The following is a 72,089-nucleotide window of genomic DNA, read 5'->3' as shown; positions in this document are numbered from 1 at the left end:
ATTTACACCTGCACAATTCAGCTGTGCTGAAGCATTTTAATCAATCTCAGAAAATCAAGAAAAGGGTTTAAAATTCCCTTCTCAGGGAAGATCAGAGATGTAGGAATGTCATATCATATACATTGCAGCTGGTGTGTGTGCACTGGAAATAATTAAAAATAGTTTCTAAAATCTTACTAATTTTTTTCATATATTTGTGAATTGGATTTAGGCATTAAATTAACTGAACACTGTTCTTTGTACAGCAAATACATGTGCTTTGTTATTTACAGTGGGAGTTTTTTTTTATCCTTACAGAATGTGGAGGCTAAGAGGAAATATGTAAAGCATTACTGTTATCCATGATTCATTGACAACAGGGCAGTTTTTGTCCATACTTCTTCAGAAACGGTGTTTCTTACAATAGTGCCAACTAAGAAAAAGAGTCCATTTTTCTAACCACTATGGAAACAGAATAATCTTAAAACAAGCCCTACCTCAAACAGTTTACAACCTAAGGAATGAGAGAAAGCAGATTGGGGTTGTTACTCTTTATGTCTTGCTTTGTATAATGAAACTGTAAAGAATTATATAAATTGTTGCTAGTTCTGATGTAGTCTATGATTTGCAGATTAAACTGAAACTAAGTATGGCTTCTGCCTTACTGTTCCAAGACACATTTGAATTTCTGGATCTGAATGAACCTGACAACCTTCTTTCTCACAAAGGCTTTTAGTTTTACTTCCACAGTTTTTTAATCAACCTTGGATGAAAGGGGAGACATGCTGAAGGTTTTCTGGTGCCTTCTAATCAGAATTCTAAATCAGATGAGGCATCAGAATCAGATCACCCTTCTTTATACTTAATCTGAATATTTGCCCTTAATTGTTCTAAAGTTGTTAAAATGCTCTCATATAAACTAGTGAACTGCCTGCAAATGTTAGCAGACTGAGCTAGCAGGGGGAAATTTGATGGACAAAAATAGATTTAAGGCCTTGAATGATAATTCTAATATCTTTGGGTGGAAAAAAAAACCCAACCAGTTATCCTGTCTCTACTTCTGTTTACAAAATGCCTCTTCAAATCTCATTTAAAACATACACAGGAGCAGTGGTCTCCATGCCACCTTACAAACTGCAGATGTGTTTCTCATCCATTATTGAAAGGAAATCATCAAGCCGCAAAAAGGCAGCAAGTAGAGTTCCTAAATCACTGTTGTTGGATTAGTTCTATTTGCATCTGGATGGACATAGATGTCACTGAAAACAGCTGTGCTTACGAGATGGACTAAAAAAGCAAAATAATGGCAAGAAAGGGAGATATCACACCAGAAAAACTGGGTAACTTTGAGGACTGGAGTAGCAGAAATGAAATTCAAACACTAAACCCAATTTTAAACTAAGAACAAAAGTTTTACTGTAAAATCCAAGCTTTTTAGCTAGACGACACCCAGGAGGAGAAGGACAGGTAAACATCAACTGGATACAAATCTCTTTGAGCTACCAATCTGCTATAACCAAAGAAAAAGAGAGATACATTAATAGGCCATATCAGGGATAGGGAAGGATTAATACCACTAGCATAGAACCCTAGCAATCACCCACATGAACTGTTCTGCACAATTCTATGTTCAAGAAGAATTAATTCAAGCTAAAGTAGTTGCAGAGATGGGGTATTCAATTGGTCTGGGAAATGGAGAGCCAGGCATATGAGAAGAAAACAGAAGACTGTGGTCTGGTTCATCTAGAGTATGGGGACAATGGACTAAATATATTAAGGGGGGAAATAACTATTTAAGATAGCAGACACTGTTGTCATAAGAACACACGAGTATAATCGGAATAGATTGAATGAGCAGATTTAGGTTGGATACTAAAATATTTTCTCTTAATTAAGGAATGAAGAGAGAGACCAGCTTCCCACAAAGTATGGACGAGAAACACATAGGGTGTTCTAACACAACAGTTTGTTCTAACAAAAACAGCTCAGTACAACAGAGAAATTATCTAACATAGGTACTCATGTGAGCAGAGCCACATAAGTTAACTTACTGTTTTTTTTGTCCTTATTACTTTATAGAATTCTTTTAGCTATCTATGCAAAGCTTCATTTTTGAATTGATGTTTCAGCAGAGTAATTGAACCCATTAATCCTTTATCTGTATACCCAACCTCACTGAACTAACCAAATAAAATACATGGCTTAAAATACTGGAAGTCAACTATTTTTGCCCAAATGATTTATGTGTGCCATGCTGCAGTGTGTAAGATAGGGAGACTGATTGAGATTGATTGATATCCAAAAAGGTTGTGATATTATTTTAAATACAGTGTATTCCAAGGCTTCCCAAAAGCCAGCAGTTTAATTCCTTCCTGCTTGGTATGTTTACCACCCATTGTATAAAATGTTACTATAAAAAGAAATTTGTTAGTTTTATTATTTAAACCCTAGAGAAGTCAAATATTTCTAGAGAGCTGGTGAGCAGGCATTTTACTGACATGCCCATGAAACACTGAAATACACTGAAAAGAACTAATAAATTTTTTGGCGCATTTGTCCCTAAACTTGTGTGTCTGGGATCTGTTCACTAACATCTGACAGACTACAGACAGCTTCAACATCTTTTCCATTTTTAGCTGTGATGTCTCAAAAGAATTAATTTCACCATTGATAACTAAATTATTCTTGAGAAAGTAGAGAGAACAATTCAAAAGTATTTATGGGGTCCAGTCTTTTTTCAGAAGGATTGTGTCCTTTTTTTCTATAACTCTCTGAGAGTTTTTCTGTATCTCTCTGAGATCCAAGACTACCTTTTTATGGTTCACAAGTTGTTGTTGTAATCAACTTGGCTGCAGGCCCAAAGCAAGCTGTGTGACTCAGTGACAGTTGCAATCAGTGCAACCAGGAAAAAGACAAAGAGCCAATACATTTGGAATCCATAGCCATGGATGAAAATGTTTGGAGAGCTTTTCAAGAAGTCTATTGGTTGAAGAGTTTCAGATTAAACTGATGTTTAAAATATTAGAAGTCATTCTAAGGAACATGGATACAGCATCTAATGCAGCCATTTTTTTTAAGAGCACTATGTTTCAATTAGATACAGTTGTTTTTTTTTTTTTAATGCCCCACAATAAAACGTTTCAGTGTTGCTGTGCACTACAAGACTATTGTTTAGGAAAGGCTTAGACAAGTTTTAATACAGGCAGCAAGTTACACTATCTTAAAGAGGTCAAGAATGTCATTAACTGTATGCATGAGCTTAACTCCTAGAAATATCAGTGAGATTTAAATATGGCCTAGACAGAAAACTAGTTGATTTTATTATGATCATGTACCATTCCAGAGCCCAATATATCTTTTTGAAAATTTGCAATTTGCAGATTGCTTTGAAAATAAAAATGTTACTTCAGTAGAAGGTATCTAAAATTTTTCTTCTTGTAAATAATAAAGTCCCTTGGTATAAATTTATTGTGCAAATTCTTTCACAAGCATTTTGGTAACATTTGTGTGATCTGCTTGTGAGAGCAATCAGGAATCCATGCGAATACTGTAGGGAGGAGTTGAATTTAGAGTGAGATACAGACGATGTTAAATAGTTACACCTGTTCTGCACTTTCTGCAAGGAGAGGAAAAATGCACAAGCATATGAGAACGAGTTAAAGATATCCTGAATAGCTCCAACTTATGTAATAGTACTCCCACTTTCTCTGCTAGCAATTCATTGCTCCTTCATGAACAGAAATGTACTTTAAAGTCACCCACAATCACACATATGAATACAGTCCCACTCGCACATTTGTACAGCAATTCCTATAATATTACCTTGTATCAAGTAGCCTAAAAATGAACTCTTAAGGAAGAACATACAATATACATTTTAAATAGCCCTGAGAACTCAGCACATACATCAGTGAGAACTATGACATGTCCCCTTGTCACAAAGAGCCTTTGCTTACATAAAAATTGCCAGATTGGCTCAGATTAGTTGTCCATCGAGACTTGAATCCTGTTTTTGAAGGTGACAAGTACCAGATGCTTCAGAGGCAGGTGCAAGAAACCCCCATACTGAACACTTATGTAATAGAGAGGGTTCTTCCTAAAATCAGGCAGTTGGTGGGTGGCTTGTGCTTCACAGCAGGAGAGTTTATAATGCCGTGAAATGTTTATCTTCATTATGTAACGTCGATGTGATTACCCATCTATAGTCAGCTTGGGCAAAAAGTGCCACAGGGCTTTTAATAAACACTGCTAATCAAGACCTTGTTTTATTTCTCAACTGAGAGACATCAGAGCAATTGAGGATCTGAGAGACCCTGGAGTATTATATCAATTTGCCAGACTGATCATCTTTTACAATATAGAAAGTACTCTTTAAGTAGAGTTTGTTTGGCCATCTAAAAGGCAAGTGTCTGGTCTAAGCTAGTCACGGAACCACAAATATATTCCAGTGCTGATAACTAGAAGCAGTGAATTTTTGGGGTTACACACGATGAGCTTGAACTGGGGAAGTAAGCAATAGGACTTTTTCCTCCAAGTCCTTCTGGGAAAAAAAAATGTGCAAATTAAATTGAAAATAGCCCAGATCTGAAGCAGAGAGAGTACAATTCTAAAATAATATTCATAATCTCCACTACTCTAGATGAAATACAGGTTTTTTTCTAAAATAAAAGGATGAATTTGCTCCAGAGTATAGAAGTAAGAATGGAAACTTGCAGTAACAAAGTCGGAATGGAAATGTGCAGTATACGTACCAAAAAACTCATCTATACTGGATGTTTTGTTTTTAAGTAAGTTTGTATTGGTGTTTTAGATTTTTGTTATACTTCTCCAAGTTAAAGCTTTTCTCCAAGAGACAGCATGCATATGTAATGATTAAATTGAATTTGTTTGATAGTACAATCATGTCCTTAGTTAATTTAGCACAACTCTATATGGCTTCCAGAAATAAGGGCTCATAGAGTACTAATCACATTGGTTTGCAGCACAAGACCATTTGTAGGAAAATAAACAAGTACAGCGCAGAAAACCTCTGGGTTTAACATTCTTTTAAACTAAATTATTTTGATGAAATGGCAACAATAAGCATGATGGAAGAAGATATTGGAGTAACTGGGCACCTATAGTGGTACAAGGCAAGTTCCCCCTTTGCTATCCTGTCACTGTGCAGTCTATTTTCTAAAGCAAAGACTGTGCAACATTCACTTGCACTTGAGTCAACACTCCATTCAGATCTTGCTTATCCATTCCTGATTTCTTTCTGCTTCTATCAGACCAGAAGAGCTTGAGAGAGTTATATGTTTGCATATCTGAGGGACCTTAAAAATAGAGTGGATATTTCCATTCTCATTTTTAGAAGTGAGAGAAATCAGGGTGGAATAAGAATTATCCTCCCATGGAAGTCAAGTGATGTAGGAACTTACTTCCTCATGACTGAACATATTAAATGGTAGTGCAAATGCTCCTTGTTAATTTTACTGAAAAAAAACAGGTCTGCTTGAACTCCCTGCAGTAGTAAGTTGAAACTTACCCATCTGTGCCCTGAAATTAATTAAAAGTCTGCATAAAACTGACCACAGCATCTCAGCTGAAATCTCTTCAACTACATTGCAAGTTCTTGCTCCATCACATCATACTCTGGAAATATTTTAAACGAACTTTTAAATGCCAAGACTGCACAAAACAGGGCTGCAAGGCTGGGAGGAGAACCAGGACTGCTGATTCTGTGTTCAGTGCATTAGGCCACAGTTTCCCTGAGACAGGGCATTTCTGCCTATGGCATAGAAATGAGTCTCCTGTTTCTATTTCATATGGGCTGAAATTACTGCAATTAATCTGTCCGCAGCTGCTGGCCAGCAGGTACCACTGTAATTTCTGAATATATTTGGGGCTTTCCCTTTGGAGGATCCTGAGAACTGATTTTCTAGGTGACTATTGATCATAACAAGTCAAAAAGTAAAAGAAAAAGAAGAAACACATGACAGCTTATATTAAATTAAGAACAACATTCTAAGTAAGATTTTAGCATGTTCTTCACAGAATAATTACTTCTTAGCATAACTATTTGTGAACAAAAGAGATTGCAGCCTTTTTCAGTGTACTTAAATAGCCAGTTTTCTTCCTTGGATTTACCCAAATTTTGTACCAAGGCACACTTTAGGCTGTCACAAGTCACCACTGCCTCCATAAAAAGCAGTTTTGCACTGTCACCATCTTCTTCCTCCCCTGTCCATGTTATCCATTCTCGGGCGAGTGTGTGTCTAGTCACATGGTTAGCTGGAAATACTGAAAGACTAATCAGGGTGGTTTTCCCACACTAGTTTTAATCTAAGTGATCATCCCAGTGAAGTACATTGCCCAACACACAGATATTTGGGCCACCTAAGGGGCCACATAGGGAAGGGAACAGAGTAGGAGGAAGGTGAGGTTGATTGTTTCAGTAGCAATGCTGTCCTTACCTTAAAGCATGCAATACATCACCAAAATCAAACATATACTAATCCCAAAGCACCCTGCAAGGATGCTCCAAAAGGACAGAATAAAATTCCTGAACAACTGATACCACAGATCACCACTGCAACTGCTGTGCACATCAACCACATCTGCCACATCAACATCACAAGATGAGTTCCCCTTCCTCTCACCTGGGTCTCCATCTTTCTAACACGAAGCAGTAATTTCCATCCAGATTGTTCTGGGTTACTGCAAATCATCAACTGGAATAATTTATGAAACTTTGATATTCTGATGAGTTAGATCCATCTCAAATACATTAGAATTGATAAGGGTTTGATCCTAACATTGTATTGTATCTTGCTGGAAAACATTTTTGAGCCAGTAGCATCAGTAGAACAAATAAGTTTTTCATGCCATGTGCGGTAACAGGATTCCTGCTTAGAACTTAACAAAATCTGACTTTGCTGATATACTAATATAGATTTAATCAGCTAGGTTTAGCTAAATCCTTATTAAGACGTGTAATGACCACCCAGTGTTTTATCTCACACTAGGATTGTGAATGAAAGCTACTGCAAAAGAAATTCCCAAATGACCTCTAATAATTTTCTTCAAAATGGCAGAACATCCACCTGACCTTCATTTTTTGTAAATGTATCATTAGCATCTGTATACAAACATAAGAATCATGGTGTTTTGTGGAGGCAGATTTCAAAACTTTCATATTTAGGACTTAGAGCTATGAATTGGTCACTTAAGTTCTGCAATGACTGACTAATCTGGATTGCATTACTTAACTTCCACTGATCCTATTACAGATTTTAAGATGTGAATGCCATGCAGATCAGAATTATGCAACCTAACCTCCATAATACATCTATATATAATTCTTCTGCCACAGACTCCGAGTCCTGCTACACTCCATGGCCACTCCTGACCACCTCTTTCATCAGAAGTGTCACAGACACACGTGAAACTGTTTCAAGGAATGGTGAATAAGAAGACTGGGCCAACGTTTATGTTTGCTACATGTTTTGCCCATGATGGTATTTGGTGAGTGATCTCTCTGCTGGACCTTATCGCAATGCACAAACCTTCAGTTATGTTTTCTCTCCCCAGTCCAGTTAAAGAGGGGAGTGACAGGGACGCTCTGGTGGGTGCCTGGTGTCCAGCAAGGGTCAGTCCACTACACTTACACAGATTTCTTGTATGTTATATGGCTTCCTAATAACATGCATTACCTTCACTTTAGTTCAGCAGTAACAGTTGCCTCCCCAGTTTTCATTTCAAAAGGGCCACAGCCATCAAAATGTTACAGCAGAGCAATGGCATTGACATATAAATTAGTTTTTGTAAAGGGCGACTTAAGAGGTGTTTGATATAGCAAAACATCAAATGCAACGTAAAAATAATGATTTTAACCTCACTTGCCGTTTTCCATACTGAGCGTATCTTGTCTCTAGCTAAGGAGTCACCTCTGTACCCAGACCAAAAAATGAGTACATTTCAGCAGCTCTAGTGAATAGAGTAACAGAAGCTTTCCTTTTTAGAGGTAACTTTTCCAAGTCATAGAGAAAGCGGCCAAATTTCAACTCAGAACACTTAAATGGTCCAGATTCTAACAACAGAAAGCAAAGAGGCACAGAATTTACAAAGACAAGGCCTCAAAACATGTGGTGGTTGGAACAAAAAGTAGTAAATTGTCTGAGGTGTCTGAATGGTGACATATATGCCTAACTTGCCTCTGCCTTGTTTGCACAGGCAGGACTCACACATACTACAGAAATAAACCATTTGCATTGAAAACACCTGTTCACTTAATTCTGCTCAAAAGAATCAGATGTGGAAAGCCCTGAAAGCAGCTGCTGCTCAGCAAAATAATACCAGTACTCCAGGACTGTGTTCTTCAAGCTTTCTAACCTGGACAGGAACACAAACAAACAGGATTTCAGAATCAAGACACAAATGAGAGCAGATTTTCTGTCCTTTTTAGGATATTCAGGTGAAGGGAGGGAAACTGATTGCAAGACCTCTGCATGAGACTGTCTCCAGAAGTTGAAGGACCTACCAACATGTGAAGAAGCAGTGAGTCCTTCTCCCCTTACTGCCTCCACACAGAAGAATAGAAGCCCGGGATGAGTCTCACATTTTTCAGTTAACAACTGAATACACATTTTAATCTTAACAAAGAAACTCATGAAAACTTTAAGGAGACTGAAATTATTTGAAATTATTTGTGGTATATTAAAACCCAGTTCATTTTATTGAATTTCCACTATGAAAATAATTTTAGTATTAAATATATTTAAAGAATTAGCATAAAAAGCACACACCTAGATTAATGATATTGACAGCATTGTATCTCTTCTTCAGATGCAGTGCATAGAGCTAGACCACCATCTGACAAAATGAACTATTCTTAAGCTTTCCTGTAAAGAGTCATGTTAATTGACTTATCTTAATCAAAACAACAACTTACAGAATGTTAAATATTTCAACTTTAAAGCCAAGAGAAAATGGGAAACAAATTAGCAGGAAGTCACATTATCTTGCCAGTCACAAAACAGGAAGTTGTCTGAAAGGATTCTTATTGCTAAGTGGAATATTCTATTGTGCCCACAGCTAAGTTTTAAACACTTTTCATGTGAATTGTAAAATTATATGAAAGTGGGTTTGTAAAGTATTTTTAGTATCTGGATGAGGTTGTGGCATGAATAACCGTTCCATTTTTGAAGTTACTCTCCTGAAAAAAGAATAAAATTTACAAAACAATTGGAAATTCCCCCCCCCAAAGCCTCCTAGATAAAGAAGCAAATTTTAATATTGCAGATTTGAGATGTGTGCTGCTTGAAACATGTTAGTGTCTTTATCAGAGAAAGTATGATAACAGTTCACTGTAATTGCACCATTAAGTTTATGGTAGAACCCTTTTATAGAAACATGGAATTTCAATCTCTAGGAATATTGCAACATAAAGTATCTTGAAATGAAACATGTCTTTCCTTGACTTCTAGGTAAGATAAAAATAGATTTTGTTTACAATGCTCTAAGTAACCAAAATAAAAATCTGACTAAAACTATATATGTTTAGTGAAAATGAATGATTTCCTTAACAAATATGCTTCACAAATGCAATACTGCCCTGCTTCTAGGCATTCAAACAAATGATGCAAGTTTATAGTCTGGCCTTTAGTGATGTGAGGCACTCCAGATTCCCTTGAAATGGTGAGAAGTCCTCCCGATTTCCCGTGTTCCTGTCTCTCCCTCTTGGGAAAAAGTCAAACCGTAGTGTGGGAATCAGACACATTATTATTGCCAGCGGAGCTTGCCCCATCCTTTTCAAACAGAAAGAGAGAGGTCATTGCCACTCCTATAGTACCACCAGAGTAGGGGAAAAAATCTCAGCTACAGGAAAAAAATGAAATGGGATCACAATTGACAGAGAAGGTTCTTAGAGAGCAGCTGTGAAAAAGTGGGGAAGAACACAGGAAGCCTGGGATAATGGAACGTGCATTGGGAAAGTCTTACAGCAGCAGCAGCACCACTATGTTTTAGGTTCTCCATGAAGTTTGGACAATGAAATATATCAGTTGGCAAGCATGCATACAAAGACTAAGAAGGAAGAAATAAAAATACAACCGACAGACAAAACCACAGTATAATCTTTTATTATAACTTAATTTACTTGATGGTCTGACTCATGATTTTTGAGTCCTCCGGGTTTGCAGCTCTGCTCCACTTTTTCATCAGATCAAGCACCACATTTACAATGTAAGTTCCTGAAAAGGGATTTGGTTGCTGCTGCTTCTTGACTTCACTGCTTTACTTAAATCAACTACAAATGCTTCCATTCCAGCATGCATTTAGAAAAAGGGACAACTCGAACTTACACAAACCCTCCCGTGCCGTCACTGCCTCAGAACCGCAGTTACGGAAATAATTACAAAAAGGGCCCCGCTTTTCCACGTCCCCGGAGAGCACACTGGCACAGCCTCACACGGCACGGCTGGAGCGGCGCAGCCCGGGCTGCCGGTACGCTCCCCTCGGCTCGCCGGGGCAGCCGCTCCGCGCCGCGCCCCAGCAGGACCCGGGGGCTGAGGGCGGGCGCTCCGGGAGCAGCTATCGGGCAGGGGAGTCCCTCTTCACCAAGTCCCCCGCGCTCTCCAGAGACGGCCGCACTTTCGCGGCTACGTTCACTCCGGCTTTAAAAAGTAGCCAAAGAGTGGGAGCCCGGCCCGCAGGCGGAGACTCCGGCGCTCAGCCGCGCCTGCCCCGAGCCCCCAGCCGCTGCAGGCGCCTGAGCCGGGCCCTTCGCCACCGGCAGTCCGCTTCGTCCCCCCACTCCCGGGACGCCCTCCCCGGCCCGCGGCAGCGGCCCCGGGGGTCTGCGCGGCCCCGCTTCCAGCAGGGACCGCCCGGCGCGCCCCCGGGACCGGCGGGGCCCGGGACCGGCGGCCCCGCGCCCTCGGAGCAGGAAGGAGCGCGGCAGCGGGCAGCCCGCGTATCCCTCCGCGGCGCCGTGCGTGCGTGTGCGGCGGCGGCTCCCCGGGAAGCGCGTGAGGCAGCGCCAGGGGGAGGGAACTACTTTCAGGAAACTCGAGCGTCGGGCAGCGCCGGGCGCCGCGGGGAGGGCGGCGGCGCGAGCCCGTCCGGTGGCGGGCGCGGGTCAAGGGGATTACTTTCCTCCCCTCGCTCTTCCCTCCTCTCCCGCCTCCCTTTCCCCCGTGGTTATTTTGGATCAAGCTGTGGCGGCGGAAGGAGCCTGAAGTCAACGCTTCCGCCCAGTTTTCCTGTGAGGAGGAGGCGGGGGCGGCCGCGAGGAGCCGAGGCGGAGGCAGCGGCCGCTAATGGAGTTGTTGCTGGGGAGGAAGCGCCGCCGCTGAACTTCCCCGCGGGCTTTCTCCCTCCTCTCCCCCTCATCCTCCAGCCGAGAGCTCCTCTCTCGCCCTGGGAGCTCTGCTCCCCCTCCCTCCCCGCGCCTCTCCTCACACAAACAGCCGTGACGCATCCTCGCTCTCCGCCGTCCCCCCCCCCCCTTCCCACCCCCAGGCTGGTTTAAAACGCCTCCCTCCCCCCGTCGCCAGCCTTCTCCTTCGGGCCGGCGCGTCCTCTCTCCGCAGTGCTCGACGTCGCTTTGGAGGGGGTGGGAGATCTTCGTCGAGCCTCTCTGCCCCCTTTTTCCCCGTCCCTCCCCGCCTGCCCCGGCCTGCGGCGGCTCCGGTGTCTGGAGGAATTTCTGCCGCCGCCTGCCCCGGCTGTGCGCGGGAGGCGGGCGGGTAGGGAGGGAGGCGGCCGAGCAGCAGCAGCAGCAGGAGGAGGAGGAGGAGAAGAAGGAGGAGGAGGAGGAGGAGGAGGGCAGCAGCGAAGGCGGCTGCAGCGGGAGATGAGCTGCAGCGGGAGGACGGTGCGGTGCAGCTTTTTGCGGCGGGGAGCTCTCCCTTGTCTCCACAACTCTATTCCCCTCTAACTGGGAGCAGCTCGATATCAGAAGATCCTTGGGTTTTGCTTCTGTTTGCTTCACCATCACCACCATCATCATCGTCTCCAAAGACGGGGGAAATACGCTGCACCGCCGGACGTCAGGATTTCGGGTTTCCAGGATAAAGACCGCTCTCCGACTCCTTCCCCCCGCCCCTATTCCTTACTCACCGCACGGCCCGTGCCCTGGCCGGGGGCGGCAGACCGGGGGTAACAATGGTGAAGTTTCTGGTGAGTTCTGGCTGCGCCCTGGCTGCGTCGGTGCTGCTCCGTGTGCCTGTCGGATCGTGGTGAGGAGAAAATGAGCGAAGAGACGGCGACTTCTAACGAGTAAGTGGCGGCGCTCCCCCTCCCCTCCGCCCCGGGATCGGAATGGGGATGGGGCTCGACGCGTCCCTTCGGCTCCGCGCCCCGCGGGGCCTTTGCCCGCGCACGTACGTGTGCTGTCTTCCCCCTGCGCGGACTGCGCATTTCTGCTCGCGTGCAGGGAAGCCCAGAAGCTCCCTCTTTGTGAAGGAGATTGGTTTGGAAGGGCTACGATCCGCTGGCCAGAAAAGCTTGGTTTAGTTAAAGCCCGGTAGAAAACGGTGCAGGTAACGATGGTGTCTTGGAGAGGGAGGATGGGTCTGAAATGCCCAGAGAGGTGTCGGCACGTACTACCTCCGATAAAATCCTGTTACTTGTAGATATTTCACATGGAAACTAGTGTGTGGGAGCTTCATCCTGCAGGAAACTGCTCCTGAATTTTAATTGGATGAGTCAGTCAGTGTAAATACAGCTTAAACCTACCCTAAAGCCCTTTTTTCCCCTTTCTTTTTTTTCTTTTAATGAGCACTTGGGACTTTTTCCCCCTTCCCTTCCCCCCTCCCCGCCCCCCAGAGAGGAAAGAGATAGTTCAAGGATCTCTTAATATTTTTGCTGTGACTGGTTTGGAGGAAATCCAGAGGAGATTGTGTGTGTGTGCGGCTGTATTTCCTTGCATGTAATCAGTCTTTGAAATACATTTGGTTCGGAGGTGGTAAATGTTTGTCAGAAAACATCCGAGTTCTTTATGGCGTTGAAACAGGAATATAAAGTATTTTGAAACTTTTCTTGTGATCGGGAAGTTTAAAGTTGATTGCTGCGGTCTCCGAGCCGTAGCGTTACGATTTGCGATGTCGATGTTTGCTCGGTCTGATTTTATGAATGATGCGGTGACGGCCGCGGCCATGGCGGTGGGGAGGGAGCGCGGCGCCCATTGTATCTGTAGGTAGCGATGAGCGGCCGTGGAGCAGCCGACCTGACAGGCAGGGTGCGGACGGGGCTCCTCCGGCAGGAAAGATGGATTTCCCATTTCATGCTTCCTTCCGAGCAAAGCCTGGGCACCTTCCCGTGCGCTCCCCGAACGCGACGTTCGGGTCTCCGGGGAGCGGCGCGGGCCGGGCCCCGCGGGGAGCGGAGCCCGGCGGGACGTGGGGCTCGGGCGCTGCCGCCCGCGGCGCTGAGCGGCCGGGGGAGCCGGGCCGGGGGGAGCCGCCGCGGCGCCCGCGGGGCCGGGAGCCGGGGCCGCCGCCGCCATGTTTCCTTTTTTTTGTGAATCGCTCTCATTTGCATACCACAATCTCCATTCATAAAAAAAAAAAAAAAAAAATTGCGAAAAAAGAATTGCTGTCACCACCGCTGACCTGCGGCGGAAACTGCCCTGCGGAGCGCACGAAGCGTCTGCTCCCGGGCTGAGGGCCGGCCTGCGGCCCGCGGCCGGCGGCGGAAGGTCTCCAGGACCTGCTGTATTAATATGTGCTGTTCGCTGCTTGTTGACACAGTTATGTGGGAAATATCAGCTCGGGGAGGTGCTGGGAGCACGTGATCAGCTCCATTCATAAAATACCTGGCTGTCCATTCACAGTGCAGTACAGTGTCTGCATTCAGCAGCCTCGCAGATCAGACCTGCATGGGAAGGGAGAGACAGCCAGGCCGGCAGGTTTATCGGAGAGGGCAGCAGAAAGAGGGCTTATGGCTGCGAGCATGGGAAGTCACTGTAAAGGGAGATGTGGAGGGACGAGAAAGGCTTATTTTTATGGTTTATGTTTATCCTTTTCCTATAAAGGAGCATGAATTCATCAGTACGTTCTCGCTGTACCATCTTACATTTTAAACTAGGAAGAGTTTTATTCAGAAAATTTTGAAATATTTTCCCCTTCAGGAATAGAGTCAAAAATAGAATACTGAAAATCAAATTCATTATTATGAATACATTTTCAAGACAGGGTATTAATCCATTTGGAGTAATTTACATTTTATTGATACAGCCTTACATCTGCAAGAGATCAACATGGTGCAGAAGGAAGGCAGTCATACCTAATGAGGCATCTGAAAATGTTGCCTATTATAAAATACCGGTGACAGTGAAAACAACTAAATCGATAGAAATCAACATTGCAATTTATTTTTCTGTCTGTTTACTCTGAGAATTTTACAGCAGATTAGCAATCGTAGTTTCTCCTTAACCTATGCTGTGGCTAAAGAGACCTCTGAAATATCAGAATACCAGGAATGCTTTTAATATGGCATAAATTGTTTAGAGGGCAATGTATTACCTTTGATTTTAAATCTATTGAAATGTTAAAAAAACCCACAGTGAAATTTACTGATGAAGGATCCCCAGAACAGACAGTGTATTTTTCTGATGTAACTGTTTTGTGGTTGCCAGTGTTAAAATGGTGATGTTCATTGCTCATGAGTATGCTTTTTCATTATCTTAACAAATTACACTGAGATGATCCTTAATTATATATCCATGGAGTGGAGGAGGCTTGTTGTTAGTACAGCCTAAGAGAATATGTGGAATATTACTAATCTTTACTTAATACAAGGAAGGAAAGCTCATATACCGTATTTGCTTTGAGTTTTTTCAATGGTGCTATAGGACTAAATGTGTTCTTATATAAATACCCTTACAAAGCACTATAAATGATGCTTTTTCTTAAAAAATACATGGGGGGTTTTGTTTGTTTGCTTTTTTTTACTTCATGTATTTAAATATTAGAAATAAAATAAGAAAAATGCTTCTCAGTTGCTTTGCTTTTTTTGACAGCATTTTTGGTGTGGCCAGAGTCATAATTTCTCTCTGGTTGCTTTTGCACACAGCACAAGTGTGTCACTTCAAATGGCTGGGAAATATGATTGAAATTCCAGAAAAAACTGTTAGTGAAAATAAGACAGATCTACACATTGAAATTCATATATTAGAAGTTCACTGTGTTTAATTTTATCAGTGGAATTGATGGCATCAATTGCCCTGAGTTCATTAACAGACCTTTTGGCATATAAGAGCGAATACGGGTACTCTGCAATGCATTTTGTGTCATTGTAGCTACCAGGAATATTCTGGTAATTGAGCATTATTCTTTGTTTATAAAACTACATTTTACAGAGTCAGATATAAATATTTGTGGTGTCTGGAGTTTGACCTCAGTTAATAATAAATTCTCAGTGGTGGCGGGAAAGATTAATTAAGAAGCTACATTAAGGACTACTAGGTTTCTTCTCAATCATGAACATATGGAAGGCAGCCTTATAAAATTCTGATTACTACAGATGAGTCTTCATTGGTGATTTTTACATTGTTCTTGTAATGTTGTTATTGTATTTTTCAGTTAGGTATTAGTTAAATGAAAGTATTTCTATACCTCCAGATAATTTTATTCTTTTTTTTCCTCAGTGATGTTTTGCAGTCAGGGTGGTCAGCATCAACACAATAGATTCCCAAAACCAATCAGTTTTTAAATGAAGGAATTAGAATTTTTGAACTCATGGGTCAAATTGCTACTCATGCAACTGAATATAATGATGTTGAAGGAGTCATGTCAGTGAGCCCTATTCTGTTTTGGTAGCAGGTTTTAATTGCTGTCTAGAAATGTGGCTGAATTTCCATGTTAGGGAAAACAGAATAGTTGTTGTGCTGTGTAGCCCTCATTCAGTAGGGGTGAATGATGACAGGCTTAAGATGGAGTCGAAGTTGCTGCAATCGAAAAGTAGGAGCGCTGCTTTACTGGCTTGTTTACTTTCCTCTGTATTGCAGGTGGCCACTTTTTATTTCAGGGAATGCTACTGCTCTTGAATCGTATTTAGAGTTGCTTTTACATATTGTATTTTTTACAGATTCAGACTGTCACATGCTGATTGTTTTACCACATAAATATACTCATTTTCCTAGATAATTTAATTAAAGAGCTTGTAAATTAAACACAGTATATTCTAATGCTGTGTGCTTAACAACCCCAGGTTATGGTGCTGTAAACATCCTCAAGTGCAGATTTGGAAAAGTAAAGGTGAACAAAATTTTTAAATAATGTATTTATTCATGTCTTCCTTTAATACATATGAAAATACTGTTTGTACTTCATTTGTACTTCAGACTTGTATGAAATTTGTCTTACAAGCCTAGATACTGAAAGCTGAATGTGAAATTGTGTCACAGAAAGTAATGCCTATTAATTTGGGCTTATTAGTTCTGGGAGGTTTTTAACACTTTTTGGCAGGCTAAATTTCTTTCTGCAGTTCAGGGCATATATAGACTCTGAAATTCTTCATCCCTTAATGAAAGGAATTTGTAAATAGAACTATTTTTTTTTTTAAGGAAAGGATTTTCTAACCCAATTGGTTATACTAAATAATTGCAATTCTGATATGCTTTCATTTGAGGGAGGGTTGCTTATAGAGTCCTTGGGAGGCTTATGAAATGTTTCTTGCTGTCTGTTTGGCTTTATATTGTATGACACTATTTTGAAGGTGAAACTGAATTTGCATGTTACATAATCTGAGAGTCAGTAGGGGGGGATGGGTATTTTTACTTTTTTCTTTCAAAAAAAGGTTCACCCTAGCAACAGTCCTTGATTACTGTGATATTGCAGAAAAATGCTTTTGGATGTTTCAGTAACTGTAACCAGCAATAATATTTGAATTCAAGAATGCCAAGTGTTTCCCTTTGTTCATTTAAAATATAATACTCTTGATGTGTTAAAGTGGCTGTGAGGACATCAGTGTGATTTTTAAAAGTAAAGATGTTTCTTGAAAAGAATATATCCTGACAGGATCAGAAGTCACAGGATTAAAGCTGAGGGCAATACTGGTGCATTTGAGGGTAAATGCTGGCAATTTTGTTTGTTATTTACCCATTCTTGTGTAAATCTGGAGAAATTGTGTGTATAGGTGATGATTTAATGGGATTATGACAAATACTAGAAATAAGAAATACTCTTCAGAGTATCAGCACAAGTTTAAAAAGGAGACAAAGGAAATAATTTTGTCTTTTTTGATTCCAGAAGAGTGACTAGGATATGACATAGAGTGTATGTTGTCTTAAATGCTGTTGTTCAAATGTTAAATGCTTTCTCCCTTCTACTCTTCTTCCTCAGTTAGAGCATGTCCCACGTTATTCAAAAGAATTTGAAAGATGTCTGGAAGTTGCCATATTGTTCAGGATCCCGGTTTCTTTATGGCTGCTTTAGGAAGGAAATGTCTTTCTCTTTTTCCTTTCTGTTCTAGTGTGCAACAACACTTCAGCAAGTAAATTTAAACTAGCACAGTTACTGAATGGCTAGAATTGATTGCAAACAAAAATTTCATGTTCCCTAAAAATATAAAGTTTGTTCCTCCCTTCTCCCTTGAAAATATTCATGCCTCTTTCTGAAAGCGTTTTCCATTGTTTTGTAGCTGTTTAATTTTGGGCAACTAATGTGCTACAGAATTTCCAAATTAAAATTCAATAAGATGTAAACACATTTGCAACATTTTTTATGCTTTTTAATACATTGTTAGGTGTGTCCCTTATCTTCAGCAATGCTTATTTTTTGGTGAAAGGAAGAAGACTGAATGCTCTTGTGTATTGCCATATATTTCTAGATTTAAGGCAATAGCAATACATACTTCTGTTGTACTTGGTTTTTTGTACTCTTTAAGTGAAGATTTTTTTTATTTTTTTGTTAATGCTTAGACTATGCTCTAGTAAAATCTGTTGGCTGTCATTATTCCCTGTGGTTTTTCTCATTCATAAAGTGATAACATTGGGTATATAGTAAAATATTTTATGGTATGTCATACTAGCATAAGCACAGTACCTCTCCTACCTGAAAGTTGTAATAAGAATCAATCTATAAGACTGCAGTGGTATTGAACAGCACTTACACTTGCATAAAGTAAGCAGACATTTTAAGTGCCTGTATTTTCTAATATTTTCAAGCATATCTTTATAGTAATGTTCATGCTGTTATCTGTGATATCAATTTGTTTAAAAATTGATACTAATTTGTCTATATTAATTGCTTTATTTTAATTTTCTCCTACATAGGAACAAGAAAAAGAAGAAAACCCAAGCAACCTACAAGTCTTTAGATATGCTAAGGGACAAAAAATTTGCATTTAAGCGCTCTGAGTGCTAGAATTTGTTTATAAATGTGGTTCTGATTAAATAACTATTCACTTGCTACACACAGGCCCTAACTCCCAATGCTCCAGTTAAGGTGGGGAAAACAGATGATGATGATGATATTATTATTATTATCATTATTACTATTATTAATTTTGTCCCAGTATAATGACAGTAAATTAATCTATCTGTGAAAGGAAATCACTCACAAGCATTTTTCTCTGTAAGAACTCAATGTCATATGACACTAAATAGTTCAAACAGGGAAAACAGGCCGTAGAAACTTCATCAGTTACTGTGTTCCATTCTGCACTGCTGTGTGCTACCAAACTTCCATTCAGAAGGAAATATTTTTCATGTGTACACTATGCAAGAATTCACCAAATGTGTATAATTGAAGCATTTAAACCATTTTAAAAATTAGGTGATATGGCATCTGTTTCTTCTTCCCCCCTCCCAGATGTATTCATTCCTGGTCTTGTCTACTGCTGTTCATAATATTTTAATTATGTAAGGAAGTCTAATTCTGTTAAAGCAAGTTTAACACTCGCCTATTCAGAATGCCAGAAGGAATTCTGTGGCCCAAATGCTTGGCTTGAATGGTTTTGTGAGCCAGTTTTTGACTGGAGTGGTTTGCAAGAGCAGGTGTCATTAAAGTCTATGGAAGAGTTGGGGTTTTTTGAGTTGTTTTTAAAAACCTCCAGAAAAACAGCAATAAGTGAATAGGCCTTCCCCATGATGATCTGACAACTGTTAGCAATCATCCTTTTTCTTTGACTCCTGCTGGTTAGTTGAGATACTGAAGTTTGTCAAAGCAAAAATGAAACTGATTTATTTCAGTTTTAAGTAAAGTCAAATGTTGTCAACAAATGTACGTACCAACAAGAAGCATCAAAAATTTAATTAATGAAACAATTACTGAAATCTAGTGCCAAGTTTATTAAAAATTGTTACTGAGACTGACTGTCTTCCCTAAATAACTCCAGAATGGTAAGATGTAGCTGTCAGTGAGGATTCCTGCCAGGAGTTTTTATTCCTTCAGAAATTGTGCAGAACTGTTTTGGTGAAGTGGGATAAACCTTGAGGGCAGAAGAGATTTCTCTCTCCTTAGTGAAAGGTGGGATACTGTGCCTGCTTGGATTTAGGAATTTTTATGTAGCTTCTTAGAAACTGTTCAGCCTTTCAGATGTGCTAAAGTATTCTGAGCCCTGGGTATTCCTTTCTGTGCATGGTGTGCTTATTCTGGATCCTAGTACAGCATGTCTTAATATGAGGCCTGTGATTGATGCTGATACATGTTGAACATTGAACAGGAATACATATTTAAAAGGTGTAAAGAAGCGAATTCAGGATTTAGAGATGAGATTTATACATTTAAAATGGGAAATCCTGAGGGGGTTTTTAATCTGTGTCTGGGGCTGACCTTATGTAACAAAGCTGTATGTCTGTAAGCACTGGTTATTGTTGATAATCACTGGTCTTTGCTTGCTTTAGGCCAACAGTAATTTGGAAGTTTCATAGCAGGACAGACTTCAGATAGGTATGTTTGTGCTCTCTTCAGGGGCTGTTAACTATCTCATTACAAGTTCCACTTGTGATTCAAATGATACTGATCTGTGCTACTGATGCAAAATAATTTTGGCATTGCTGTCTCTAATTTCAAAAGATTTTTAAGAAGAAATTGATTGCTGGTACCAGTTGTACATAATGAGTGTGCCAACGGAATGCAAAATTGTAAAATTAAATGTTTGAGAATTTTTGGGTTTGAGAACTGAGATTTTTTTTTTTGTGCAAATAAAATCCATGTGGCCAGGATGAATGAATTTTGATGATTTTGGTAATAAGACAGATAAACGATTGTAATCAGATTGCCTGGGTTCTGCTCTCAAACCTTCAATATTAGGAAATGACCAATTTTCTTTTTTCTCAACCCCTTGTCTCATTTACTTCTCCTATTCCAGGGAGGAGGATTGTGTCTTCTGGTCATGCACAGGTGGTTCTGTGTAATTGAAGACTGCATCTTAGTAAGCGTTAAAATTCTATTAATACTAACATTGAAAAATAAAGCAATATTCTGACAGATTTGTTAGGGTTTTTTTGTTTGATTTGTTTCTGGAGTTTAGTCTGATTTTAGTCTTTAATCTTCAGATTTCAACTATGTGAGCATTTCAAATGTTGGTAATATCACTGTAATTGCATCCAGACTTGCAGCATGCTGTTTCTTACATTCTTTCTTCTAATGTGATTTTTTTTTTTAATTATTACCTGAAAGTTAGGGTTTTAGTGTTGGGGGTTTTTTCCCCACCAGTTCAGAGTCTCTCTCTAATTTTTTGAGAAGTTTATTTGAGGAATAATACATTTGCTATATTGAACATTATTTTGGTTTGGATCTTAAGGGCAGTAATGGCATCTGTTATGAGAAGTCATGCACACTAGATGCATGCATCTCGATGTGGCAAGTCACAGAGTGGCCATGAGGCTGTTAACAATGTATGGGCTTATTTCCTGTGGAGCCACCTAATGTAAGGGGTGCCATTAAGCCTGGGTTTTCTGTAGTGTTCCTCGTGTATCCTACAGGAATGGTGTGATAGTTCAGGCCTGTAAGCTCAAGGTACTTGTCACTCTCATTGACATGAAAGTGCCCGTTGCTTGTCATTTCTTAATGAGTAAAATAAAGAGTAAGTATGTTTTCTATCTGGACCTTTTTTTACCGCTTTCTAGAGGCGTAGGGTGGGTGGGGAAACTTGTAGGTAAACTGTGTTCATAAGATCTTTTACTATGTCGTGCTTTGTGGTTCCCAAAGAAATTAGTGTGTGTAAATCAGGCCATTATTAATTACACAGTTATTTTAATGCATTAAGACCCATAAGTGTCTTGACAGAAACTTTCTTCATCTTCTACTTCTTTCAGCCTCCAGAAAACTTTTTAATGGATGTGTAACCACTGCTTGAGCAGTCTTGTGAAAATCTCTAGCACAGTACTTTCATGCTTTCTGTTTCTGTACTGAACGGGGCTAGCTGAAAATATCTTATATTGTCTTAGATGTATTCAACTTGACACATCCTCTAGAAGAGCCCCCATATGCACCTTAAAATGTACGTGCTTTGTTACTATGGTGATGCAGAAGAATCGTGCATGTTAACAACCCAAGTTAGGTAATGGAGGATTTGCAGAAATCAGTTAAGAATCTGCCTGGGACATGGAAAACTGAGTCTGTGACCGTACCTGCACCCCAACCTCTTAGCTGCAGGCAGGCTGAGGGAATCTTGTTATGGGATTACCTGCTTCCCTGTTTTCAGGTTGTCTGAGGGGCAAAGATGACTTTTTGCTAATGGCTTTAGAAGGTGAAGTAGTCTTGCCTTATCATATACTTTTAAGTATCTTCTATCGTATACTTAGGGTGTTCTACATAGTGTAAAGGAGATGCTTGGGCAAATGTGTGTTTGTCACTGACACAAACCTCATTTTGCTTTTCTTCAAACTCTGTGGGCTGATGATGCGTGAATTCACAAGCTTTCATTTCTCAGTTATGGCTGTCAGCAAATCCTGCACAAGGAGGACACGTCCACATTAATTCCTCTGAAGCAAGGTAGAAAACATGAGCTCTTCTTCATCTATTAGTTGAATTCTGGATGAAGAACAGGTCTATTCAAGGAAGCTATTCCAGAGCAGGTGAATTTAGAGTGCTGTACTTTAGTATAATGTAATTTCCTGTGGAGGCCTTTTATTTTCCTTGTCCTGGAGTAAGTTGTGGTTAACTAAGGGAAAACTAATAACCTTAGTTGGCTAATTAGTAACGCTTTTTCAGGTTCTCTTTTCTTCCCTTCTCTGGTGTACATTTTAAAAACTATAGGTTTTTTGCATTAATTATTTTGTTTATTTTGTTTCTTTGTGGTTTTTTGTTTGTTTTTCATTTATTGTTTTGTTACTGTTGAAAGTGATGTATCTTTTCCATGTTTTGAATGTGGTGGTTTTGAAGTGTGTGGGTTTCTCACCATCCTCATCGATTTTGGCTTGTTTTTAGTAGTTTTAGGAAGCATTTTTTCAGAATATTTCTCTGTTAGTGTTACCATGCAGGTTATCCTGAAAAACTTCTCTGGAAAGTAAGCCACTGGTTAGTATCTCTTGGAAATGTTTCACTGGCCCATTAGCATCCTTACAGGTCTTAATACCAGGGTTTTACCCTTGAGCAATGCTAGCAAGAAGTTTGTCTTTTACTGCTCTGGAACAATAAAAACATAACCCAAATAAAAATGTGTTTCTTTTGCTGTATAAGGAGAGAATGCTTCCCACAGGCTACAAGTTCATCTTCTTTTCATCAGTGAAAGAGAAAATCAATGTTGAGTCACTTCTCTGCTACAGAAAATTCACATTTTTTGATATTTGCAAACTAATTTTTCTGATGTAGAACTGCAGATGTATAGCTCCTTTTCAGAACAAAACCAAAATGTATGGACTAGACTTGAGGAGTAACAAGAAATAAGTTTACCCAGTCTTATTTCAGCTGGTTTTTTAGGCCTGAGAGGCTCTTGGCAGATATACGATTGACTTTTCTACCATTTGGCAAATCTATGCTGCTTGAGCTTGAGCCCCTCAACTGAAGCTCAAGGATGAAGTAAGAGCATTTAGTTAAAGATCCTCATGCTCGTTTCAGTATGAGCTTGGATCAACTTAGCATCCCAAATAAAGCATGATGATCCAATTCTCTGCCATGTACTTCAATAAAAGATCATTTCAGTAGAGAAGTTGTAAGAGAGAACCTAATTGTATTTCACATGGCAAAGGGGGAAGGATCAAGTGATACTTCTCAATGGCGAGAGTGATTTTGGTCAGCTTTTCTGAGATTGCTTCACAGTTTGTTTTAAAGGCAATTACAGTCAGGCAGTGCAGAAATTGTGGTATCCTACAGTAGAAATTAATTGCTTTCTTTTTTTTTTTTTTTTGTTTCTTCACTTATACCTCTGTATTTTACAGTGGAGAAAACATAACTGTCAGTCACTGGGTTAATGTCTGTGATCGAGGGTGTATTTGCTGAGAGGATTTTTTTCAGTCTTGTTACTACTTATCTTCCCTTATTTTGTCTAAAGAATAAAACAGTACATTTGATTCCTGTTGAATTCAGTCTTAATAGTTGATATTAAAGATGCTGTTCAATCTTTTTATCATTAACCAAAAAAATGTGGTTGTATCATGTTTTCAGTAGGATATAACTTCCATTAGCTTTATTTACATTGAGAAGTGGTGTTCTCCAGAAGAGTGATCTTACTTTCCTCTGCAGTTGGCTCTTACTATAACTCAGCAAATGATTTTGTCAGGATGTATTCCTGTTTGTCTTTGGGATTTGTCCTTTGTCAATAACAATGCTAGACAAAAAGTAGGAAAATCTTTTCGTCTAACCTTTTCTTCATGCAATATTCCAGTAGATCATAAGAAGCTCAGACTAATAGTTCTCACAGTTTAAATAGCCAGCTACTATTTGCATTCTTTTCATTTCCATGACAGTATGATCAGAAATTGCTGTAGCATCTGGCAGTGCAAGTAGGGAGGTTTATGTATTCCTTCTGTCTGTCTATTTTTGAAGATTTGATTTTTTCCTAATGATAAACTTAGGTTCATTAACCTTCAGTCTCTCAAGCTCCATTATGTACCATTTTCTTCACAAAGGAAAATGTTGTGTGTGCTTTATTCATTCCAATACTAGACTTGCACTGCAGTTTCTCAGTCTTGGCTAATACCAAGTGAGGTTCCAAGATCCACAGGAGTGAAGTTGAATTCAGTGGTAATCATATTCCTTGAGATTACACAAAATTATTTATCTGTGGCTCTGAAGGGTCTCAAAGTTGTTGCTCCTTTGTAAAAATACACAGAAGAGGGTACTCACAAGCACATCTTCATAGTTCTATGGGTGTTTTTAAGAGATGTATGTAAATGCCCCCTCTCCCAAGCAGTATGAAGATTTGTAATGATATATCTGATATGTGTTGTCGATGGCTTTGTTGTAAAGGTTTCTGATAGCCTACATTATTTGAAATGCTTAACTCTAAAGGATACGTTTGAGGGTTTGGTTTGGGTTTTTTTCAGACCCTTTCTGATAGCCTGTGAAGTATTTCAGAATAAACTACAGTTGTTTAAGTACACAAGCCATTTAAAACAGAAATAAAAGAGAATTCCATTATTGCACTGTGTTTAATCAACACTGACAAATCCAGTTTCACTAAATATAAGAGTACTGGTGCTGTCATTTTGACACACAAAATAACTTTGTTTCTATGTAGTTAATAGTCCCCTCTTAAAGCAACTAAAGCAAATTTAGTTGAAATCAGTTAATGAGAGAGAGTGGGAGTAGATTTAAGTTCAGTAGATTTTAAATAAATGCTCACTTGTTTGCTTTTTAATGGTAAAACAGATCTGTGGTTTGAAATGGTTTGGGGAAGTTGTGACAAGGCAGATGATGATTCAGGACTGTTGAAAGACTACAGAGGGGTCAGCTACAGTGTCTCCTTCCTGGGAGTTTGGTAACGTCCCTTTGAAAATGTCTGAGAAACTCAATAGAAACATTGAAGATGTTCAGAGATGCCATTTATATCTGGACAGTATTCCAAGAGCATCACAAATGAATAATGATTTAGTAGTGTATTTTGTTATTTTAACTTCTTAATGCTGCTTTACCTGAAGATTATCATGCTTTACATAAACACATAAGAATTTCCATGAAGGTTCTGGCAAAAATTTTTGTTGACATCCTTTCTCTATCTTTTCCATTTGCTATGAAACTTGGTTAAATTCCAAATGCGTCTGTTTCCTCATCAGGAGGTTTGAGCTGAAATATATTATTTCTTTCTGGATTGTTTGGTGGGAAACTTTACCATGTGGTTGTTTGGTAGGGCTTCATTTGACCTTGGCAGAAAGTTAGGTTTGGGTGGTTTATCTGCTCTTAATTGAAGTGCTGTGTTTTCAGGCATTTAGAAGTTCAAGCAAACTGAAATTGCTATGCCAGTTTATGCAGTTTTAATCTTTTGATGTAACTGGCTATTCGTGCTTGATGGTAGAACTTGAAATTAATCTTATCTATATGAAGTATTTCAGTATCTGTGTACTGCATGGGTATTTCTTTTCTTGAAACCATTTGTCTCACAAGAACCAAGTGAATAAGGTGATGAGGGAAAATGGTAAGCATGATATTCTAGGGAAGAACTTAGCAATTCAGTTTTGTTAGGAAATGCATTGAATTTATAGTCATGTCAGTGTCAACCGCCTTCTTTCTGATGTTAAGGTGGTGTTTTAGCAGATAGAGAAGGGGACTGGGAGATGCTGGTGCTCTTGGGTTTTGTCCTTGAACAAGGACCTCATGAAGTAGGGGCGAGATTGCCTGTGTTGCTTTCCTTCAGTCTCTGTTCAGTCAAGGTTCATTCATTAATCCTTGGAAACTGGGTGGGTTTCTTGTTTGTTTGTTTGTTGTTGGGGTTTTGTGTGTGGTTTTCGGTTGTTTGGGGTTTTTTTTTAAGATGCTGGTTTATGCTAGATACAATTGAGGCACAAGCAAAGGATTTTTTGATTAAAAGTTAGGTACTTCAAAATTTGCCTGTGTATTCCACTTAAATGTATGTCTGTCATTTTTGTACACAAAACAAAATATGCTTAATGGAAATCAATTGAATTTAAGGAAATTCTAACTGGTTTTTTGGGCCAAGGTGATACTGACTGCAAATGTGAATTCATATGGGTTTGAGAGAGCTGCTGAGTGTTTTAAATTACATTTTTTGTGTTGTTGAACTAGAGTTAAATTATACCAGGTATGGTGCTGCATGCAAGACTTCCTCAACTGTAAAATCTTTTTTCAAAGGTGGTTTATCTGTTAGATAAACCATCAAAGAGATGAAAGCATGAAATGAAACTAAGAGCAGGAGCACGGAAGGGCAAAAGTAAAGCTGCAGTAAGGGCTACCTGTGTCTACAAAATATAGTCATTTCTTTCCCCTAATTAGAACTGGATCTTCTGCCAAGACAGGTCTGCTGTTCAGCTGGGGCTTGCAGTAGGTGATATATACCATTTTTCTAATTTTCAATGGCATTGGTGGAACCTGAAGCTACTTTTCTTTGCTCCTGACTATCCTTGTTAGAAGTTGAAATGAAGGGCAATAGAGACAGTAAGACAATGCTGAAAGAAAAAAAAAAGACTGACAAGGAGAGAAATCTGGGATCTAGTTTTAGGTATGCATCTAGAAATATCAATTAGGCAAACTGCTGGCATTAAATTTCTAAAATTATTTCAGATGCCTGTGTTGCTATTTGAGAATTCTTCTTGTAGCAGATTTTTAAGGTTTTTCATTGAAGTATATAGTACAGTTAGCATTAGAGTCCTTTATTAAGACTGCTTCTCATTTTAAATTAATGCCCTGCTGCCCAGTGCATTGAGTTCTGGAAAAATACCTAGTAAACTCCACAGCCTATTTGAAGTTCTGTTTGGCAGTGTTAGAAGCTATAGATGGTTTGTCTAAGAATTGCTTCCAGTCCTACCAGTGGTATCCATGGCACTAGTAAGAAAGCATTTTTAGGCAATTTTTATTGGCTTCACTTGTTAGCTTTCTTGCTACTTTAAAAGAATGCCCAAACACTATTCTGAAACTTTAAAGAAAATGCAAAGAGAAGTTTAAATGTCTCTGTGGGCTATACAGCTGCCACTCTTTATATGAAGAATGACAGGCTTCACCAGAATGTCTGGCTCTTAAAGCAGGAGACCATGATGCTGAAACACATTAGAGCAATGTTATTTATATTCTGCCAAAAGCAATTATCTTGCAAGACTTACAAATATGTGTTAGCTTTTATGTGTGTGATAAACTCTACAGACTTCCAGAGAGATCTGTAGGTCTACTCAGAGTGATATATTTAAATTTTTGCAGGACTGAAGCCCAAGTGTTTGCATAAAAAGATGTTTCTAGTTGCAGGCATATGCTGATTATTCAGTAGTGTGGCAGGAGTGTTTGGGATTGGTCTGCTATGATTAGGATTGTTAGTATGCCGAGCTAAAGAGTTTTATATTTAATAGTATTTGATAAGAGTTGTTTAAAGAAACCTGTCTCGATCCACTGGTATTTCTTTTCAGCAACAACTTCAAAGCTCCCAAGGGCTCTTATCTATCCAAGTACCCCTATTTTTAATTTCTGTGAATCCTGTACTTTTTTTTTTTTTGCCATAAAGATGTATTGCTCCTTAAAAGTACCTTCAGTTAGCTACTTCAGGCCCTAAAACTGGCTTTGTTTTGTGCTGTCTTTTTGTCACCCTGTGACAGAAAATGAGCTCCACTGTTTGAGAGGAAAGGCCTGTACTTTGGATCTTGGCTACCAAATAGAGCAGCTTTTCTGTTCACCCCACAGCTGTTGTTAATGTTTCATTCTGCAACTGCTAGAGGATGGGCAAGTAACCATCCTCATACGAGACAAAAATATAACTCCATTAGTCAGCTGGCGTGGGTTGTTGAAGCAAAAATGCAGGCAGTATTTTCTCCTGATGGAGAAAAATCTATCACATCCTATTAAAGTTGCCATTAGCTGACTATGGGGCAATGTACATTTTCTGAATTCATGATTGCCTGTTCTCCTTACTTTGATGGCTGTCTACTTTAAAACTTGTAATTTAGTCAAACTATTATAGGATCATGTTACATCTCTGGGGTTAATTTTATTTGACATATAATCTGTCTGGGAAAAACTCTTAAGAAATAATGATGTTTGATGCTAACTGAACCTCAAATTTCTCAAATTATTGTAGTGTGAATTAGAGAACCTCATTCCTAAAGAGGTTCCATGAGATTTCTCAAATCTGTATTACCCTATAGGACTTCTAAGATCAAGTATTTAAACTTGTTGCTGTTAACATAGACTTTTCAGTTTCTATCAAAGATGGCTTTGGGGGGAGGAAGGGGTTGTGATTTTTTTTTGTTGGGGTTGTTTGGATTTTTATTTTTTACAGCTGTCTTCTGAAGGTTGAAAATGTGATAGGCTAGTGGCATCTTTGACATTCTCTTGCCAGTCAATATTCATTTTAAAGTTTAAGTGAGGGACAATTATAATCCTTCAATGTTTTTACACTAACATTTGAACCCTTCAAAGTTTTTGGATGTTTAATCTTCATAATGTGACCTAAAGCAGAACCAAGAAAATAAAAAGGTGCCATCTTTTTCTAGCTGCTTATCAATGAAAAGAAAATTATTTTTTCTTTTTTTTTTTGTGTTGTGGAAGTGTGACTCTTCCGTCATATCTACAGCAGCGTTTCCATAGAGGATGACTCACTCTCTGAGGGAAATACATATGTGGTCAGGCTTCTTCTTAGTTTGGTGCTTAGGGATTTTGTTGATATCCCTTATTTCTTTAATTGCTTATGTACTTTTTTTTAATGTAATGTGGACAGAGGGAAATGTACAATCTCTTAAATTGAGAGGGATGAATATTTAACCTTAACATGAAGATTGAATGTTTTTTTACAGTAACACTTCTGGTATTAGTGTGTCAAATGTCATAGATCATTGGTGGCAGGTTACAGGTGCATTAACACCTATGAGTTAAAGGCAAACTATTATGCAATTCCTATTCTGAGTGACCCATATCTATTTCTACGTTGTGTAGGATATTGATGAAGAAATGATGCAATGGAAAACTGTGGTTTAGTTTTGGTCCTTATTGCAATAATGTTTCAATATAGGCAGATCCTGGATGTATCTCCAGCTACTTGACAGTTCTTTGTCTCTGGTGGATTTCATGTTTATTTAGGACAGGTAATCTGCAGCACCTTCTGCTGCTTCAGTTTTGCTCCCTATTCCCTTAAGTAAAGCAGCTTCTTGTTCTCAGTAAGCTGTCTATGTGGTAGTAAAGATTTTAAGATGACTGTGTTGTTATACAGATATAATGACTCTACTAGTTGAATTAAGCTAAAAAGTGAAAATTACATGGCTCCAGCTGAGAGAACTATTTTCTCTCAAGTCACTTGTTGCACGCTCATGTAGGTTGTATACCCTAAAATCTAGTGTAAAAAATGTTGACAAAATTTTGTATTAATTTACAGAAGAACTTAGTTGCTGGACTAAAAGCAACTAATTGTAAAATGCAATTATTAATTTATTAGATTGAAAATAAAATCTCTGTAAAAATAATTTTTGACTTCCCAGAAAAGAACATGAGCGGGATCCTATTTCAGTGTATTTGATCAGACAATTCTAATTTTACGAGAGTTAAACACAGGTTTCATGGATGTAAAGGCTGGGCCCTTTTGGGAATCCTATCGGCTCTTCACTAAGAGTAGTGGAATATCTCCTTGGTGTTGCATCTTGGAGTGGTTTTCCTACTGGAGTTTTGCAATTTGGTATTCAATAAAGCTTTAATGCTTTTCCTTCATGAAAGGAAAATCCATCTTCACTATGTTTCTGATTGGCTGGTTTTGTCTAGCAGCTTCCAGACAGCCATAGAGGTTTCAGAGTCTAACCTTTCTCTCTAGTTTCACTCTCCAGCAGTGGGCTTATCCTCTGCATGCATTGCTCATCAAACAGGCACTGTTTTTTCTTCAATACAGTAATTTTCTTTATGTCAAAACCTTCCTGCATGCTAAACAATGCCTCTGAGTCTGATTTTTCTCCAGACCACTTGAAGTTGCATGTAGGCAGCTAGATAGAAGCTGGAGTGTGCTTCTGTGAGTATGGATAGGGCTGCTCTTACCCTTGAAGTACCATTTTCTGTACTTCCTGCTTGCTACATTAGGCTTAGATGTAGTAACTGGTGTCTGTGAACAGGCACGTGGACACTGGTGTCTGTAGGCTCTCGCTCTTACCTGCTTCTCTTCAGATTGGCTTGGTAGGAAGCTTGTTTTGCCTCTTACGAATTGAGAGAGATTGCCATATGGTCTGGTATAGTTCATGTACACAACTGTGATCCAGTAGAGGAAAGGCAAACTCCCAACCCCCCTACTGCTGTTTCAGAAAGGAACAGACAGGAGGAAGTAGGAGTGAGAACAGATTTCTGGATAGATTGGTAGGCAGTGGGGTGAATTCTTAGCACTTCCCACCAGAAGTCTATTCTAATAAGCGTCGGATTTTAACTGTGTGTATGCTGCTGAGGAAGCTGGAATATGAGTATGAAGAGTAAATGCATAAATAGACTTAAAGGGAGAATTTCAATTTAAAATCTTAAAAGTGTTTCTTTTCATATCTGAAACAAGGCTGTAGTGCTCTCAGCCTCTAGCTGGGTGAAGTTAATCATGGCTTGATTTTTTTTTTGTTTGTTTGGTTTTTTTGGGTTTTTTTTTGGTTTTTAACTTCCCTTTTTTTCAAACTCTACATTCAAGTGAATGCACTACTGGCTTCATCTAGAAAACACTGCTGTAGCAGTATCATAACTGAATGAGACTTTCCTAGGGTTCACACCTAGGAAATATGTGTATAAATAGATTGAAAGTGATTGAAATATGCCAAATGCAACAGAAATTTTTTTCTTGGTTTCTGGGTCCCTTAAAGCAAAGGGGTAATGTTATTTGTTCCCAGACTGTACAGGAGGAACAAATGGATTTTTATGTTGGAAAAATGGCTAGGATATTGGTCATCAGTTTCAGTCTGATTTAAATCTTTAGTGCTTTACTGAGTTAAAGTACTAAACAAGTAGTAAACAGGTAGTCTGTTTAGAATTTAAAAACTTATGTAGACTATAGAGCAACTTCTGTGGCTTTCCTGTGGATAAAAAAAATATTTTATACATACATGTGTCCACCAAAATGAATATTTTAGATCAGTCTTTAAAAACCTATGCAAACCTGCATTTCTAATGATGAAATATAGTTTTGAGCTGCCAGTGAAAGGCATAGTTGACATTCACAGCCTTGGCCCTAGACATAAGGGGCACATGACTGAAGGTAAGTGGGGGCACTGATCCATCAGAACTATCTTTTTGGGAGGATGCGTTTTCTGTTTTGGTTGCACAACTAGTTTTCTTTACAGTTGTGTACTGATTTAAGTTAACACAAAGGAGGGAGGAGAATTGTACCCCAAGACTGGAGAAGAAAGGGATAGGAGTTCAGGCTGGATTTAGGTGCAGAGGTTTAGCTGCTTTCCCATTATCCCATAAAAGCAAATAATTTTTGCTGCAGACCTACAGATGCTGAATCACTGATAGAGCTCTGCATTTATGGCTGCTCAGTCATCTCCTATGAATAACATCTTGCAATTAATAAGGAATTCAAAAAAATGAGAGATCTACGTAGCATTTATGTGCTATGCATAGTACAGTGTACTCCTGTCACATAACCGCTCAATGGAGCAACACCCTTTAATTTGTCTCCTGGAGATGCATCATCTGTCTCTGTCAAAATGCTTACATGAGTGCAAGCTTTTCTTTTGAGCGCCAGTTTACTAGAACCCAGTGTTAAAGTTTCAAATCCATGGATTCTGTATTATTTTCTTGCATTCTCAGCAAATGCTGAATAACTTATTATAAGAACCAATCCTTATTAAAGGATGAATAGCTGCAAAACTTGTAGAGTTTTCATGTTTGGGACTTTTCTTTTCTTCTTCCTCTTTTGTACAGAGGAGATTTGTATTTCCTCTCCCTTATGTGCTTGGCATAATAATGCAGGAACACGAGCAAGGGGGGCAGGGGGGAAATGTTTACAGGCAACAGCGGTTCATTATGCCAGTAGTACTGTGGTTGGAAAATGTGTTTTACTAATAAATTGACTAATCTCAATTTAAAGTATCTCCTTAACAAGTAGTTAGTTAGCAGCCTGGTCACTTCATCAGTTTTGTTTTTCTTTATTGTGAATAAATGTTTTGTAGCAGAAAAGGTTCTGTTGCCAAATGAATTTTTCTAAGTTGTTTTTAAAGGCTACTTTTCTATTGTAAAACCTTTCCTGGGTAATATTTCCTTGAATATTGGTGACTATGCATCAGAGAAGATGAGGTGATGAATCACTTCAGGCAAATCACATTTGTTTGCTGTATATTAAACAGAGGCTGCTATAATTCCTTTCCAGTGAAAAGATTCAGACTGAATACTCCTGACCCTTCATGAGAAGGTAGTTTGCATTCAGACTTCTAAATTCATACAGTATGACTACTGTCTTTAGTGCTAATTGATTGTAAAATTATTGGTTTATTAGTATAAAAGTTTGGCCATATATGTTGTTTTAATGTGCAGAAAGGTAGTACGCATTTCTGTTACATCTGCACTGGAAATATTAGGTTTTGCATGAATTAATGATACACAGATTTAACGCTACATGCAGGTTATATGTGCTTTTAAATACATCACATCTTCTTGTGATGTATTTTCAAATGTATTTCTTGAAAATTGTTCCTCTCACCACATTAAGGAATGAACTCTTTAGTGTTCAGAATACCTATTTTCTGTGCTACCAGAGTTAATCCCTTTGCACCTTCTGGAATCAAGGCTGCTTTCCCTTTGTGTATTCAGTCATTACATAAAGGAAGTGGTTTGATTTGTTAGCATATAAACTGGGCTTAACTAACACAAGGAGGGCCAAAACCTCTCACAGTAAGGATTCAGAGAAAGAACTTTTTTTTCCATTAATTTTTTTACATGTTTGGTCCTCATAATTTCTCACATATGAAGCCAAAACACTTGATAATTACATGTTTTCTTTATGTTTATACTGCAGAAAAAGGTCAAATAGGCCAAACTTTGTGACTTAAATCCTGGATGTTCATATTGTTAGTTGTGTCCTAATCTCAAAATACATATGTAATGTAGATAAGCAGGCAAGCTCCAACTGGGCTGTAATTTACTGATCAAGGCTGGATAATTGTTCTGGATTGAAGATGCTCTTTCTTCTGGATTATTCTTGATTCACATCAGCCTTCCCAATGTTGATCACTGCAAAGCTGCAGAAGCAGTGGAGAAAGTGCATGTAGAAATAAATGATCAGGGCAAGAGAAGGATGGAGAGTGCTTCTGGCAATAGTGCCAGATCACATTACTTGGAAGTGCTTAGAACAATAATTGTAGTGTAGGTATGTGAGTTGCCTTGGATTTATTCACAGAAGATAGTGTAGATCTGTCAGTAGCTTTGTGTTCTCTCACAAGTCTCTGTTAAAGTACCTCCTGAGATCATGCTGCAGAGAATAATTTCAGAAAAGATTAAAAGAAATCTGATTGCTCTGCATTTTCAGCTGTCTCTGCTTACTCATTGGAAATGCTTCTTAAAACCATTCTTTCCACTTCTTCATGATGTTTACCAGTTTTCCACGTGTTAAAAGTGTTACTATGGTATAAATTTTGATACAATAACTTGTATTTGCTGGAAATTACTTAATATACAACTTAAAATGAAAAATTTCTATCTTACTCTTGGTTTTTTAATTGGAACCAATCTAACCAATTTTTTCCTAACTTAAAGTTGGCTGCAAGATTTTATAGTGCCCTTTTAGTCCAGGAAAAAAAAAAAAACAGTGTATTATAGAAAGCCATAGCATAACAATTGCATGTCAAACAATGATGTGCATTTTGATTATGCTTGTCAGTGATGAAGGGCACCTAGTTTTTCCTCATGTCTGCTTCTTGTTTGGGAAAAGGAGATACTGTTTCCTTTCTCTTTCCTACTTGTTCTGCATCCCTTATTTTATTTTTCCTCTCCTTCTTTTTTTCCCCCTCTCCTTCTTTTTTGTTTCTCCACTACTGTTATTTACTTGACAGCAGACAATCTATACAAACCATATTCCCCCCCCCCCCCCCAATCTTTTAATGTCACTTTGAAACATCTATTACTTCACTTTGGTTACTTGACTTCTGGCATTTTAGCTCCTCTTCTTCCCCTTAAGTAACACTTTACGCAATCCTCTTTTTTTTTTTTTTTGGTGCTTCCTAAAGAAACAACTGTGTCAGCTGTTTTTTGTTTGTTTTTTTTTAATCATGTTTTTATGTAGAATAGGCAATATTAGGTTTTTACTCAGTGTTCTGTGAAAATGCCTCATATAGATGGTTGTATTGAGTACTGGGCACACAACACTTCCCAGTCAACACAGGGGTGAAGAAAACAAGCATGAGCTACAGGGATTTAGCTACCTAAATCCTATCTAAAAGTGCAGTGACAGTTCTAAAATTCTTCTACTCAAATAATCAATTCTCTCTATCAGTATTACTATTTCTAAGAATTTACTGGCTAAAAAACTCTTTATCCATTCTTCCCGATATTATTGAACTTATAGGGAAATGAATCTGTCTAGGAATTGCTGCATGACTAGAGAAGAGTCTTTCTTCTCTTCCAACTCAAATAATTTCTTGATATTTAAGCAACCAAATTTAAGAATCAGAGCCCTCAAAACCACTGTTTTACATCCTGTATGTAAAGCTCATATGTGATAAATGCATTCCTAATGTTGGGTTTTGAGCAAAATGCACAGAATTCTGTCAGATGAACATGTGTGATGCAGCTGATACTTGAGGCTTAAATTCCTAAACAGTGAACATTTTAGCTCAAAATTTAGAGATTGTTAGCACCACCAAAGCAGTTACTTGTAATATGCTATTGGTCTTTCAATTTTGCTTTTCAGCATGCATAATAAAATGTTGATTGCTTTTCTTCAACTAATAAAACAGTTAATGACTTCTCCTGCCTTATTTGAATTACTTGGACAGTATCCTTGCAGATAAAAGTACTCAAAATTCATTGTTGTTTATAATAAAGGAAAATTATTTGTAATCCTCACTGTTTTGATAGTAGACCCTGTCCTTAGAGTGTAAATATAGAAGGTCCTTCTGTTGCTGCAGAAGGAGCAAAGATCTGTAACAAAACACATGGGTACTAATGAAAGAGCCAAACTGAAATCCTTCAGTTTGATCTTCTCCATCCACACCTATTTGTCTGTTCGACCAGTTTAATTTCTCCTTATTTTTTTGAATATATAATGTCTTCAGTCTCTCTAAGCAGAGATATTTAATTTTCTTGTTGTATTTCTTCAATTATGTACCCATGATTCATTTCCAGTATTGTTAAATGCAAAGACACAAATATTTTTAGAATGGCTTCATGTATATCTCACTAATTTAGTAAGGTTTTTTTAGTTTTGTACTTTAGCCTATATTTTATAAGGTATTACACTTTATTTTGTATAATAAAAGGGGAAAATGCCATTCAAAACATTTTTACAGTGGATAGCAATCAGCTTTGTCTAGTAAAGCTGTGCAACATTGATGTCAGAGCTGCACCAGAAAAAAAAAATCTGCTTAGCTGTTCCTATGTGATGTTTTTGTCTCATAGATTGACTGTAGCTGAAAGGCTGTGGTTTCGCTCCTTGCTTGGATTCTACTGTCCAAAAATTGTTTTGAGCTTGCATTGCACAATGTTGCACTTGCTTTCTTGGTACTCTAATCATGTATCTTGTGCGGTTTGACTTAGCTGTCTCCATCACCTTTTTCAGAATTTCTTCCACCGGTTGAAGTTCTACCCTAATTTATCATAGAATGATTTGCAATCAAAGGGAGCCCAGAGGTCATCTAGTGGAAGATTTGGGCAGGGGCATCTTCCACTAGACCAGGTTGCTCAAAGCCCCGTCCAAGACAGGCTTGAACACATCCAGAAATGGAGCATTCACCACTTTTGTGGGAAACCTGTTCCTGTGCCTCACCACACTCACAGTAAAGAACTTTTCCCTAATATCTAAGCCTGTCCTTCATCAGTTTAAGGCCATTATCCTTCTAATGGCATTAATGGTTTTAAAAGTCCAAAAAAGAAACAAGGAGATGTGATTATAACACTAAATTATCTCATCTCATCATTTCTGTCGTAACCTTTTGTTTAGGGCTGTGTTGTTGCCAAAACAAGGAAAATGTATCTGGTGGATCCCTTTTAAGTTTCTGAATGGACAGCGATTCACTGATTTTTGTAGTTCTCATGACTATCATTTATAAAGTGTGAATTTGTTCTTATTTTGGTTTATTACATATTTGGTGAGGAAGGAGAATGCATGTATACTCCTTACTCTTTTTCTGTGCAGTTGCTTACAAGTTTCTAAACTTCTGGAAAAGCAGCAAGTAATGGAAATTAAATAATCTTGATTTTGAACCTAGAGGCCTTACAGTGCCTTATTATTGCTTGTCTCTGTGTTATGTTCATACACAACCCATATATTCAATACAGGCAGCTTTTTGTAGAAACTTGTGAAGAATAATACTTTAGCAGTAATTGGAATGGGGAATGTAGTAAACCAAGGCTTAGTTATTTTTTTGGATGTGTTGTTAAAATTCCTGTGTTCTCACCTTAGGGCCCGTGGGTCACCTATTTCTATACTTAGACTGCTGGTTAGACTGCTAATTATTACTGAGATTATCAAACATAATAATCCAGTTACATAATAGCTATGTAAGTTACATTATTCATGTGGATGTATGACAAATCTAAAGGGCATACCATTGAAACATTTTGTATAATCTTATTAATATTTTTTTTTCTGGTTTGATGGACTGTCATAATACAAGTATTTGCATTTGTCTTTCGCTTGTTTATTTCTGTTTACATCCTCTCTCTGGAATATTCATGGTTTGTTAAAACTACAGAAAAGACTGGTTCAAGCCATGAAATGTGGTGCTGTGTAGCGAGGGAATGGTAACTTCTTTTTTTGGTCAGTGAACATACACCTTTAAAAAGGTTCTTTAAGTTCACAAGCTTCTTTCTTAAGGCTCATTCGGACTTCCTGTTTTACTTTGATGTTGTTAAGCATGTGGCAGTTTGTTTTGTAGTATTTCTGTTTTGTTAGTGCAGACATTAATGATTTGTCCATTTGCGTATGTTTGAAACTTCTTTTTGGATGTTTACTGGTTTTTTTTATTATGTTAAAAGGAGAAATTTAGCATTAGGGGTTTTCTTAGAATATAATTTGCTTTGCAAGATCACTTTGATATTTTGTGGTTAAAGTCCTTGAAAAGCCACGTCAAGGTAAATGTTAAGACAAGCTTTAGATTTAGCAGTATCAATGAATGATGCTGCAGTTTCAATTCACATAGGTTTAACCACATGAATGTTTCTTGTATACAATATTCATTAGCAATCTCATAGCTCAGCAAGGCTGTTTGAGTATTTTTATAAGTGTGGATATGCTTTATTTGGTTCCAGGTTCTGTTCCTTTTCTGTGCAGACTGAGTGGGAAATGCATACCAGAAATTACCTGTACCTTTTAGAAATTTCTTTTAATGTGGTAAGAATAAAATTTAGATTTTGTGCTTGCCTACCTAATATCAAGTATTATTTTAGGTGAGTAAGCTCAGTAGATCTGATGCTTTTTTCTTCCATAATGCATTGCCAAGTTCAAGAGTATGTAGCAGTTCAGCCCCTGAGCTCTGTACACCAACAAGCAACTCTGAGCTTCATTGGATGATGCTCATTACAGATACTGTCTGGCCCAAAGGGTCTGTAGTCCAGGATGACCTGACAGAAATTCAGGCAGGGTAAATTCAAAAAGTCCGTGATGATGTTTTCTGACATGTTTGTGAAAGTATAACAGCTTTGTCCTTTATTTTTGCTATATAAGTTCTTAGGTGGAGGAAAATAATAGCTATCTGAGCCTTTGTGGAGTTCTATTCCTAAATGCAACAAGCACTGGGATAAAAAGTACACAGGTGCTTTTTTGAAAATAATATACTTAGTATAGTCTGCTGTACCTTAGGGTAATTAAAATTGTTTAAAAGGAATGTGTTAGTTACCTTCATCTTATTTTAGTGGTCTAGAACTTTATTACAAAATGGCTTGTTGATTAATGTATTCACATCTGTTAAGAGGGTTTCCAGTCCTGAAATCCATAACCTCAGTGGCTAGATGACCAGCTTTGACAATGAGAGTGATCTAATTGCACTTGCATACTTCATTCTTGGAATTTGTGAGCAAATAAGACTGGAGGACAATGGCTGTGAGAGAAGAGAGAATTCTGACCTGTTCAGATACAAATATTACCTAAAATCTTTCCATAAATTGTTACCCTAAATTGTAGTATTCCCAGGAAAATGAAAAGTGCAACTGAATCTGCAAGCTTCACTTAAAAAAAAAATCTAGACTGGATGGTGCTGTCTGATGAAATTTACTGGAAGTGTCAAGTTGTCTTAGTTTCAGTGGAATCTGCCTTAGGCTGCAGACTTGTGCTTGTTTGCTAAGGAGCTCAAGAAAATGAAAAGTTTGTGTTCCATCATTTCTTTAGATGTTTCTTTGTTTTTGCAAGGTTGGAAAGAAATGGTAACTTTTCTCACTAAAACCACCCAAACTAAACCTCTTTCTCTTGTTTCATATGTGAGCTTTTCCATCTTTCTCTATATGTTTCCATGGTAAGCAAATCAGAATTAATACATGGCATCAGTACCCAATAGCTTGGTAAGAAGCAAGTAATGATTTCACAGAATAAAAGAGAGTGCAGACAGTTCTGTGTTATAAATGGGATGAAGAGATTCCTGTGGATCTTCAGAAATTCTGAGGTAAGGAAGAAATAAAAACTATGAGAATATGTGCAGAAAAGGGAAGAAATGCTAGAATAGCGAGTGGATATTTCTGGAGTTATGACTGTCAGCACTTAAAAATGAGGCAAAAAACCCATTAAACCTGGAGGGTACATGAGTACCAGGATCTGACCACTCAAATTATGTTACCCATCTTCCTAAAACTGGATGGAATTTAATCCAGAAGTCCTTGGTACCAGCAGTCCTCTGTTGTGAACAGGCAGCTGTGGAAGTGATCAAAAAGCATCTTCCATGTCCACCTTATCTCATAAGCCACTGCAAAGGGAAATTACATATTATATGCTATTTATTTAGTTCTGCTACGTGTCCAAAACCTGTAGAACCACCTTCAAATGCTACCTTGAGTCTTTTTAATTTTGTGGGGAAGGGTAGAAAGAAAAATAAGTTTGTTTGGGTTTTTTATTTAGGCCTTCAGAAGGAAGTTTCTTTAAAAGGAGTAGAATCCAAGTATGTGTTTATCTTTAGTGTGATAAATATTACTTCATTTAACCAACCCTCACAGATGACATACCGAAGTAATAGAAACTAGCTACAATTATCAAAGAAGAGAAAATGCTGGGGAACAGGGCTAAAATGCTTTTCACACAAACGTCAAATAAGTGCTTTGTATGTCATTTTGATGGTTTCAAATCTGAACAGCTTCTCCATTCTTCATATGTTCTTCTGCTTTGCAAAAGAGCTTACAGCTGCAGCCTTTCTTCCTTGCAGCATTGATTACTTTACATGGAGATAAATCTTAAATTGTCTGTATTCAAATAGGAACACTATAACCCCATTCCTACTTTTATTTTTTTAAATTATTCTTATATTGTGTCCAAAAGAACACTTCATGAGAGCAATATAGTATTTTGACACTTGTTCATTTGTGTCTCGTTTTCCCTTTTGAATTGTAGGTCCACTGTTAAACAGCTTGTTTTATGAGCCTCTTCTACTAAATAGTAATTGTAATAATGTATTTTTGGCTCTTTCAGGATACCAGTTATCCCTTGCTTTTGTAATACTGGTTCCCATGTAGCTTTTTTCCTTTTGCCATTTTGGGTTCAAGCTATTTTGCTTGGTAGCTCAGGTTTCTGTAAATAGAATTTCTTTTTGTTGTTTTCTTTCGTTTTATTGGTTTTGGGGTGTTTGTTATTTGAGCAGAAATGTTCCATTCAGGTTTTTTGACAAAATCCAAAGCTCTTCAGTAAATCAGTGTGGTTACCAATATCCTAAATGTAACAGCATTTGTCTGTAGTTCCTTCTAGAAATCCATGTCTTTCCTTGCTAAACTCCTCAAAGAAATAAACTTCCTAGGCATAGTAGCCATGCACATTTGCTGTTTATTATGAGGAATACCTCTTGCCTCTTTTTAAAGGAGAAAATCTGACAAGTCTTGCATTCTACTAGTGTAAGAGTTTGGTGTATATTCTGATTTGTTGATATAATTTTGAGAGGAGGAGGGTAACAGACATTTTAAGCGAAGCCTCATTTAGTAGCTGTTATTATAGCAATATCCTCTTCATTAAAAAAATCAGAACATGCGCTGTTATACATTTTCTTGATGTAAATTATGTCTTCTTTAGCACTTGTGCTTCATTTGCATCTCCTTCTGTTTTAGGTAAGTCATTAATATTTTGTGTCAGTGGCACTCATTCTCTAAACCTTTAGTAACAAAGGGTTTATAACATCAGCAGTGTACCGATAAGATCATCTGGTATTGGTGACATTATTTTTCTTTCTATATTGAGTCAATACTCAAAAAATGCTATCTGCAAGTAAAAGAGACTTTAGCTTAGTGGTCTGAGCGTACCTTTTGGTATGTGGACATGCATGTACTCATGAGCACTTCTCTAGCTGGGAATCATAAGGTCTTCTGCTAAGCTACTTGGATAATAAGAACCATAAAAAGCCAATGTATGCTCTTTTGGTAAGGCTACAAACACAAAAGTATATTGCAGCAGAAGTTGGAGGGACTAAAGTATGTGTGTAAAATGCCAGTCAAAGGTAAGAGCCTTGATCCATGACCATTTCACATTGGAGACCAGACTGGAACTGTTACGTGGGTGCCAGCAAAGATAGTGCAATTTCATAGCAGAGTGTGTCATGATTTTTCAGAATGCCTTTTTTTTTCCCTTAGCCTTGTCAGAAGTGTTTAAATAGCAGTTTGCACAGTGACAACTCTTGCTTCAAAGTATCATGCATTCTTCTAAATTAACCCATATATTCATGGATTGTATTTAGACTGTGTCCAGGTGGGTTTTGGAACTCTCCAAGGATGGAGACTCCACAATTTCTTTGGATAACCTGTGTCAGTACTCAGGCACCCTCACAGCAAACAAGCGATTGCTTATGTTAAAATGGAACTTCCTGTGTTTCAGTTTGTGTTCATTGTCACTGGGCACCACTGAAAAGAGCCTCTGTCTCTCCTCTTTGCACTGTCTATCCTTCCTTGAGCTGTTTGTATACACTGATACTCACAAGTCTTTTCTTCTTCTGCCTAAGGTGTCCCAGCTCTCTCAGCCTTCCCTCATATGATGGATGCTTCTGTCTCTTAATCATTTTTGTTGTACTCTGCTGGACCCACTCCAGGGTCTATGTCTCTTGTGTACTGGAAAACCCAAAACTGGACAAAGCTCTCCAGGTGTGGCCTCAGTAGGGCTGAGTAGAGACAGAGGATCGGCCTCTGTGGACCTGCTGGCGAAATTGTTGGCCTCCTTTGTCTCAAGGGCATGTTTTTGGCTTGTGTTAAGCTTGGTGAAAAAGAAATTTGAGGTCCTTTTCTTCAAATCTGCTTTCCAGCTTTGAAAGAAATTTTAATTCGAAATATTTTTATATTATTTCAGTTAGTTTTATAGTATTATAGTCAGTTTCTCTCATGGTTCAGTTTATAACTCCACTTGCAGATTCAGGTTTCTCGATGATAATGCTAGTAGCTGTATAGTACTAAAAAAAAAGAATTTGCAATTACAATACAATTGCTTTAAGTAACATTTCTGAAATTGCTTTTGTTTTTCAGTCCTATATTAAAATAGAAATATGCAAAATGCAGTACAAGTAGAAGAATGGCAATGTTTAATATTAATTAGGAGAGAAAGGATTTGCATACTGTTGAAACTAGGTTAAAATATATGTAAAGCAACAAGACAGCTGCTTCCCCACTATCCCCAACATCTCTTCCCCTTTTTACAATTGTGTTCCTTCCCCAGCCACCAAAAGCAGGTTTGTTCCTTAGTTGCTGAGCTGAAGGTCCCTCTTGGCCAGTGATGTGCCTCCTGCACTTGCACAATGGTTTAGTCATCCAGCTTGTAAGTCAGTTTGGGCCCAAGAGCATTGCAGTGATAGAAGCACACAAGGACTGTAGGTCATATCTTTCCTGTCCACTTATGATTTATAACCTTTTGATTTTGCCCCTAATGCTTTCTTAGACTGCTTAATTCACTCCACTTCAGATTTTGATTTGGGTATAATAATCTTCATTAGATTATAATTTTAGAATGAAACTTCACACAACATATTTATTATGCTTTCTTAAAATTGCTTTGTTTCAGGTTTACTAGCTATAGTACTCAGACACATGCTGTAGTCTTCAGTAAGTCTTCACTGCTAGAGGGAAAAAATAGTGTAGATAACCTTTTTTTTTCTCTTTCGCCTTTATTCCAATTTATAAAGGAGAAAATTTTTTATTCTAATGTGATCTTTAATCATATTAGAATACCATACTCTTATCTCCTACCTGAGGCACTCTGTTGTTAGAGAGATCTGTTTCCTCACTTATTAAAAAGTAAGGACATCTTTTATTAAAAAGTAGAAGATCTTGGATTCCAAGTGTCATTGTCCCCAGTCTTACTGAACCTCAGTACTGACTTTAAGAAAGCAGCATGCTCCTTTGTCCAGAATACCATTTCCTTTAAACCTTGCTCTGCCTCAAGAATTTCCAGTGGCCACAACCAAAACCAGGGAGTCTCAGGAAAGGTTGGCTGTACAGTAGCTTTGGACCTGCTGTTGCAATGCTGCCTTCATGCTCCATTTCACACTCTTATGGTAGCTTTGGTAAAAGGCTTTGTAAGAGCAGTGCTCGACTGATTGCTCTGTTTGGTTTTTCTTTTGTTCAGGTATTCCTGATAGAGCTGCTAAACATGCAAGAGTAGGTAAAAACCTTAGGCTGTGTTAGGAAAACACTAGAGCCTTGTCTGCCCTTTTTCCCACTGCTAAGGTACACCAGCAATTTAACAATTGTTCTAAAGTTCCCAAGAGTAGATGGGGCTATAATGCTTACAGATACAAGACTTCCAAGTGCTTTTGTAATGCCAATAGTGTGACGTGCAGATCCTGTTTTGTTTGCAGAGGATTTTGGAAATGGGAATCATTTATAGGTCCTGCCGCTGCATTCTGGTTAATTGCAAACCAGCTTGTGTTGTTGCTAAAAATAGCTATTGTTACCAATTGTGAGTTTCATTCAAATACAAAAAAAAATTTAAAAACAACCACCAACAGAAACATAAAACTAAAAATCTTTTTGTAGACTTAGGCATTTTTGCAAGTACAAAATTTGTCCACAAGGAATGGTTATATGGATTTACAGGATGGTTATATGGACAAACTGGCTAGTTTCAATTTAATAATTGTAGATTAAATATTACCTTTTGGAGAATTTTATTTTGCACTAATGCAGTGGATTTGATAGTAGTTTCTAAAATATTTGAAAGGCTAAATATTTAAAACATTCATTTGGAATATATGAAAAGCAAATCTAAAGATTGTTAACTAAACCAGACTAAGCATCTCAGTGTAGGATAGGGGGAAAAACCCCAACACTGACAAAGAACTCTATTGAATGGAAGTAGCTTAAGCCTCTGTCTTTGCTTCTTAGCAGTTCTTGGAAAGAAAATGTATGTGGAGTTTGAACTTCCATTTTAAGAAAAAATTAATGTTGTAGGTTTTTCTCATGTAGCCTAAGGGAAGTTCTCCTTAACTGAATTCTTGCTGCAGTCAGTTGATATACAAATAAACTCTAATATTCAGATTTGCAACCAAATTTATAGAGTGAAAAACTTAAAAGCTAAATTTGTAGTTCACTTAAATTGAGAATACAAAGACAGTTTTTCGGCTTAACCAATTGTTACATCCTATTTCTTACTGGTTTAGAGGAGAGTCCTGGTGTCCTCAGTTTCTGTTAGAAGAGGCTCCTCTGAGAGGAATGGGATGAGACTACCTGTGTATGAAGTGCACGACTGCAGTCTGACCTTAGCTCTGAGTGAAACACAGTGATAGAGACCAGTGAATAAATGATTCAACTTTCAGGAATATTATTCAGCATTGAGATGTAGCCAGTTGTGTTTGCAGATATTGAAATTGTGATAGATGCATACCAGGAAGGATTGGATTTTTCTTTATTATATTTCTCAGCTCTGTTTGAGTATTTTACTAAAAGATGTTGGTAAAGAAATGGTGAGCAACATTTACTGAACATCATTTTAACTATGAGATTTAGAGAGAGGAGGGGGCTGTGCTCAGAGGCAGCAAACTAAATACAGCTGCCCACAAGCTAAAAATTTATAGTCTTATAAAATTTTCCATTTTACAAACCGTTATATACTTAGGCTTTACATGCTTGCAGCAAAATTCTTATATATATATATGTGTGTGTTTGTGTGTGTGTATATATATGCACACAAGTGAATCATATTTATGAATCATACATGTGTGTGAGAATGTAATATATTAATTATGCAAAAAAGCCTACCTTTGTTATTTTTGGGATTTTCAGGGGGATGTTGGAAATACAGCAGTGATCTTTTAAAAGTGCAACAGCTTCATTAATAATTTTATCTCAAATATAGAAGGAACAACTTGAATCTCTTCTAATATTTCTTCTTCAGCCCTTAAGTTTGACATCACTGGTGCTAAGTGGCATAAATACTTAAACCCTCAATCAGGAATATGTTGCAAAAAGATAACACCTTATTTTAAGGTATTGAAATGTTCAATCATCAACTGCTACATTCATCCAGTAAACTGTCCTTCAAATGTAGCCTCTTATCCTTGCAAACCATGGAGTTTTCCAAGTGATATAGTGGCAAATTCATAACCAAAACTAAAAGCTTTCATTTAATTTAAAAGAAAAAACTAAGAGCAGAGAAAGAGGGAAGTGACCAAAACCTCTTTTTCCAGTACTCTGGAGTTTGGCTTTTAAGTAATGACATGGTAATAATTTGTTTATTTTATAAAAATACTAAATGATGGAAAAATGTTAGATTGTAAAATTAAAGTAATTTTACACACAATACAAATATAGGAGAGAAGCAGCAAGTAGACATTGCAAATGTGGATCTTAAGTAGTTGTAACTGGTTCTGTTTTCAAACCCCACCATGTGTATCTTGACCTACCCTTGCAAAGAACAAGTTATATGCATGGGGAGGAGGGATGGATGAAGGGAAGCAGGGTTTCTGGCTAGAAGCCTGTTCTTGTTTGGATTTCAGTGACAGAAGGGCTGACCTCTTTCTGTTTTCTTATTCTTTTTTCTGTGCAATTTCATGGTGGCTGACTGGCTTCATGATTAGTCTAAAATAAATCACGAGTTGATTCATTTTCTCTTTCCTGCCCTCTAGCTAGATCATTGAGTATAAAGTTTTTGGAAGAATATGAGTTTTGATTTGTCAATTATGTTCTCTGGTTAAGCCTCTTTGCAAAAAACCTTGACCTCTGAGAAGTCCTAATAAAGGCACAAAAATATAAAGGAACATTTTTTAGAGGGTGGTCTTAAATTGTTTTCTTCTAGGTGATGTTTGTGGAAAGACAGTGCTAATTATTGTGATCTTGGTTGTGGGTTTGTTGGTTTTATTTTGTTTTTAACTTGGCTTAGGTTTTACTAGACTTTGTTTATGGAAAACTAATGTCTTCTTTTGCTTCTCTTTCAGTAATAGTTATGCACGAGTGCGAGCTGTGGTGATGACCCGGGATGACTCAAGTGGTGGATGGTTACCACTTGGAGGGGGTGGACTAAGCTGTGTCACAGTCTTCAAAGTCATTCCCCAGGAAGAGAATAGCTGTGCTGATTTTCTTATCCATGGAGAACGACTCAGGGATAAAACGGTAACAATTTTTATCTATTTAATAGAGATACTAAAATAGATGATACTAAAACTATACGGGACATAGGTATAGATGCTTGCTTATTATTGCCTATAAACTACAAAGTAAATTTGTAGTCTCAGTCTAATGCTGCTGCTGAACTTCTCTATATCTGTGATTGTGTAGCAAAAGAGCCAGGTATTTGGTTTTGATTGTGCTTTTCTAGAATCAAGCGCATTGATTTTTTTTTTGGAACTTTCCATCCATATTGGGAAAAATTTTGCTATTAATTTTTCTTCCAAAGAAAGATTAGCGTTAAATTGTGTTCCTATACCAGTGATACTGCATTTAGGAGTGTTGGAAATGAAAACTTTATTAAGAACACGAAACCTGGTGGAATTGCTCAGTAGTGATTTGGTTAGCTGTGGAATATGGCTATGACAAAAAGAAGCCATTTTACATGAGAACAACTTTGTATTGGAAGACAGCATGAAGCTGACAGGTCTGAGAATTGACCTGGCTCGATGAATACACAGACAGTAGTAATTCATGAGCTACCTTACATAAAATGCCAGTAATAAATGTCTCTTAAGAGGCATCACGAAGATCAGCCTTACAAAAGGAAAACTGGTGAGATCCAGGTGCAGGATCTCAGCCATTTCTACATGCAGACCTAAGGAAGACAAAATGGGCTTACTAAGGATTGCTTGGTTACTTGCATGGCAAACAGATTTCTGAATGGGGCTGTGTTTTACTGTGGAAACAAAGAGAAGTAGAGAATGCACAAAAGCTCCATCTTAATGACTTTTTTCAAGAATTTATTATTTTCGGCAAATGAATGTTGACTCCTCTGTAAGCTTAAAAGATAGAATTACTTCCTATACTGTACTGCTGACCCTTCCTCAAGCACACCAGTTTCTTCCCTGAGGCAGGACTGCTGAGTTTTCTGCCTTGACTGTGACTATTGTAGGAAGAGAGCATGTAAATAGAAATTCTGCTGACTCAGTTGTTTCAGTGGGGCGTAGCGCAATTAGCAGAGTACCCTGTGTTCCCGCACAGCTACGTGCACCTGCAGTTCCTTCCTCACTTTGCAGTAGTTCCCTTTAGAACTTTTTTTAGTCTTGTCGAGGCTCTTTTTGAGAAGCTTAATTGCATTTAGAGATACTTGATAATTTTTTCTTAATACTTGGAATATTCACAGCTTACCTTAAGAATAATAAAATGCTCCAAAGTAGAGACTGGTTTAATGTCTTGCCTGCATGCATATAAAACTGTCCGGTCATCAGTGTCCTGATCTGTTTGCAGTGTCCTCTCTCCCATTTCCCCTCAGCAAGACTTGTTTTGTTTCCACTTCTGGTAGAAGATTTTAAATGTTTCTCCTCCTCTTCCTGTCTAAAATCAAGCTCATGTTAGCATGAATATTTTTTCCAAACATTTTTTGTCTTGAACAGTTTGTTTTGTTTTTGGCTTTTTGGTGTGTGTGTCCCATCCTGTGTCTATCTGTCTTCCTTGTACTTAGGCCCCCCAAATGTGACCTAACAAGATTGTAATCTTGCTGTAGTTATGGGAAGTTGCTGTTGGAAGTCAGCCTCTCCAAAACACGGGATAAAAGGTGGAAGAAGTGCAGCTAGGATGCACATCTCTCCTGTGCATATTGAATAAAACTCAGGGAACTAACAAATGTAAATTTAGGGTGTGGAGAAGAATGCTAGAGAACCAGTAATTAATTGATAACTGAATGAAAGTCACTGTGTATTCATGTATTTATATGAATTAATGCAATTATAAGCAACAGCTAATGTGTAATGAATTAACGACCAAGTTCTATGGAATGCAGCAAGACCCCACTTGGCACAGAAGGGACAAGATCCTACACCAAGAAATGTGATGACAAAATTAGGTCATGACGCTTATTTAGAAGGGCAGAAGATAGCAGGCACTGAACAAGAAATTCTGTGGGACACATCACTGATTCTAAAACTGTTCTGATCATTATGCTTTCAATATAGTTAATGGTTTTACATTCATTCTTAGGATATTCCTGTGGATTCACTGTTCAAGCACAAATTTTAACCTTTTCTTTAATGAAGTCAAACAAGTGGGGTTTTAGTCCAAATAGAATTGACAGGTGATTATTATATTTCATAATAATTATATATTTTAATTTTTATTTTAAAGTAAAGTAAAAGTGGAAGCCACTGTATTTGCTATTGAGTTGACACCAAATATTTTGATAATGTTCAGATGTTGTGGAAGTGTTATGCTGAATCTACTGTTCCTGTGCACCAACTTCCCTTTAGTCTCATTTTAGAATGCCCTTGGTAAATCTCAATGGCTGAATAATCTTTGAAGTTAGTAGTATGCTGTTTAGTTGGTTGCTCTGCCATTGTATTTGAAAAGAGCGTTACAATTTTTTTTTAAAAGCTTCCTAAACAGTTTCTAACATTTCAGTTATTCAGACTTTGAGTACATGTGTCTTCAGGAATGTTTAATTAATAATCTACTGTAATATCTACAAGTCACTTTGGACCATGGTTTCCATTTCACTGAAGCTTTTGCAAGGTACACACAGCTGTTTCTGAAAATACTTCTGTGGATTAAAAGAGAAAGTAATTTTTATAAATCATCTTCCCCACATTCTCTAAAGTCACATTACATGTTGCTAAAATACCTTTCTAATCAAGATTATATCTTGATTTTCTCTAGCCAATAAGTCTCTTCTTTTGTGAACTGGCTTAGCTTCCAGAAAAGGTGCAGAAATTCCCTTAACCTGAAAACCTAGAGTGTGGAACTTGGAACACTTTTCTTTGACATGGAGAAGCATAGGTTTTGAAATATCTTAGGTTAGAAAGTAAATGGAGTTCAGATCTATAGCTTTTACCTAAGATAAATGGGAATCATAATGCCAGTATAACTGTTTAAACAATGTGTCAGATTGTGAAAGGTGAAATTTTCTCTAAACCAGTTTGAAATCCATAGATGAGGTGTTTGCTGGAGGTATCTTCCAGATGCCTATTAAATGGTTATACTGAAGAGGAATTAGCTTTAGTTGCTGCTTCTCACACTAATTGCAGTTCCATTTCAGTGTTCTAGATCTTTCCATGTATTTTATAGGCTATGAAGGCATTTAGTTATAACAATAGATCTCAGTCTGTAAGTCAGCTGTATAAATTAAATACTCTGAAATGAACATCAAAATATTGAAGATCCTTGTTGAAGAGGGCTCATCTTGTTTCTTTTTAGACCTGAGGGGCAGGTTGCTGTCAGCCCTTCTATGAATCAGCTTCAGTCCACATGTAAACTTCCATAATTTTTGTGCAGTACACAGCTATTTAAAACATCTTGTGGCATTCACAGAAAGCATCCTAGTTATCGGAGATGAAAATCAAAGTGATGGCTCCATCGAATTAATTTGAGAGAGAATGGTTCCCACTAGTTTGCACAGGTTGTTTAGATTTGTGTTGGAATGTAAGGGTATTTCATGAAGACTTTTCCCATAATTACACTTTCCCCCCTTTATTATAATCACCTTCCTAGATTAGGCTCCAGCCAGTCTGCTTGGAACAATTGCACTCCCTCAGAACCTGGTCAGATCTGCTGTTCTCTCTTTCAATGTGTTTATTGTAGCTCTCGTCTATCTCAGTAGCTAAGCACATATTAGGCTCAAACTTACTAGTTTTTAGGCTTTGGTGAATTTTACCTTCTTGAATGCAAAGTTTCATAGACTTCTCTGGTTTATTTTCTTCTCCAGACTTTTGCCATGCAGGTTTTCATTAAAGGAGAAAAAAAAATATTACTACTATCTTTTAGATCATGAATCAGGAGTAACAAAGTTTAAAATCTTTCCTTTGAATAAAAACTAATTGTGTAAAGGAAGAGACACAAAGCTAAAACTGAATAGAAATACCTTTCTGTTCTAAAAATCTCCTGTTTACAAACTTAAATATTTACTTTTTAAATTGTGTTTGAAGTTTGAGGGAAGTTTGATTCTGATGGACTGTAGTACAACTCAGTACATCATCTTCTTTTTTGAACTGAATCTAAAGTATGCATGGAATAATTGTCAAATGGTTACTGTGGTACGGGTTCGTATACTCTGTAGCATGAATACACTCAGGTCGTGCTGCTTGTTCCCAGGAGTAAAGCAGAATAGGCATTGAAAAATGATGTGCTTACATGTTTATAGATTTGGGTTGGGAATGAGAAACAGTGAAGCTGTCTATCTTACATGTGCTCTTGCAAGCTTTGAAACTACAGCTAGAAAACAGTACAATAGTATCCAGGATCTCAAAATGTTCAATTAGTTCAATTATTGGGTCTGTTACCAAGATAGAAATTTGTATCAAATGCAAAAGTTTTGGGGTTTTTTTTGGTTTGTTGTTTTTTTTTTTTCTCTGAAAGAAGCTCTAAATAACGATGTCATTTTATTTCTGTTTAAAAGTAATTGGATTTTAAGTGCTGAAGTAGAAAATTTCTGACTCTGGAGATTGATATTGTCTACATAAGCCAAATAGATTTTATTATCTTTAAAGATTTAGATTTTAGAGGTGAGAAAAGAAACATTAGGCTAACAAGTATTTTTGAGTAGCAATGAATTCATTATTGTTACATTTAATGACATCTAGATATTAAAAGGAGCTTTTAATTAAATAACAGGAGACATAGAACATAAATAGGGCCCTGTATTTATGCTCTGAGAATTTAAATTTTGGTCAGGTGGATCTGTTTTTCTTCTGTCTTGAGTCTGATGATTCTGCAACATTTTCCATTATGTGCCAAGGTAGATGTTTCATATTGGTATGGAAGGCTTATATCTAAATCTCCAAATGAAGAAAACCTTCAGAACAGAAGCCCATGGGATGTTTTTGGAAATGCAGCTTAGTTAAGCTGTAGGCATTTTATTTACAATTTTTCAGGCCTTTGCTGTGCTTATCCCTGGAGATCTTGGGGAAGGTCTACCTAAAATGGTTTGGGAGTGCATATTTTGGATAACAATGTGGAAGAGTATATGATCTTCACCTATGATGTGGAGAGTTCTGAACCATAGCAAAGCACACTAAAAATAATTGGAGTTTTGAAATATAACTGCATTGAAAAAGCTTGGTTTCCATTTCCAGGCCTTGGAGAATGTGTATGAGGATACTTCCTCCCTAGCCCTCATGATAGCTCACATGCTTGAGCATAAGGTAGCCTTTGGCAAAATTAAGTTTTATAATTAAAAAATTCACTATTGTTGTGAAGCAAAGAAGTGTTTCAGGGAAAGAAAAATGCTTCTGGGGATGGTTGGTATGTTTTTTAATCTGTTTTGCATTTTTTTGTATTTCTGAGTGCAACAAATAATATCGAAGTGCTGGATGTTTATAAGTTTGTGTCTCACTGCTAATTGAGACCCATAGCTTTTCAGCTTTCTCTCAGGTAGGGCAGGAATCAAGTTTTGCTTAATTTTAATGCAACATATTTTTCCCTTTTCAATGCCTTTTCACTTATATCTTCTGTGTTAAGCAGTTTGTTTTCATACAGGTTTAAATGGGGAAAAAATCAGTGTCACTCCCCCAAATGTGTTGTTTCCTTGAATCAAGTTGAAAACAATTACAGTGTTGGATGGGATGTTTACTTGTTTTGCTAATCAAAGCTTGTTATATCATATGTGAGGGTTGGAAGTAGGGGGTGAGTGTTGCTTTTTGGGCTGGAGGGAGTTGGTTTGGGAATTTTCTAGTTTGGTTTGCGTGTCTTTGAAAACCCTAACTTCTACTCAGTGAAGTTTTAGTCCAGTTTTAATCTCTAGTGGTAACATTTACTGGGTATGAATTTTCAGTATGAAGTAATCTGGATTAATCCCTTGGGCACCAGAAAATCATTGTAATGCTATAAAATCAGGCTTGCAGTACTTTTTGTTGATGTTTTGGATGACATGGCAGACAAAATAGTTGGTGTTAATGTATTAGAGATTCCCCCTAAAGAGCTCTCAGACCTAGAAAAGGCAGTGGTGTGAGAAGCCTTCCTTTTTAACTGCTCTTTGAAAGAGGAAGCATGTTTAAAATCATCCAGAGGAACAAAGAACAACTATTTGATGCACCTTAGAACTGCAGAATAATCCTTTTTTTCTTCCTGCAACAATTTTTCCCACAGACCTACAGCAAACAGATTCCTTTTTATGTTTTCTTGTAAGCATTTTTACCTACGTATTGTTGACCATTTAGGGAGATTTGAGTGGAGAAACAAAAAATTATATTAATGCTAAAGGAGTTTATATGTGCAGATAGATTATTATCCTTTTAGAGGCAGAGGTAAAAGGCAGTAACAGTTGAGAGGAGATGATTACTGGTGGGTTGTAGGGAGAATAAATAATGAAGTGCAAGAGAAAAAAAACTATTTGCCTGTGTAATAATTAGACAACGAAAGGAGAAGAGGAATGCAAAGAATATGTAGGAATAACCCAAATATATATATATTTATATTTTTTTAAGTTTGAGGGGTTTTTGCAGTTGTTTGAACTTGAACTAATTTTACCATATTCTGTGAGGAATTCCCTATTTTTTCTTTTAAAAGCCACATATGTAACAAAACGAAAATTGAAAAAATTCTAGCAGTACGTCAATGAAATGATAGAATATTGAAATTCCTCATCTCTCAGTCAGTGTAGGCCTCCATCATCAAATACCAATACAGAGAGATATATCTTACTGGGAGCTTTATCATACTGCAATGGGAGCAGATCAATGCATTTCCCTCCATACTTTCTTGTTCACATTGGATTTTTTTTAATCAATAAACACTCAGTGCAACAATGCTGCTTAAAATAATTTTTACCAGTAAAATAAAAATGCAAATATAGTTTTAAAACCAGTCTATTTAAAGGGGAAATGATAAGGCTTTCCAGTACCTGAAGAGAGCCTGCAAAAAAAGCTGGATAGGGATTATTTAACAGAGAATATAGTGACAAGGCAGAATGGCTTTGAATTTAAAGAGGGTGGATTTAAATTAGATACTAGAAAAAAATTCTTTATTGTGAGGGTGGTAAGGCACTGGAACAGAAAAGTGGTGAATGCTCCATTCCTGGGAGTGTTCAAGGCCATTTTGGACGGAGCTGTGAGCAACCTGGTCTAGTGGAAGGTGTCCCTGCCCATGTCAGGGGGCTTGGAACTGGACGCCCTTTGAGGTTTCTTTCAACGCAAACCATTTTATGATTCAGTGTGAAGACTGTGACTTTGCTTTAGAACTGAATGTACATATATACCTCTAATGATTTTGTAGCCAAATATTTCTGTTAATTATTTGCAGTTACTTCTTTTTTTTAATGCAATACACAGATGTATTTTTGTCTAGGCACAGGCACTAATACACTTATAAAGATTTTATTAATCTCATTTTTTTAAAGAATTCTCTTATATTACTTTCACTCGTCTAGTAGCCTTTCTGAGAGAAATCTGAAAATCTGCCTGAAAGCAGCATGAAGTTAGTCTAGTGCTAAAAAATTTTGTAGATCTCAGTGATACAGTAAAATTTGATACCAGCACACATAATACTTTTTGGGAGGATGTGCCCTATTTCATTTGCTGAACATCTACCAAGTCTGTACTGGTTGTTGCAGGTATGAGATTCTTTTATGGGTATGAGATTTTTGAACAGGAATGTTGACTCAGTATACAAATAGTGTCTTCAACCTGTACTATTTAACAGCAATTGATAGTGAATAATTAGGCCATAATGGAAATGAGGTTAAAATTACATCCTTGTAGCAGGAAGAAATTTGAAAAGGGACCTCTATGATGTATGTTTTATGTAGTTCACAAAGACTACCTTTTGTTCTCAAATTTTATATATTCATCATTGATATTTTTTCCTTCTGTTTTCTTTCTGAAAGGTGGTCTTGGAATGCACATTAAAGAAAGACCTTGTTTACAACAAAGTTACTCCTACTTTTTACCACTGGAAGATTGATGACAAAAAGTTTGGCCTCACATTTCAGAGTCCTGCTGATGCACGAGCATTTGATAGAGGTATTCGGAGAGCAGTAGAGGATATTTCTCAAGGTACATATTTCAGGTGAAAGACTTGGTGGGGTGGAAGAATATTGAGTCTTTACTAAAAAAGATGTCAAAGCACTTTGTGTAACATTTTCCTTGATGGTATTTCAGGATGTGGATTAAACTATATATATCGGGATTTTAATAGTTTTTGAAATAGTACTTCTGGCATTTCTAAAGTGCCATTCATTCAAGTGTCTTAAATTGTTTCACAAACACTAATTAGGTAATTTCCTGAAACATCCCTACGTAATAAAGCATTGCCTCTTTCTTTTAGACATGAAGAAATGGAGGAAGCTGGAGTGTAATATTCTCTCACTTGGATCTTAGAAGCTTTTTGCAACTCCTGTGTTCTTGTAGGATAAGCTGGGAAGTTGAATAATTTGTGACCTATTGAGTTCTCTTTTTAGCTACACATACTTTCAGTTAATAGTTTTATTTTTTACTAACAGCTGAGTTAGTAGTAGTTCTGTGTTCAGCATGGTTCTGAGGACAGGTTTTTTAGGAACAGAAGAAGAATTTACTCAGATAACAATATGGCCCACTCTGGAATGAAGTTCCAGAGCTTCACTGATTTAATGGAAACCAGTGAGCAAACTGAAGGATATCGTCAAGCCTGGATTCTAAGCTGAAAATATGATAAATGTATTTCTGGATTGAGACAGGGAGGGAAGAGAACATGTGTCTATTGAATTGAAAGAACATCTCTTTCAGGCTTGTAAGAAGTAACTTTAGGGATTTTGTTTGTGTTATCCTACTAATGAAGGGGGGAGCATGTTTCTGAAGGGAAATGTTTTTGACATACTCTAATGACTGCTTTGGAAATTTGTTGGTACAATCCATATCCCTTCAAGACAAATATTTAGAGAACATGAGAGTAATTTTTTTCTCTTAGGGTCTCACACTTTCAATTTCTGCTGATTTATAGCAAAATGAAACAGCGTGCATTCATGCCAACCAAATGTGTCTGCCTTTAGTTTTCAAAATGCTACATTAAAAGGAATATACTCCCTTGCTTCTGACTGCTGATGACACTTTGAAAATGCTTTTATAAGGAAGGTGGGAACAAGAGAGAGGAGTGTGGCTAGGAATACTCAGTATAGAAAATGCAGTGTAGAAATAAATGATGCTTACTAAATCAACTTGAAATGCAGTGATCTATAGGTTAAAACCGTAAACAATATTTATATAATCATTACTGGATGTTGAGAGATGATGTGGATAACTGGAAGCAGTAAGTGGTAAATATGAAGAAAATAACTTTGTCTACTTTTTTTTCTTTATATGAAGGTTATCCACCCTCCCAAAATGATGTTGAAGTGGCAGAAGACTGCTTTCAAGTGAGTAAATTTTTAAATTAATAGTGCATTTTTTATTTTACAAATGTACTGAAGAGATTTTGCTCTCATTACTGAGAATAAGCAAAATAAGAGCAATAGCAAAATTCAGTTTAGTGAAATAAGTTCTAGAAGACTTATCTAGAAGACTTATAATATTATCTGTCCTAAATAAAGTAGTTATTATTTAATCCATAGGATGATTAAATATCCTGAGTTTAATTTTTAAGTTCAGTATGTGTTCAAGTTATATGTCCTCTTTGATCTTATTGAAATAAGAAATATTCTTCTGGGAAACAAAGTAGAGGCATGAAGAATCTTTCTACTTATACATCCTGTTTGTTTCCTTGATTTCCCTTTGCAGTGATAAAACTCTTTAACTTCTAATGGTTAGAGTTGAAAAGATGCTGAGACAATGGTTGAGAGGATCTTGTCCAAACAAAGACAGAAGTTCAGTTTTTAAAAACACACTGAAAATAAAGTAGTCATTTACTGAGATTCAAGTTTTTATTGATCTTCTTTTTGCACTCTTCAATTTCTGTAGGTCATAATGGCTTAAGAGATAAAAATTTATGTCCAACCATGCTTCAGAGCTAGAGTACTGTATAAGCATACCATATCATGTACCATAAGTATGGTAACACTGATGCATAGCACTGCCTGGCAATATCCAAGAATCATGTAATTAAAAAGCCAGTATAAAAAACCATTATGGATGGATATATAGCTATAGATTAGATATAGATACGCATACACATGCAGAGTGAATAACTATATTATAAGTGAGGAAGTCCTACTTGTGTCTATGTATGCTTGTCATTTTTCCCTTCTTATGTATGGTTTTAAGGGAAAGCTGTGTCTTCATTCACACATATATTCAGTTTTCAGAGTGCAGAAATTTAAATTATTATGAAGATGGCAAAGAAACAAGTTGAGTCAGGGGTCTTGGTGACTATTCAGAAAACTGCTAGTGTTGCTAATAGATCCAGTGTAGAACCTCTAGAACACAAAATCAAGAAAATTAGCAGCTGATTTTGAAGATATGATAGGAGACTGAGAGTCAAGTATTTAGAAAGGATACTGCAATGCAGTGGCAACACAGAAGTCTCCTGATATCTTTTTATTTTATGGCAGAAGAAATGTATTACTTTGTGTAAGTGTTGGCTGCATAACCACCTGTTGTTCTTTACTTGCAGTGCTTTATTTTAAGGCACTTGAAAGTAAAATTGCTACGAATATTAGATATTTCAGATTTTAAAAAGAGATTATATTTTTACAGGGTGAAGAAAATATGCGCCAAAGTTAATGCAGTCCTTAATCAGCTCTTAAAAGACTTGCTTAAACATGCTTTGTTGCAAGGATTAATAATTGAACCATTTCTACAGGCCTAATGAGATTAGAACAAACCAATTACTTCTGATTTTGCTGCCCAGTTATTACATTTCTATATAAGGATGCCAAAATTGAGGAAAATATCTGAAATTCATTATAGTTACAAATTTGTTATTGGGAAAGTGGAGAAAAGTGTATTTACAGCATCTATTCTATACATGTGAATATCAATACACCACCTATTGACATATGTAAATATAGGTTTACTTTATATTCCATTTTAAAAAATAAATGTATATTTTTTTAAATGTCTGTAAACCAGATTTTACATGTATAAGTACTCACACACCAATCTTGTGTGGTACAAACCACTGGCCAAACTATCTTTTGCATTCTAGACAGGAAAACATACTTAAAGACTTCATCACAGTTGATATTATTTAACTGTGGATTTGTGCTGTGGATAGATGTCCTGTTTTCTAAAAACAAAAAAGCTAGTCAATATGTCTTACCATATCTCTGCACAGCAAAGTAAAATAAGTGATACTGATACTAGCATTTATCAGAAGGAAGGAAAAAAGGAGAAATGCAGACAAAACTGAATCCACCCTGGTTGAGCTATGCTTCATCTAAACTGGGTTTATGTATCAGTAACGAAGCTGCAATTGCAGGCTTATGAGTGCAGAAAAGCTACACCATTTTAGTTACAGGCATCGGGTCTTGTCTCCAAGAACACCTTTGAAATACCAAATAGTCCACATTTTCTTTCAAATTATTAAATCCTTCCCCTTCCAAGATTGATACTCTGATAAGTGAAAGTGGATACCCCAGGGTCCTTTAACTCCTTTAAATACTAATTCATATCAATTATCAATTATCATTATCAATGATGTGTAAGACCATCATTCTTTAAAGAGAATGTATTGAGTATTTGAAGAGTTATGTTGACTTGTCCCCCCACTTTTTGCCATTTCTATGTTGTTTAAAAGGCTTAATGATTTTTTTGTTGACCTGTTCATTTTATAAGCTGTTTTCCTAAGTCTCCATTACTATTTTTGAGTGTGTTTCGGAGTATATCTGTGCAAGGGCGTTTTGGAGTGTGGATAGAATATTAAAGAGTAGTTTTTCCCATACTGTTCTAGTCATCTTACACAGCAGGAATCCAATATTTAATGTACATTTGAATTATAAATATAGTATTTGGTTTGTATATAAATTTCATTAATAGTGGCTTGGTTTTGTTGTTTGCTTTTTTTTTAATGAAGATGATTAGATGATGAAGAAAGCTAAATATGTTTCATAAGTTATTTTACTGGCTGGTTATATTTGGTGCTACAGAGAGCAAATAAAATGATCCAAAGAAGATCAAAAATTATCGTCTCAGTGTGAAATCTCAGTGCTTCCTTGTAATAAGTATTACCACATTTTATAGAAGTAGTTAGCAGAAATAGTGATTGTCCAAAAGTTGTATGTGCATATCTTAAATGTAAATCCAAAAACTGAACTCGTCTTGTGCCTTCTAGGCTAGCAATTGGCTTGCTATGTTACACCTAGGCTCACTAAATGTCTGATTTTTTAATTTACATTTTGTAAATAAAATCTCCTGGAGAAAGCATTCCTTTTGCTGAAGATCAAATTTATCATTTTAAGACATAGCTTCCTTATAGTTTCTTTAACCTCTTTGTTGTTTCCAAATAATGTTAAAATCCTAGTATTAAAAGAATATGATCACTTAAGGGTTTTCATGGTTGCTTAAATTACTGCAATTATTTTTGGTTGTTTATTTAACTTATTCAATGCAAATTGTTCATATCATTAAATAAGCCCTAGTCTTACCAGATTAATTTTCAACAGAAATACACCAATGAGTTAAGGCAGAGCTATCTGACTTCCTATAATGCTGGTAAATGGGACCTGGAAAAGTAGATGTACTTATACAGGAAATACACATTGGGAATTTGTTCTGTTAGAAAGTTTAGATGGTTTTGGTATAAATCCTTGCATTTTGAATGTAGGAGCAGCTTGTGTAAGTCAGGTTGCTTGTTTGTTAAAATATTGGCTCCAGTTATTTTCCTCTACCAAATATAAACTTATTGCTCTAAAATTCACCTAGCTTGTCTGAAAAAAAAAACCAAAAATATATTTTTTTTCCTTAGAAGTAAATCTAAATGAAATCTAGAGTTCATACATTTAAAATTATTTTTGTAGGGGTTTTGGATCCTGTAATGCATAAGTCTTGCTTTTGTGAACTGAAAAATAGAGTAGTTGAGCTTTAATTTCTTTCAGTTTTTGTTGATTCAGCCATATTGGTGTTATTCATAGGCTACCAACACATTTTAACAGTTTGAAGTAATAAGAATTGGATCACTTATGCTTTTGAGTTTCTTACTACGGGCAGAAGAAAACTGTAGACTGATAAATTGTAAGCAGAAAATTAAAAGTTTGGCTTGTTCTTTCAGAAGTAAGTACACTGGACTTTTTGTTAATAGTAAGGGGGAAAGGCCTGAAACTTACATGCATCTTAAGTGGTTTTGGTGCAGGCAGGGAAGACATTAATTGTTCATATGCTGCTCAGTAAATACACTATTTTGTGACCTCTTCATAAGGGCCTTCAAGGACCACTCAATTTATTTTGTCTCTAACAAAATGTTTGCAGAAGTTTTATGTTATAAAAATAACATTATGACTTTTAAGGAAATGTGATATTTACCCTGATGCACTGTATTGTTTTATGGATAAGACAATACTACATGGTAAAACACTAAAGATTAGAAATATGTAGTGCACATAATAAATTGCTTAGGTCCAGTTCTTAGAACTAAAAGTAATACTAATTAATATCAATTATCAATTATCAATTATCATTATCAATTTCAAATAAATCCATTAATATATTGTGCTAAACCATTTTGGTTTATTAAGCTTTTTTTGTTGGAGTTGTATATAAAAAACAGGAGGATTTTTTTTTTCCCTCACCAGTATTCTTAGCAGCTTCTTTATATGTAGAGTTCTCTATATATTCAGGTGGAAAAGCCTTTGAAGAAAGAGACATGTCAAATATCTTATTTTTTAGTTTAAACTGTATGAAATATTTAGAGTAACCTAGGTGATATTTCAGCCTATATCAGAAACACATACCTGAAAATAATAGAGTTTCTTTGCCAAAAATATTGCTCCATCAGTCTCAGAAATAGCCAAAGCAGAAGGAAGTCATTCAGATGTTTTTGAAACCTGTATAATTTATTCTGAATTGAAAAATTAAGGAAAAAGCATTAAAAAGTTTCTCATGTTGTTAGCATCAAACAGCAGATTTTTGGGCCTCATGGGAAGGAAATGCAAGAACTGGGATGCAGCAGAAATGTGGTCTCTCATCCATCCTTCTGTGTAATCATTAAACTTACTTAGAGGAGAACATTTTTAACAATGTTTGCAGAACAATGTTGAATTCTCTCCCAGACTTAACTCTGGCAAACTGGGAGAAGTAAGGAGAGAAAATTTGAAGAACAAGAGAAGCTCAGTCTGGTTTTCATTTTCTCTACAGCTGTCATCTGGCTTTGAATTCTGCTGGAGAGCTACAGCTGGAGTCATTTTATTGCTTTACCCAGCATCCTTTTGCTTGTGCGCACAGAAATGTTTTAGTAGTCTTGGAAAAAAAATTCAGAGTATCTCTTAGCAACCATAGGACAGTAATTATTATACCAGCAGCTGGGAGCAAACCAGATTTCCGTTGTGCATTAAAAACTGGCGTAGGTTGCTTTACAGATGATACTGAATAACCTATGCCAGTACTGTACTTTGCAGGCTGTGGTTAAAGAATATTGAATGTGGGCGGTGTAATTGCTTTGGACAGTAGAAAGGGAGAATGTGTGCATCTGTGTTAGTGTGTGATACTCTGTATATTTGTTCTGTATATGTTCTTGTGGAAAACTTTATATGTTTGCTTCTTACTTAAATGCATTTTCAACACAATACCATTTTTGTTTCTAGGGCTTCCTACTTCAGATTGTCAGTGTTTCCATTATGAATGTGGGTTTTCAGATGTTTATGACCTTGTAGTAAAACATCACATTGGAGCAGGAAGTTGTCCAAGGAAAAGCTTTTTGATACTAATAAGCGTGGTTTGACTGTATTAAAACTGCAGTTTAATTAAAAGCAGAGAGTTCACCATGTTCATCTTGCATTTCTGTAATTCAGCATAGTGAATATTTATTGGCTAAAGGACTGACATGATTGCTTTTTATTTTAATACCAAAAGTTAGTCTGTGTCCACTCACCTGTAGGGTATAGGATGGTAAGCTGAGCGTTGTGCTTTCAGAAATGCTGTTTGGCGAGTTCTTGCCTTACAAAAGGTCACATGCTTTTCTCTGTCTGTTGCCACCCTGAAATTTGTTCTTGAAGTCAATTAGTTTGAATTGTGGTATCTGTGTTGGAATTTTCTAAAAGCATTCTTTGAAAATTGCTGTGTATAGGGCATGAAGGTTTGCTTTAAGGTTAAGGTTTGGATTTCGTGCATCATCTGGCACAGCTAGTTAGCACAGTCAGAGGTGATCCGTGCCTGTGTCCTTCATTAGATGGAGCCCTCCTTGACTGCCAAGGGAAGTACTTGTGTCTGCCTGTGTGAGCATGTGCATGTGTCCTTTCTGCTCTATAGTGTAGATAGTTTATTTTTAAAGAAGAAAGGTGTGAATCACCTGCAGGGACAGGAAATAATGCAGGCTGCTGCAAATCTCACTGAGATAAAAACAGGCTTGTGAGTAGTATATATATTTTTTCCCTGGGAAGAAGGAGTAGAAGTTTTTGCAGCTTGCTCCCTTCTTCCTAGACCACTCAAGTTTATAGTAGCCAGGGGAAGGGGAAAGGGGATGCTTATCACTGTGGTTTCTGTAAAATGGCTTCTGGTCTTAGCCTAAACGCTTGTAGTAATTTTAAACATTGCTCACACCAAAAATGGTTGTTCCTCATTTTGAATACAGCTCTTCTGTAGTTTGAGCCACTGTTTTGGAAGCTTTTTATGTCATTGGGCAATGTATCTGCAGGAGTACCTCCTGCTATGAAGATGTTTGCTATTGCGCTAATATTTGATGCTCTTGCTCTTAAAATAAGTATACATATATGAAGTCCAATTCTTTTTAGTTATTCCAGTACTTCTTTTATACTAGTTTTCCAACAATGTTTGACCAGAAAATTTAATTTTGACAATAACAGGGTCAATTACTTTGTGGTGGTGTCATGCTTAAGGATCTGCCAATAGTACTTCTTTTTGGTGTTTTGCCTGCCTTCAAAATTTTTCAGGGGAACTTTACCCTGATTGAGTGAACTTTTGTCTTTCTTGGCATGTATGCTCTGTAGTATTAATTACGCTGATCATGAATTAATTACTAAATGTAATGTTTCCCCACATGGGGCTTCTGAAACAGTATATATAAATTTAGTGATGTGATGATTTTCTATCTCCTACAAAATCAGCTACAGACCAGCTACTTCAAACTATCTAGATCTCTTAAAACTTGATACATTAGGCTTTTATGTATGTGAGGTACTAATGTAATCCTAGAGTAAGTTCCTTAAGTACTTTGATAATTGAAAACTAATTATTCTGGGTCAATATTTAACCTGCCAAAACTTTAGGTTTGCCTCTGCCTCAGTATTTTTCTGTAGTATTCTTATTCTTTTCCTCTAAATGTTTTCTTGATACATACAAATCCCTATAATAAAGCTGAAACATTCCCATTGCTGGAAGCTGGATGATGCCAGAATTTTCTCAGTGCTATCCATGATGACAGCCAGTTAACTTTACAGCATCCCTCAATGCAAACAAAACATACAGTATATTTTTGGCAGCTCAATGGAATTTGTATCAAAACGCTGTGCTGTATCCTAAGTATGTCCCAGTCAGTCAAGCTTCAAGAATGAGAACTGTTCATTTTTCAATTCATTTCAGAAACTGGATCATCTTACAAGCCAGTATTCCACCCAAACATACTTCCTCTTCCTTCTTTTGAATAGCACAGGTCCTGCAGCTATCTCATCATGTATTGCTTCATAGTCTCACTTTTGTATCGAGTTGCCTGATACAACTTTAATTGCAAAATGACTGTCATTCATGTCTAATGCACACTTGCTGCAATTAGATATTTTAATTGAGCCAGTATAGGTTATTTTTTTTCTTCCAGCTGATTTTGCTTTTAATTTATTAAAAGATCTGACTAGCTTTTGACTTATAAAATAGTCTCAGATTTTTTTTTCCTCCAATTGTGCTTTTGTAAATACTGGCAGCTTCATGGGTAGTTAGAGAAAACATCTCAGAGACAGGTTAATCTCTATTTCCTTAAAGAAGTCTGATTTTGTAACTGTATTTCAGTGGCATGTATCTCTAGTGCCCAAGTTGTGTACTGTCTACATGCAGAGAAATTCTGTATTTACGAAGGCTGATTCAAAATAAAGAAAATACTTGCCTACTTTTCTAAATGCTTTAAAAAATGTGCATTTAAGAATACTAGTGTTTATAGATACCTCTAACACATTATATGAAATATTAACGCATCTATGTATGAACTGGTTGGGTTTGGTGTTGTTTTTATATAAATGCAAAAATCATTTCATGGAAGTTCTTATGTGTTCTAGACTGCTCAAGAAAATACATCAGGTTCACTAATAAAAGATCACCTTTTTCAACATGAAACTGTAGTAACCAGTGAAACTTACAACAGTGCAAATTTACGGCCTTCAACATTTGAGGATTTCAACACCAGGAGAGCCTGTTTTCCTAGCCAACCTAACCAGGTAAGTATACCTATAAAAGGAGCAATCCTTACTTTGCTTGCTGTATTAATGGCACAGTATGTAGTTTCTGACAAGAAATCACTGCGTTCCAAGTCCATGTGCTTTCAACTTCTTGAAATGTTCAATATAAACTTTGCAGCTGAAATATTATAGCATTATTATGACAGAGGTCAGGTTTCGTGAAGGTATTTACCTATCGTTGTAGTGCACCAGACTACACGAATAAATATTTAATTTCTTTGAAGTCTGTTTTTGTATTGCAGATTTCAGTATCTGCAGCCTTAAAAAGCTGTTCAGTTTTTTCAGAAAATGTTAATTGGACATTAGCTCAATCTTAGTTACATGTATTACCATACTGTTTTGCTTAGAAATATTGAAAAGTATTCAGCCATCGGTACAGCTATATATCACTATACATTTTTCTTTTTTTCTAAAGCTAAAAGAACTGACAGTTTTTGTAGACTGTGGAAGTAGTCTTAGTAAGTTGGATTACAATTAATTTAATGGTCTTATGTCTAGAGCCAAAGACATAGAAAGCTTTTAGAATATGCTGAATAACAGATGTCAAAGCAGAATGCAAGTTCAGGTAGTTCTGAAGACTTATAAAAAATAATTCTGCTGCTTGTAATAAAGCTTTTTAGTACCTTTAGTTATTTTTGCAGAGAAAAATAGGATGGTACTTAAGTCTTAGATCAGCTACTTTTAATCTACTTTATTGGCCAAAAGAAGCAAGCAGACTTATCTGGAGAACTAAGAAGCTTGAAATTATTAATTTTTTATCTTTAATCGTTGATCTACTCCAATTATCTCTTCATGTACATCACCTCATATTTTTGTTTCTGTTAAGGTTCATGTTTACCTTTTGTTTCTGTTAAGGCACATGTTTTTCTCTCGTCCCGTTTACTTTCAAAGAGAATTGTAAATGTTTTTTAGAATGGAATGGATTGTTGATGAGGTTATTGCAGCTAATGGCTACAGTACTCAGTGATATGTGTCCTGGTAGTCTTCCTTGCATTGTAAAGAAAAGTGCAGCAGCCTGAAATGCCTGTATATTTTAAAAGCATGTATAAAATTGACTACTGAGAAAGAAATAATTTAGATTGTGTTAAACTGATTAATCTGTGTCTGTCTGATAGAAATTAAACAGAAATTTCTTTCAAATGACAATGTTAGAGTTCAGTTCTTGAAAAGTGAAGTTACGGGAGATTCCATGAAAATTTAAGTAGATATTCTTTTAAATATTCTTCTCCTGTTGTAGCACCACCTGCCAGCAACAGACACTCTCTGCTTTCTGCATGGTCTTGTGGTACACACATTTGGAACATAGGCAGGTCACCAAAACTTCACATTCTGTATGTGCATACACTGCACTGGCTCTGCTAAACGCCATGCATGTGACCAGGTGGCACTACAGATATTGAGCTAATTTGTGGGTTTATTTCAATTTTGTGTAAATAAGTTTGAACACTCTTACTTAAGAGCGTGCTCATAAGTTGAATAGCTCAATAAGTACATGCTCCAACTAAAGACTAATTAATGACAATTTGGATTTAACTGTAATATTTTGACTGTTAGTAAAAACTACTCTAGTCCTTCAGCTTTCCAGCTTCTGATGCAAGGATGTGTGTTAAACTTAGTACTTTGCAATGATGTAGGCAGCTGCTGGTGTCTTCATACTGAGAAGCTGCAAGATGAGCAACATCAGGTGTAATTCTTTGAGGAGAAGCAGCAAAGGCTACAGTACCAAGGAAGTGACTGTGCCTTGTGTAAAGGTGCACACTTTCAATAAAGGTGTGATACTTGTGGGTTCAGTTGCACCAACAAAAATTTTCTGCCTGATTTCCAGTTGGCCAATCATGTTCAGAATCAGATTCTCTGTGAAATTTCAGTTTGCTGTAACATTCTTCCTCCCTTCCTCCTTCAACATTTGTACTGAGTTTTAGTTTTGACTGTTTAGAGGACTAAGTGCATTATTCTCATTAAATTTTGCTGATATTTGTACCTATGTAAATTTGGATTGTGAATTGTTCAAAAGTTTTCATGTACTTCATGCATTCACATAGGTCCCATTTAATACCCAATGAGTAAGCTCTTTCCAGCATTTCTTCAGTTTGCTTATTTTTCAGTATGTTCTGCTCCAAAAATATTTCTTAATATCAGTGCCTTAAAGAATGTAGTGGTGCCTTATTTGTAACATGCCAGTTAAGCATTTTTAGGTGTTGGACTCAAGACTTGAAAAAAATAAATTAGTTCTATGTATGTGGTGTGTTCTGCTCAAACAAATAAAAAGCCTTCAAAGGCTAAGGAGAGGTCAGATTCTACCATTGTTAGTGTTTGTAGTGATCTTTAATGGCTATTAGCTGTCTGGGCAATGGGAAGTTGAGGGGGCATTTTTGTATTGAGGTTTCAGGGTTTTTTTCTTCTAAAGAATGGGTTTTATTTGCTGTCTTAAGCGCATGCATAATATTCTATGTGGACAGCAGGGTAAGGATCCTTTATGCCTGTAGCATATGGAATTTAATAACTTTTATGGCTTTTTTTCTTAAATAAATTTATGCTGTAAAATTTTGAAATAAACCCATTAGCCATATTTAGTTATTTTTGCTAAATAATAGATTCTTCCTCTTGTTTGAAAACAGAATAGGCCTGAGAAGCAGTCTGCTTTTATAAGCAAAGGGGAAGCCTAACTGCTTGTAAAGGAGCCTGGGGAAGTATGGAAGAGGAGCAATGTTAGCTGAATAGGGTATAACCTTTCTTCTCCCTGTATCCTTGAAACCTTGTGGAAGTTCAACTATGTGGCTTGGAGCCAAGAAAAAAAAATTGTTCTTGTTAGCATACTCCAGTTGAAAGTCCCAGGGCAAAGCGTCTCTAATTACAGTTCTGTACTCATCACACAAGGATTGTTGAGCAGGGAAGTGATGGTTACAGCAGGCTACAGATATTCTTACATAATCAGAAGATAGCATATTTTAAGAAGCTCTTCCTTCCTCTTTTCCAGCTGCCTTCCCTTTTCCCTTCTCTGTCTCCTACCCCAAAATCAGGACATGCAGACTTCAGCACAGTTGGAGTATAGATGCATGCAAAGTGACATAGAAGTGTTTTACCCTAAAACATCATCTTCAGTAGTTTCACACACTGCAACAAATTAGGAACATGCAGTTCAATTGTTGTACTTGACTATGGAATGGTGACACATTAATTCTCATTAATTTGAGTACTAATAAGATAAACCCTCTCAAAGCAACACTACTGATGCCAAAGATTATTCCCAAGTAATTCATGATTCTGGAAGAATTTGTAAGACTAATAGGTTAGAGAGGGGAAGGGTATTTTGTCTTTTCTGAGAAATGGTTTACAGGCTGTGCACTAGACAGAGAAAAAAGGCATCTGGCTCTGATTATAATAGCCCTACAGTGTAGGAAAATAATTGTCTGCCTGTAAGGTAGAAATACTGAGGCATACTGAGACCCTTACCACTTACACTTAGATATCTAAGGCCTGCAGTATTTCAGTTTGGATGATTCTCTGAATTTTGTCATCTTTGTCAACTTTTTCATGTTCCCACACCCTTTTATTGTAAGGCAGAATAAACAAGAACTCTCACCTTATTTCTCTGATGGTTTTGTATGTATTTAGCACATTCCTTATTAATTGCCTTTTGAAGTATAAGGTCTTAAATATTGGTCAGTTCATTATAAACTGGGAATTTAAGAAGTACTTGGGTCTTTGCCTGCCTGTGTCCTAAACTAATCAATATAAGTACTGTATATTATCTAAGGATAGATGCATTCAGAAGACGCTGTTGATTGATTGTCATACTGAATGTTCTTCATACTGCGAAATCCTTATCTAGAACAGAGCCTTGATAATTAGTTACCAGTATTCAGTACTCTTGTTATGAATTGGAGAGAGTTTGAAAACTTAGAGTAGGAATTAAGGAAAGCTTCTCCTGGATAACACAGTAGTGAATGTAGCAGGGAGTTAGTCCTAAAGCAGCAGATCATCACATGAAATCAGCACATAAGGCATAATGAGTCTGTGGAATTTGTTTCCATTTTAAGATGTTAATACTTTAATTTTGAGAATAATTCACAGAGCAGCATCAAGTTTTATGTGGATACCAAAATACCCAAAGCTCTTACGAGAGACTAAAAAGTCAGGAAAGAATACTGAAGCTCATAGACCTAATACCCTAAAGAGGACTCATTATTGTGGGGATGTTTGTAAATTTTAGTAGTGAAAAAATAATCTGATTTTTTTATCCTCAGGCAGCAAAAGAAAAAAGTTTGGGTTTTTTAGTTTTCTAATCTAAGTTAACATTTTAGGTGGACATAAATTTGGGACTTCACCATAGTAAACTTCTCTTACTTTGCCTTACTTTTCAGGTCCCACTGAAGTCAATCAGACACGTTAGTTTTCAGGACGAAGATGAAATTGTCAGAATAAACCCTCGTGACATTTTGATACGTCGTTATGCAGACTACAGGCATCCTGACATGTGGAAGAATGACCTGGAGAGGGATGATGCGGACTCAAATATACCATTTTCTAAATCAGACAGTAAAAAATCTGACTATTTATACCCATGTGGAGATGGAACTAAGTCGAATTCCCTAAAAGACTCAAAGAGTTCTGTGGTATTTAAAACTCAGCCTTCCTCATCAAAATTTAAAAACTCAAAAAGAAGAAAAGAGGATGGTGAGCGTTCCCGCTGTATATACTGCCAGGAAAGGTTTAATCATGAAGATAATGGCAGAGGAAAATGTCAAGATGCGCCAGATCCTATTAAAAGATGTATCTACCAAGTTAGTTGCATGCTTTGTGCAGAGAGCATGCTGTATCACTGCATGTCAGACTCTGAAGGAGATTTCTCTGATCCTTGCTCGTGTGACACTAGTGATGACAAGTTCTGCTTACGCTGGTTAGCACTGGTGGCACTCTCGTTCATTGCTCCATGTATGTGCTGCTACCTCCCCTTGAGAGCATGCCATCACTGTGGTGAGGTGTGTGGGTGCTGTGGAGGAAAGCATAAAGCTGCGGGATGAATCAGTCTTGTGCCAAACAGAGCTGAAAAATCTTTGTTTCCAGGAAGCATCTAACTTGGATTTGTGGAAGCTTTTTGGCAAGCTGAAGGGAATCTTCTTTCACGTAAGAGATGCTTGATGTGGAGGAAGCAACGAGACTTGTCAGACCTTAGCATTTTACAAGTGCTGGCCACGCCTAACTATTTGCTTTGAGCGCGTGGCATTTGTTGCAAGTTGAAGGAGATTTTGCGAAGGAAAGCCTGTTCTTATTATTGGCTATAAAATGAGTATATAAACTATGATTATACTAAAAGGGATTAACTTTTGCCACTTTGTACATTCATGGTTTAGGTGAGGGGGCTCTTTTAAAAGGATTAAAACTTATCTGAGGGGAAATTTTAACTAAAAGTGCACTAGTGACAGTTGATTTAAGATTAAGAAAAGTTAATACTCAGCAAATGAGAAATGAAACTGATTTTAAGTGCAACTAAATCACTTATTAATAGTTTTTTGGAAGCAACTTTATGTATAAATAACAAATGTTTATATTTAACTAAATGTGTAAGGTACGAATTATTACTTGTTAAACTTTCCTTCCCTCTGATATAGTAGGTATGGACCATATCTACTGTCACATTCCATGGTAGTATTTTAAATAGTTAATTTAGTTGCATTTTTATTCCAGATGGACAAATTGATATTTTCAGTCCTGGTTCCCTTCAGCTACAGTTTGTGTTGAGTTGTATCCATGCATTCTGATAATCTAAAAACTTTTAAAATATTAATTATTCTAGTCTTGAGTGACCAATATTTTTTTTTTGTTAAGCACAGATGTAATTGTCTAAAATGTTCTTGTTAGAACATAACATTTATTTTTATATATAAATGACTTTGATTTCAACATAATAGCAAAAAGGTCGTTGTTTCTGTTGTTCAACCAGCAAGTTGTTTTCTTTTGGGGTGTCCTCCAAAAATACTTTCTTGCATATTCAAATGTTCATTAAGCAAAAGGTACATTAAGGCAGTTGTAACAAATTGTCACCAGTGTTCTTGTTTATCCTTCTGTTAAACTAGGATCCTGTTCAGCTGTTTATCAAGTACTATGATTAAAACAAAAGATTAATAACAAAAGTGAAATTGTTTTCATTATTTTGAACCACAACTTTTTCTAATTTGAATGGGCAAGAACAAAAGTACTTGTGTGTTTTTTTTTCAAAAAGAACAACAAAAGACTTAGCTTGAGAAATAAATTACGGTCCAGGCAAAACTGAGTGAACTTCTTAATTAGGGAAATTTGAAGGCAGGGCTGGGGAGGGAGGCTGGAGAGTGCGTGTGTATGTATGTGTATGAGTGCTGGTATATTGTGTATGGTATTTCTTATGGTTTTGTACTTAGTAAGTCTAACTTTCAGGTAAGAATTAATCAATTAACCCACAGAAATTTTTAAAAGCATTACATGTTGTGCTGTGTTATAAAATAAGAATCATTTACTTCTTATTAAAAACATGTAAAACACTGAAAAACAGTCATAATTCATTAGCAAACATGCCTGTTTGACATCTTGGCTGGAGTGGGACAGATTGTCTTTAGTATACCCTTGTTCTTAAGCACAGAACCAAATAATTTCATTTTAAAAATGCATTACTTTTCTCACTTTCATGCATTTCTTCAATATATTTTGTGTAATTTTTTTTCTGCATGTATCTGGCCCCTTAATTTTCCTTTGTAGCCCAGAAGTAAAATGAGCAAATGTATATAACTGTCTGTAAAATACTTTTTAAAAGAAAACATTTATATTTATATTACAGCTTGACTTGAACACCTTGTGTACATAGATCATCTCAAAGTATTATTTCACATTGAAAAAGATGACAAATATCTTGATAACTATAGAAGTTAAGGAAGAGCTTCTAGTTTTGTATTAAGAGTTGATTGGATGGCTGAAGTCCAAGAATATGACACAGTAGCAGCAGTCATGGTTTTTGGGTTTTTACTGTTTATGTATTTGAAAGCTGCTACTCTGGTTGGTTTTCATGCTTCACACATTTTCAGCTAAACTTGGTTGCCTAGAATAGACTGTTAACTTTAAAAACAACTTTCATTAAAAAATGGTGATTTTTTCTAGTGAATGAGAGAAAATTAATATTTGTAAGTGCTAAGTTCCTAATTGAAGGTGGAGAGGTATGAACAACCTAAGAAAAGAACTTGCTGGCTGTATAAGAAAATGCTATATAATCACACTGTATATATACTTCAGAAAGAAATTAGTTTTAGCAATTCCCTCTGAGCACTATACGACATAGTGAAACTCCTGGTCCTGTACTGTATTTTATATGACACATATACTTTAATATTTTTACTAAATGTGTGCATTAATATTTTCACCTTGCATTTAACCACTTTGCTGCTAAAATGTTTTCACCTTTTGCTTTTCACTTTGAAGACTTGTATCATCTAAAACTGGTTACTGAATGGGCCCATGCTTGCTTGTTCCTGTTGTGCAGCAAGTGTCAGCCAGCTTGCCTGGTTTGAGAGACCAAACAAATGCAGAGATCGGAGGTTGCATAAGGATTGGTTTTAGTAGCATGCACATGTACTTCTTCTCTGGTGCTAGGGATCTCGCCCACTGTTACCTTTAGGAGATGAGCAGTGGAAGGCAGACATTCCGGAAATCCATTCCGGAACAGCTTGTTGCATCCATACATCTTCTGGTTTTGGTGGCACGTAACATTCATTCTATCTCTTCTGAAATACTTTCTTGGGCATTTGGAAATAGAGAAATTTCTTCCCCGATCCATAATGCTTGCCCTTAACATCCGAGCTGTACTTTGTCAGGCATGTAGTAGCAGAGCTTTGTGCTGCTTGGAGGGGACCCGAGCCTTTGGAAACCGTCACTGAATATTAAGTCCCTCGCTCGTTGAAAGCCTCGGTTACCGTGAAAATTGTTTCCCCTTTGAAAGGGGGACGTTAAGGGAGCGCGGCGCTCGGGCACCATCTACTGGGGGAAAGCTCGGCGGCCTTCAGGAGCCGCTCTTGATGACATCGCAGTTAACGGGCTATCCGTGCACGGCTTAAGGTACACGATTAGGTTATGCTTTAGCCAGGAATTTACAGAATACTCATTTGCAGTCTGACTGGGATGCTTTAGCTCACCATGCCTCTTAAGCTGCATTATAATACTGAAGTAAAAATCCTTTAACTATATATTTTGTTAGGTTTAAATTTGTTGTGATGGCCTGTTACAGGAGCATAAGAACCAAGAATGAAATGAAAATTCTTTTGATTGTGTCACTGGGCTTCTAAGAAAAGGGGTTTATTATTATAATTATTTTATGTATTTTCCCTCTTGAAGTTCTTCCCACAGCAAAGTGATGGAGTTTTGATGCTCATGCCGAGGGAATTTGGTCTTTTGTGATACAAATCAAGTTGTGAGTATGCACAGGTGGGTGTGTGCTCTCACACATGAAATTGAGTATCTGTGAAGGATACACCAACAGCTGTGTGCATGGTTAAAGCAATATCTAATGATAATCTACAATTATTATGGTAACTGTTTAGTAAACAGCATGACATCATAAAACTCTTTGAGAGCTTATAGAAGAGAAGTTCCAGTCTTAACCAATGCAGTTTCCTCTAGAGAAGCAAATGTATTTTAAAGAATGCCTTAATTGTGCATACTGGAATAAAACATTCCCATTTTGGATGAGTTCTCCTCAGAATGATATGTTT

At 37.1% G+C, this 72,089-nt stretch overlaps 1 protein-coding gene across 1 annotated transcript; it reads left to right on the top strand.

Moving 5' to 3' along the window:
- Positions 1-12,124: 12,124 nt before the first annotated feature.
- On the top strand, positions 12,125-69,491 carry SPRED1 (sprouty related EVH1 domain containing 1). Its single transcript, XM_036383437.2, has 6 exons — positions 12,125-12,240; positions 45,704-45,878; positions 53,722-53,890; positions 55,175-55,224; positions 63,178-63,336; positions 67,722-69,491. Exons 1-6 carry the CDS (start codon positions 12,212-12,214, stop codon positions 68,379-68,381), a joined length of 1,242 nt encoding a protein of 413 aa, XP_036239330.1. The 5' UTR covers positions 12,125-12,211; the 3' UTR covers positions 68,382-69,491.
- The last annotated feature ends 2,598 nt before the right edge of the window (positions 69,492-72,089 follow it).

Source organism: Molothrus ater, chromosome 6 (genome assembly GCF_012460135.2).
Source record: "Molothrus ater isolate BHLD 08-10-18 breed brown headed cowbird chromosome 6, BPBGC_Mater_1.1, whole genome shotgun sequence".
Classification (NCBI taxonomy): domain Eukaryota; kingdom Metazoa; phylum Chordata; class Aves; order Passeriformes; family Icteridae; genus Molothrus; species Molothrus ater.
Note: the sequence above shows the minus strand (reverse complement) of the source record. Positions and strands in the feature narration are given on the sequence as shown.

What these genes read in the sequence shown, in the direction of transcription:
- SPRED1 (XM_036383437.2), top strand. Translation starts at nt 12,212, where the DNA reads ATGAGCGAAGAGACGGCGACTTCTAACGA. An exon ending in GAGACGGCGACTTCTAACGA is followed by an intron (nt 12,241 to 45,703) that starts GTAAGTGGCGGC and finishes CTTCTCTTTCAG; the next exon opens with TAATAGTTATGCACGAGTGC. An exon ending in AACGACTCAGGGATAAAACG is followed by an intron (nt 45,879 to 53,721) that starts GTAACAATTTTT and finishes TCTTTCTGAAAG; the next exon opens with GTGGTCTTGGAATGCACATT.